General features: G+C 43.2%; 1 protein-coding gene across 1 annotated transcript; it reads right to left on the bottom strand.

Annotated features, from left to right (window-relative positions):
• Positions 1 to 38,275: 38,275 nt before the first annotated feature.
• Positions 38,276 to 59,404, bottom strand: LOC106902167 (carbonic anhydrase 2). The gene is made up of 7 exons (XM_014965399.1): positions 59,190 to 59,404; positions 57,897 to 58,094; positions 46,517 to 46,635; positions 44,701 to 44,793; positions 43,834 to 43,896; positions 42,555 to 42,710; positions 38,276 to 39,024 (listed from the first exon to the last, which is right to left on the bottom strand). Exons 1-7 carry the CDS (start codon positions 59,221 to 59,223, stop codon positions 38,905 to 38,907), a joined length of 783 nt encoding a protein of 260 aa, XP_014820885.1. The 5' UTR covers positions 59,224 to 59,404; the 3' UTR covers positions 38,276 to 38,904.
• Positions 59,405 to 72,089: the final 12,685 nt, after the last annotated feature.

The following is a 72,089-nucleotide window of genomic DNA, read 5'->3' as shown; positions in this document are numbered from 1 at the left end:
TGTCTGATCTGTTACATTTTTCCCTACACTTACATTTTTAACCACAGGATTTTTTATTTTTACTTGCACTTCCTAAGTTTCCTTGCAACACGTTTGCCGTATATTCACAGCTTCTTTCCTACATTTCAGGAAAAAAATAATAAATATGCCAATTTTGACTATGGTTTTCTAGCGGCAGCCTATAACGAAGCGTAGAGCACCCATCACAGCCAATACAGCTGTCAGTATACAATATGCATTTAGGTGATGCTACTTTCAAGCTAATGTGCTGAAACATGAATGTGCTGTCATAACAGTAGCTGTTATTGGACCGGCAGCGGGGCCAAGGGACAAAAATCCCTCCTCTAACTCCAGGCTGGCAGAAGTGCCACAGAAGATCCTGAGCCACCTTGGTCCACCCTGTCCAGGTGGACAGCCCACAACTCACTGCTGAGAAAGCCTTTCTCCTGCTTTCTACCACCACTTAGTGCATCAGGGAGCAGAGTCTCCATCCAGTTTAGCAGAGGAACTAGTACTAAACTCAGCCAGTGTGCAACGGGGGAGAAAAAAGAACATCTCTTGTAGTGCTGTCCAAGAACAGCTGACCCTTTGTAACCTGTGTGAAAATGGGTTTCTATTCTGATTTATTCGTAGCCACTGGGCTGTCTCCCTGCTTGGTAGGATACTGGTGTGCAGGATGGGAACGCTTTCTTTTAATATGTTGTCTGAAGCTCAAAGTGCAGCTGTCAGCAACCATGGTGAACTCTACCCTAGTTCCCCAAACCCTGTGAATCTCCCGGGTTTCCTGCAGAAGGCGAAGCAGAGATGAAGTGGAGCAGAAAGGGGCAGGTTGTCAAACTTTAAGGAACAGTAAGTGTAGTCTCTGCAATGTTTGGCAGAAATTTCAGTGGTGTTTGCACTGAACTGATACCACTCCCACAGCAAGAGCTCATCGTTAGGTACGGCAGATGCCTTCAGCACAGGACAGCTGCAGTGGAGGAAACTAAAGACAGAGTTTCCTTTCATCTGGATCCAAGAAGCTGTGATTATTGTCTGTTTGTGCACTGGAAAAAAAATGGAAGACACTAAACACTTGGATGTTAAGGAAAGTTCTACAGTTCTCCAGCATCAGCAAAAAAATTATGAAAATCTTCAACTGAAGTAACACACACCGTTTTCCATCACCAACAATTAAACAGATGGTGAATTTCCAGCTGGTTATTACCTAGCTGCTAATTACTGAGCGTAAATAGCAGCTGGTGTTTCATTTTCCCCCAAGACAGAGTTTGAGATCACAAAGAGCCTGGAAGGAGCTGCAGGTCACTAGACTTGCCCCAGCATGGGATGAGGAAGGTATTTGGGAGTTTGGAGGAACTTCCAGCTGTTCCACTTCAAGTGTAGATAGTATTTGTTCAAGCTAAGAATTATCTAAAACTAATCAGCTGAGGCCCTTAGGAAACAGTCTTCAGTGAAGCAGCTTTCCTTGAGTTCATCAGCAAAACACAGGTCTGGCTGCTGGCAAGATGTTATGGTGACTGGATCCTGTTGTCTGGATTTTGCTGCTGTACTCAGAACACCAAAGGGTAAGGCTCAGAGTATCACTAGGAAAGCAACATAAAAGGTTTTTCTTTGTTGCTTACTAAGTTCCAGTTATGAATCAAATTAAGCTGAAATTTGTTTACAGGGATTCCACCAAATTGAAACAAATCATTACTGAATAGAGTCATAGATTGTTAGACAGAACAAACAATACAGACTGGAACAACAAGCAAACCAACCACTTTCCCAGGAACTATTCTCTGTTGTGATTACACTAATATGAGAAATTTTGTGCTACAGTGCTGGTCAGCAAAGTTTTCATAATGCTATAATACCAAATCCTGGTGTTGTCAGGTTGCCAAAGATGCCTGTGAAATATTCTTTTATAGCCATGAAACCGTTAATCACTCAGTGATGAAATACTTGAAACATTAATCTCACCTGAATTTAAGATGTTTCTGAGCCTCTTTTCAGACCTTAGTGTTCCTAGGGTTAAGTGAGCTAGACACCGTGCTTGCACTGTAATTTCAATATAGTCCAACCCATTAAAGCACTGGGATTGTATTTATTCAGGCAGCAAGTCCTGACTCCTTGTGAATAGAGTATATCACACTTCAATACAGCAGGTGACTCTTCATCTGCACAGCTGTAAGTAGAGAGCATAGAAATCCCTTGGCAGAGACCACTAACCTGTTTTACAGGTACTTGTGTGTTTCTCTTCCTGTGCTATCTGTGGCTCTCACCCCTCCATAGCTAAGTCAGCAAGAACATCTCAGTGATACAGAATTAACCCCAGAATAACCACAAGGACTGATGAGAATCAACTTTGATTTTAATGCGTTTTGAATGGAGATATTATCTTCTAGTGCTGTAATGTTATCTGCCGGAATTTTCAGTCTGATTTCCTAGAGAGCAACCATAATAACAACTAGAAGAGGGCTAGACTTTTTTTTTTCTTTCATTAGAAATGTGTAGGGTTCATGTAAATGGGATTGTTATCGCTATAAAACTTTGAAGCAACTCCCATTACTTGGACGAGCCTTCCGACACGTACCCAGAGGAAATGAAACATTTTTGTTGGGTGGTTCCTGTAGTCAGGGCCTTCATCTTAATCTTCAAAGGCCTTCATTAACTCAATCTCAATTTCATAAAAAGCACCTCTCCTCCCTCTCTGTGAGGTTTATGAGTTCTACCCCTTAGATGTGCCAAACCCACTGACCTTAAGCATATAAGAAGTGAAAGCAGAAAACAAAATTTTCTCAGCTACTTCCTCACGTCTCTTCAGCAGAGGGAAATAGGGACGGCCACAAACCAGTCCTCTTTGAGGCCAAAATGTCAGCTACATTTTTGCAATTGGCTGCATATGCACCCAAAAGAATAAAACCAGCGATAAACGCGTAAAGGAAATGTGTGTGGGAAGGTGGGAATAGAAGGTGTCAGCAGAAGGACTGGAGGAAGAGGGCCATGAAAGGTTGCTGTGAAAGATTAGCACCAATCTCACATGTGCTCCTGAGTACTCTCAGTCAGTATGAAAACCCCACAACGAGGAATGATTGAAAGAAGTGGAAGATCTTTAGAGAAAAAAAAAAACAACACAGTGGGGAAAAGATCACAAACTTCTTGTAGGACAGGACCTGGTTCCCAATCCAAAGCCTGGACCCCACAACCTCATGCAGTTGCAGCATTTATTCCAAGGTGCTAGCTAGACTGTAGTCTAAGAATGCAGAAAAAAAGTGACAGCTTTTTTTGAGATTGTATAAAAATGGTTATTTTACAGAACATTTTTTTCTGATGAGAGTTGAAAGGTCATTTCTTCTGCCTCTAAGCTCTTTCTGCCTTTTTACATAGCTAAAAGTAGAGCCTAATGACCCATAACTGATACCCATAGGTGTCAACTTCAGACTCTGAGTGCACAAACTGAGAAAATAGGTAGGGATTTGCATGTGCAATTTTCACGTTATAGGTAATTGTGTTCCTCCTCACCCAATGTGTGTATGTACTGTAATATTCAAGACCCCTCAATTTGTAGAACATAAAATGAAAAAAAAAAAAAGGGGGCAAAATCAACATTTAGGAAAAGCTGAAGAAAAGAATGCAATAGAAGATACTGGATACCTACACTTCATTTGCATTTTGTATGAGTCGTTATCACAGCATCTCTGCCATTAGAGTACTATATGCACAGCCAATAAAATAAACCCCAGTTACTGGTATAAGTTTTTTACAGCTTTTCTAAAGGCAGGGTAGCACAGATGATGCTATCTTTTATTCTCTGAGGTTTTTTTCTGTCTTCTTACAGCCATAATGCCTTTCACTTGTGTCTGCCTATACACCAAGCACTTTTGTCTGGCAGGTGTGTTAGTGTATCCCTTTTGTCACTGGATAAAATGCTAATGACACCATATTATCTACTTGAAATGTGAAACCAAGGGAAGACTGGTGGAAATGATACACCAAAAACTTGTGGAAAAAAATACACCAAAAACCTGTTCTGTAAAATGAGGCCCAATGAGAAGAAAAAGCAGCAAACTCACATGAATAGGTTAGTTTACAGCAGACTTATGTTCCCTTCCCCCGGTGCAGCAGGTATCCCATGATGACGCAGAAGGGTAAGGTCAATTAGAGATGTCCAAGACGTTCTCACCTGCAGCCTTTGCTTCTTGAATGAAATCTTTATTCTTCTGTCACCAGCTATTTCTATGCTCTACAGGCTCCTCTGGAAAGTACAGAAGGTGAGTAAAGTTTCTTTTCCTCAGGGAATCAGCAGCCAGTTCAAGTACTCACTGGCCTTGTCTGATAGGGATGAGATACAGAAGCAGAGGCCACAAGAAGGACCCCTTCCCACAGCAGGGATGTTGGCAAGTCCCATATTGCACCAGGCATGGGTGGAGGGTCCCTCCTTCCCTCTGCTCGGCTGGTGATGTTGTTCTTGCCTCTCAAACATGTTCTCCAAGAGGTATTGGACCAACATAGAATCATAGAATCAGCTAGGTTGGAAGGGACCTTCAAGATAATCTAGTCCAACCACCAACCTAATTCTGACAAAAAAAATATCACTAAACCATGTCACTAAGCACCATGTCAACCCATCTTTTGAACACCTCCAGGGACGGTGTCTCAACCACTTCCCTGGGCAGCCTATTTCAGTGTTGGGTAACCCTTTCAGTGTAAAAATTTTTCCTAATATCCAACCTGAACCTCCCCTGGCGCAACTTGAGGCCGTTTCCTCTAGTCCTAACATCCAGCTCTTTGGCTGGATGTTAATGTGTCTAATATTTATTTTTAACCAAGACTCACTATTGTCTGCTTTATATTTTCATCAATTCTTGCATGTTTTTGAGCAGCCTTTCTGAAAGTCGAATTTCTGAACACTTGCTTTGCTTGCTACACGGTAGGCTAGGCCTGGTGCTCCAGGAAGGCTGAGCTGATATTTTTATTTGGATTGAGCACCTGAGGATACCCTGCCTGAGAATGAGGCAGCAGCTTTGCAGCGTGCATGCCTTAGCCCTCAAATCAAGACAATTCCATTTCATTTCTAAACACAGGAGAAAGCAAAGTGGCTCACATAGAAACTGAGCTGGTTTTGCACTAGATTTGATTTTTTTTCATCAGATAAATGAACAAGTAAGGCTTTGAACAAAGGCTGGACCGTTGCACGATGATACACCCAGAAAGTTTGTCAGGCAATAGCTGCATAATGCTATGCTTCAGAAAATCAATCCCCATGCTTTATACAGTTCTAAGAGTATCCTGTTTATTTCTACATTGGTAACGTAATTTTGTCTGGAAAATAAACCTGATGCCTAGCATTAAAGTTTAATAGATAAACAAATCTAGATTTTGCCTGCTTTGTCCTTTGCTGCTCTTCAAGTAGTTAAAAGCCATTGTGCTGTATAGCTTAAAAAGCATATATATAGAGAGCTTATTTTTATCTGATGAAGAAGATGAGGCGTTTCATCTGAGAGCTAAATCTAAAAGCTGTAGTGAACTCATTTGGGATACAACAAAACAGAAGGGGTCTCAATAAAACAGTGTGGGTGAAGCCTTAGCCACACCAAATCCTATGGCAAAATCCCCACTGATTTCATAGAGCCAAGACCTTACCCAGCAACTGCAGCACAGCGACAGCCGACACTGCACAACTTTCAGAGGGGGCCAAAAGATTAAAAACTCAATATTCAGGATACAGTCAAGTTTAGATTCAGCTGAACTCTGAGCTGACATCCAGCACATGGTTTATTCAGCAGAGGAAAATTATAGGTGTGACAGAATTTAAGTGTGGTATGAAGAACAGTCAAAATGTAGCCTCTTTTGAAATCCCAACGTCAGTCTTTCTCTTTAATTTGATACATAAAAAAACACCCACTCTATAATCTTATAATCTTCACAGGCTATAAGAGTCCAAGGATGACCTACACTGGTCAGTAATCTTCTGAAATACTTACTGTGCCATAAGGAGAGCAACAATGGGAATGGGAGGGAACTGAGGGAAAGAATAGAGCAAAAAACAATTGAGGCAAAAAGCAGCAGGGAAGACCAGAGTTCATTTTGGACAATTCCAGTCACTCTTTATGTGTTTGCTTCTATAAAGCTACAGTTCTTAATATCCCAGAAATAGCAGAAAAATATCTGTCCTATATGCCTTCTGAGATGCTACAACAGCTTTAAGAAGAAATAGTAAATTCTTTTGACAGAAAGTGCCCTGGGCATACTATGCAGCTTAAAGAATAAGGAAGGATGCATAATTCTTCAGAGCAGCAAATACTTTACATTTCCAGCTGATAAGAATGACAAAGGTCTATTGACTTCAGCACTGAGGTCTCTGATCTTGAAGAAGTATTTTATTGTCTTCTGGAGGGGACCTGATGGCATCTGGAATAGCAGCGCCTCACTTTCTGCTCTGCAGAACACTGGCTTTTCTGAGCATCCTGACAATGAAATAGATAAAGCTGTCTGGATACCGTAGGTAAATATTATGCAGAAAATTGCTATCTTAAATTAAACATGGCCTCCCAATGAAAATAAGTTTCGTGCAAAAATTATGGCATTGGTAAAGCATTTTTCATTTATGCCCTTAATTTCGTGGCAAAATTAGTAGTACTACGCATTTCCAGGGGAATATTGAGATTTAAAATACAACATTTTAAAAATGATTCCATGAGAGAAGTTGTTAGATTTTCCATAAATGTATCACAAAAAGAAGGGAAAGTTGGTCTATTTGGAACTTTGTAGAATAGAAACAATGCTGATGTTTCAAAATGATTTTCAGTCCCTTGTTAAGTGTAACACCACGTGCCAGCGGGGGCACGTGCCTTAAGGCCTGATCCTCCTGGAACTTAATAATACACCTATTAACTTTAAGTGTGTAACCAATTCCACTGCAATCGCAGTTAAAATTAAAGCTGTGCCTCGCTGCTTGGCTGAATGAGGGCCTGAGGCTAACTGGGTCTCCAGTATGATTTTTGGTAATATTCTTAGAGGGGTGGTGGGTGTTGGCACCCATCGAGGAATGAAGGAGGGTGGCAGCTCAGCTTGGAGCCCAGGCACCTGAATGTCAGACAAGGGCTTTGGGCTGGGAGGAGGAGGATGCCAGCCAGCTTCCAGCATGAAGAGAAGAAGGAAAACTCTCCACAGCACTATGGAATTAGATGGAGTTTTGCACAGGGCAGGTGGCAAGAAAGAGCACAGAGGGTTCCTCGGAGTCTTGAAATTAACATTCTAACATGCATGTAGTCTAACATTCATGTAGTTTGCAAATCACGCTGAGCTCGGTGTGTTCAAGGAAACAGTTGCCAAAAGTAATAATATTGCCGTAAGGAATAACATTTTCTTTATATTTTCTGTAAAATTGTGAGCGTTATTTTAAGCCTGTAGGCACCATTGAAAATCTTTTTCACCCGAGGAGTTAAATGTCAGCTTTATGCGGCAAAGACAGGTCCTGATCCTTCAGGATTTAAAGAAGGTAAATAATTTTGTACGTATTAGCAGCACCATCACTGAATATTTATTTGTGCCTGTAAAGGTAATCACATGTATGAATGCCTGTGGTGTTGGGCACTTTAAAAAGTCCTAACCATAAAAACAGGGGGTGGGGGGGTGTCAGATCTAATTCTACAGGGGTGGTGAACATTTCATGGCATGTGTCAAAGACTGACTTTTGATAGCTTTACACAGCAGCAATTTCCAGGAATCAATCCCTTTGTTCCTTTATATTTTTCTTAAGTGAAACGGTCTGTGCTGCTCTTTCAACACTCTAATTATCATCAGCCTCAGAAATCACTTTGCAATTAATGAAAGCCTGAATTCTTCACGTTCGCTGAGCAAAACCTTAATATAAACAAACACCGAGAACTCAATTCCAAAGTAATTAATAGCGCTAGCCTAATTTATATCTGTTTAATATCTGACATGCATCTGCAACAGGCGAGTTTCTGTTCTCACCGTTGCCATCCTGTTGCTGAAACTTGTACACTGGAAACTCAACAGTCAGCGTCGGTCTAAAGTAAATGAAAAGCAACCCACAGTAATTATTTTAATGAAGCCTTTTGTCTGAAGCAGCCAAAGGCAATAGTCATGGTCTTTCTTTAGATTCTGGACAGATAGAAAGCTCATTAGGTGTCTCAGTTACACTTATGCCACTTACATCTCTCAAGCTCAAAAAAGCTAAACCAGAAGGGGCGAAGAATCTTCCTGCCAGAACAGGGATCAGAGAGGTTGCCTGCAGCAGAGAAATAGGGAGTAGGTGTTCTCATGAATGGTCATGAAGAGGGAGGGATGAAGGTGCTGGAGTTTCCCCAGGGCAGCTGGGTGATCCTCCAGGGAATTGATGCCTGGGTGATCCTGCAGAGCGTGAGTCAGCACTGCACCATGTGGGAGAATTGTTCTCTTTTTTACAGCTCATGATATAAAGTGCACAATTTGCAAAAAAAAAAACCAAAACCAAAACAAAAAACCTTTGCAGATTTACAAGTGCAAACTTCTGCAGAACTTTTTTTTTACGGCTTTACTGTAAGTATGAGGTGGCATTATAACTTCTGCAGAGCATCGGGAAGGGGAAAAGCAATTTACTACGTCTGTTCTGTACTGAGAGGGCAGGAAAAAAAATGAGTTTTAAGAAGACTTTATTCTAGTCTACTTAGTTTCCAGAGCTTTCCTCAAATGTATGGTTTAAACACCAACCCTGAGAGCGCTCCCAGGTTAAAGAGAAGAGCAGCATGGATGTAACAGACCTTCCAACCCCTTGTCTTTTCTCCAGTGCTCTGAGTGTGCATAGAGTCATGGATTGCTGTGCCTCAGTGACCCACAAGTATGTTTTACCCACAGTGAGCACAGTCCTAAATTTGCATGTGAAGAAAACAGAGCATAAATTAGCTACCTGAATTATCCTCCATATATCAGCTAATCTGTGGCAGCCCTGGACATTAAATTCTTACCTTCTGAATCCCAATTCTGTACTTATCAGCTTCCATCCCACCTGGCCTTTGGTGTGCATCTGCAAACTGTTCCCTGTACCAGGGAGCTGCAAGAAACACTCCAGGAATTTGCTGCTTCTTATGTGCTACGTCTGTTTTTATTGATGACTAGTTACTATTCCAGTAGGCTGTATATCTCAAATGCCTTATGTTTACATCCTTACCCATATTACCTCGGCATGTAATGGTATTAATGCATGAAGGCATTCTATCCATCACTAAATCATGCATTAAGTCAGTAGCTGTTCTGATTAGCTGTATGCAGAGATGGGTTGAATTGCAACCCTCTGTATATATAGCAAAGGATGAATTTGTTAGTGCTACTTACTCTTGAAAAGAAAGAGCTTTCAAAAGGAAACCTTGTGGGTTTTTTTTCTGGAAAGTGGCATTATAGGAAATCGTAATTAGTCTTGTAAAGACCCAGAAGCAATCAGCCAGAAAGCTATTTCATTTGCTATCACTTTACTTCTGGTCTATCATTTGTAGGACACCCTCGTGTAAAACACTTGAGACTCACAAATAATGTCCCCTCACACGATACAGATCAGCTTGCACTCTTTGCCCATTTCTTTTAAAATTGAATTTAATGTGATTCGCAAAACTTTCTTTTCTATAAAAGCAGGCTTTTGAATTTTAAAAAGATGTCCATCTGTGTATACGTGTCTGATCAAGGATTCTGTGAAGCAATAGCTGGCAAAACTCAAGGATTCATTAGTGTCAGAGCCCAATATAATCTTTCCAAGTGTTTTTCTTTCTAGCCCTATACACCCTGTTCCTGCATTCTGTGCTGTGTTTGCTTTGTTTTCTACCATTTGATCATTAACAGAAAGCCAAGCTGTCCCCTTACATATCTCCTGGAGGGACCAGGACATCTGATCCTCCAGTCACCGGGGGGATGCAGGAGAAAACATCGGGGAAAGGAGGTTGTCCAAGCACCCAAACTGCTGGGTCTGGGCAGCTGAAGCTGATCTGGGTCTCACTGCTTTGGTCCTCCCCACTTGCCAGCCCTGTTCACTGCACACACAGCCTGGCGGGCAGGTGGATGGAGGCAGATGGATTTGATGGGGTTGTTAGGACGAGGGGAAGGCAGGAGGGACCATGTCAGGTGGTGGGCCAAGAGCAGGAGGGACTGTGGTAAGAGCAGTGCAGGCTGGGGGAGGAAGAACTTGTGAAGAACCAGATGCTCATGAGTAGACGCTTGCATAGTTAATAAACCTTTCACTTTTCCCTTTAAATTATCTTTTTTCGTTTGCGTCCCGGATCATGTTTATCGGAAGCTTTTTGCAAAAAAATAATTATTTTTAGTCTGGAAAATGAAAGGTGGTGAGTCAGCTAGTGTTCAGCTCCATGCGTTATACTGAGCTGCCACAGAGGACAGCCCATTTTTCACACAACAGCAACATATTTTTCAGGTCTTCCTAAGCTTTATTTTCAATTCTGTTGTTTCCTTGCTGTGAAAAGATATTGCTATAACAAGATTATGTTGCAGCAGGGAACGCAACAGGGTTATAACAAGGAGATCTTTATTATATGGTAGTGATTTATATCAATACACAAAACAAAATTCTACCAGAAGATAAATCCCATTTTTAAATCGTGCAGTGCATTATTAGACTTGCAGCACACATGAGTTAGGGAAAATCTACTGAACCACGTTGAAATGTCTTACAAAACATCTAACGGTGAGAAATCTTTATGGTTGATTTTTAACAGAATAATGGGTTTGATTTTAAAATACATCACATCCATTGGCCAGCTGTAAGATGTCCTCATGAACCCTAGAGCATGGCTGTTAATAATATTGGGTTATAACTGTAAAACAAGTAACACCAGGATATCTGTGCACTATACTTTTAACTGCCTAAGGCTCCTCTTGTTTGTAGATAGCCATTAATTGAGTTGAGACCAAAATGATAAAGGAGGCACAAAAACACACTCAAACACACAGAGCATGTGTTTTTTTCAGTAAGTTTTTGATTATCTCATCCTCTCTGTTTCTGTTTGCCTTCTGCCAGAAATTACAAGTCATTCAGGCAATTTTCAGACTATACACTTTCATTCTTCCTCTTGATTACATAGCTTTTCTAGATTAACATAGAGACATTTCTAACCTTTTTTTTTAACCTTTACCTAAAATAACCTTTTATGTAAGAACTGAATCCTATTTTATCATTCTAATACTTGGATTTATTTTACCTCTTCTGCTGTGTTTTTGTAATATCACTCTGCCACTGAGCAAAATGGGAGACTGAAGAACATGTAACAAGTTCTATAAAGTACTGGAATTCATGTACTGCAGCTCAACTGAATATCTATTTTAACAGAGAAAGAAAAATTAAGAAGAATGTGTATTATTTACGCTTTAACAAGGACGTGAACTTCATTCTCTTTCTTTAATCACATGGCCTAAGGTACAGTTCTTTATGAGAATTTCAGCATCAGTACAGTTGTTCCAAGATTACCAACTATCATATAGTAACTTAACTTTCACCTTATTCTTTTTCTCAATGTGATCATTAAATCGTTAAATATTCTTCCACACGTTGAAAATGTTACTAGGATCAGAATAATTCTTAATCACAAAACTAAACAGTGCAGGATTCTGAGGCGTTGCTGTACTGCTATTTTAAATCTATTTTTAAACATAGTGCTTTTACTGTATTTTTCTTGTATTTGTTTGGAAATCACTTTGTGTGTATGTTCACGGTGATTAATTCTCTATCACTGCAGATTCTGGAAGGAGAAATACATTCTTCCTGAAACCTCTGCGTTAGTGAAGTTCTAAAATATTTTTTTTTCTTTATGAAGGTGACTAAAGGTCTCCTGTGGGACTATATGTTGGAACAATTTCTTTACTCTTACCCAAATTAAGAGGACACAAGCTGATGCCTCTGATATCAATGAATTAATTTTCCTTTATAAATAAATAAGTTGAAGGTATCCAAGTATTCATTTAACTGTAATAGAAGTTAAATTTAATAAAAGTTAAAACAATAAATTTTACCCCTTGATTTTCATACGATTTCATGCTGAGTAATTTCCAGCACAGTGGGGAGCTCCATTCTTAAGAGAGAAGAGCAAGTCTGTTCCAGAAAGAAAGAATAAGGACATGTATATACCCTGCATAATTATAGTAGTTTCTGTTTTTCCTTAGTCTACAAAGTTAAATGATAAGCAGTTTTATTTACTGGCTAATTAATGAAACACTGCAATCAGAATGCAAGATATGTTTCAGCGGAAGGCAAGATTTTGGAGCTTTTCCTTTAGCTATAGGATATCAGAAAAAAATTGCAGTTGCAGTAGCTCACAGACTAAATATGAGTAAAAAAACCTCACACTGTAGCTAAGCAGGCAAATCTTACTCTGCCTTGCGTTCACAAGAGCTGACAATGATGTGGGAGTTAATTATTCCTTCTACTTGATCCCAGTAAGACAGGAAACGTTTTTCTCCCTTCCACTGCTATAAAATGTTATTGTAAAGAAAGATGATTATAAGTTGTTACTCAGGGTAAGAACAAATATAATTTAGCTTAAATTTAACCAAAAAGTGATCTCAGTGGGTATAAGAGAAGGCTTCTGTTTGGCTGTCAAAGCTCTGCAAGTGTTCTCCTATGGAAGTTGTGAAGCCTCCTTGACTGGAGGTTTTTCAGATGGGTTAGACAAATATCTGTCAGGAATGATTATAGTGTAGATCATTGACCAGCTTCATTCCAAAGGGCTAGAGAAGGCAGTCTTCCAGAGTTTTGTATTTCTGCTCTTCTAGGTGGGCCTGCTCTGGCAGGGGGGTTGGACTAGATGATCTTCAGAAGTCCCTCCCAACCCCGTATCACCCTCTGATTCTGTGAGTTTCCTGCCAGCTGGATCTCTTCTTGTTACACTTCCTGTTGCATAAACTTCTTTCTTGCTGTACAAACTTCATGTTTATAATACTGTGAGTGTACAGGGATTCTGGGAACTTCATGTTATTCAAATAATCTTCTCACTGATGCATTTCTAGGGACAAATTTTCAGTCCCCCTCTCAACCTCCATGTCCCAATTCTGAGCTCAGATTAAGTAAGCAGCAGCTTAGAGCCCTGATGTCCAGGGCAAGTGCTGACTTTTGCCTCTCTCCTGGCTGTGCTCCTGCTGCCAGAACCAGCAGCTTTCTGCTGCCAGATATCCCATCTCGTCCTTTGGCAGCAGGATTAAAAAAAGAGGTGCTATTTTCAGAGTTTCTCCTGTAACACAATCATGACATAGAGCACGAAACTGCTAGTTCAACTCCCCGAGGCATTTGGGGAAAGGTTGTTGGAAGTGTCAGTGTTCCTTTAGATGTGTTACTGGTCTGCAGTGGCTCCTCCTAGGAGAATTTGCCACTGTCTGGGTGGTGCCTTCAAGCCCTCTGTGGCCTGGTCTGTCAGGCTGCCTCCCACAGCGTGGTGGGGGCGGCCCCACACCTCTGCCCTATGTCATAACACATGTCTGATGTTGGAGGAGCAGATGATGACACACCTCGGAGCAATCTGTGGTGATTCCCTGGAGAAGTGACACCTGGGTTGCCTGCCTTCGCTGTCTGCACACAGTCCTTGGCACGTCGTCACAGCCCTGAGCACAAGAAAGCTGTGGTCACCAAGTGCTGAGCACAAGAAAGCTGTGGTCACCAGAGGACTTAAAACTCTCAGACTGAAGTGTACAGAGGAAATTAACTGGGACTTCAGTTTCTCTTTGCCGCTTTAGTCATCAAAATGCAACACTTTGCTTTGCCTTATGTTAGTGTCATCCAAGTCTGCAGTCATTTATGTGCTCATTAGCAAAGTCCTTAAAGTTTTACCTTTGAGTATGCCGGAAACACCTCATTTTTAGCAATATCCAATTCCCAAGAGCCAGTCGACACGTAATACCCTCAAGCTCTGCAGATGAGATCATCTCCATCTCTCCTGCTCAACTGATAAGCATTTTCAGTCCGTATATACTAGAAAAAGCTTTGAACAAAATACATAGGCTGGTGGTAGTTGCAGTACCTCAGACCTCTAATGACCTTCAACAGTTTGAGTCCTCACAGAAGGAGGAACAAGGCCCAGAATACACTTTCTAAGAGGGTATCTGATAGTAGGCTGGAATGGAGTTCTCTTAACTTCTACTTTCCAGGCAATAATTAAATATTCATCAGGTCAGAGGAAGAGAAAGAGGCACAAGATGAGATTAACACTAAGTGGCTAAGCCTTAGATTTCTTGTGCAACAGAGTACTTCTTTTCAAATATTTACATTTTGAATTTGATGAGAGAGCAGAAAGTGAGATTCTCCCAGATGAGAATCGTATGAAAGCTGTGAGCTATAGTGACATGTTCACTTTTGTCTTTTTTCTAGGGCACAATGAATATTTAACAAGTCTGTGAAGATGGATATAGCTTCAACAAGAGTGACTGAGAAGAATCTTCTCTTTTCCACCCCAGGGTAGCATCGGGTCCAGCGGTTTGGGAGCAGAAAATGTAGGTTCAGACACCTTGCAGCACAGGAATGAATGTACTCAAGCTGCAAATTTTTGCAGAAATACTCAGATAAATCCACATCTGGAAGAGAGCCACTGCCAAGGCCATGCTTTGTGAGAAGGACTAGCAGAAGGGCCTCACAGCAAGGCAAAGCTGAGTGGTTTGAAATCAATACAGGAGTAGGGGACACCCCCCGGCTAGAGATGTGATCTAAATCTTACCAGTTTCCCTTGGCTGACATGTGCCACCTGCTGAGATTGCTGGTGTTGGGGGAATTGCATGCCCAGAGCCTGTGTTTTTGCATGCATTGCACGTGGAGCAACGCACGACACGAGCTATGAAACTCGGGGCTGAGGTGTCCTGGCAGCTGGGTTCTTTAATAGTGAGTTGAAACTTCCTTGTGAGCCCAGATCTGGCTCTCACGTTTTTCAGTCTCCGCTGTAGATGGCTGTATTTCAGGAAGGAAAGATGGAAGGATTGTTGCTATTTTGCGTTGTCGCTAAGATGTCAAGGTTTCTGGACATCTTCCAGCAGTGAGTGTTAGCTCAGCGGGTCAGTTGCCAAGAAAACCCTGCTTCTTGTACATACAGGTTTTACTCTTGTGATTCACGGTGTCATTATTTCAATGGATGTAGCTGTCATGAGAGATTATGGACAGACTTACACTGCCCTTCAGGTAACATGAATCCAGGGAGCTCAGATGTTGCGCAGGAGCTGGTGGTTATCATCTAGCCAAATAAGACCTAGGCACTGATGAAGTTCTTAGGTGAGCCCTCTCAGTAGATGTCACATGTAACTGACTGGCTAACCAGTCTGAAACCATTCAAGCTGGTGGCTTCAGGCTTACGTATAGAAGACTTTTCTCAACAGTCACAAAATTATGTGGCCACAAATGGACCACAAGCCCACATCGGAGAGACCTGTCTGCAGTCACGTACATGAAAGGAACTCTTTCCTAGCTGTGGCTGTTTGAGTATTCAGACACAGAGCTGGGCATTTCCAGTGTTTATTCAGCTTTTCAGGGAAACAAACAGGTCCTTGTCAAAATGAAAAAAATACTGAAAGAAAGAAAATGTTTGTTTAAAAGAAGACTCATTTAGAAAATGAGCTTGAACAAAGCGTTTCAGCTCTTCAGAACTATCTGAAAGTGAGCGATCCAGTTCCATATGAAAATATTTTGTATCAAAGAGAAGAATATTATCTTTACTTGCTACTCCACCATGGCATTTCTGACTCCTCTCCAGAGTTGGAGAAACAGCGGAGATCATCAGGGTGAATCATCAGTGCTGCGTGCAGCTCTGTTTGGCAAACTGCAAACAACCATCTCCTGGGACTCCGCTCCAGTTTGCACGTTTGTCCCTACTAGGAGGCCCAAGCTAAAATAAGGAACACCACATCTGCAATGTGCATTTATTCTGCTTCCTCACAAAATAAGAGTAGACGAATACAAAATAGTCTTTGAGGGGTGGAAGGCAGGATGTTTGAGGAATGAGGATATCTGAAGAAGAATCTTTGGAACTTTCTGAAGGCTGGTGAAGACCATGAGGCAGAAGTGTGGTCAGCAGAGGAATTTCTGTGGAAACTTGCTGGACTCCTTGCAGGAAACACAAAAGGGTTTATATATTTGAAGTCAAAGGTTAAATCAAGGGTGAACTCGCTCTAGCCGAGTTTATTCCTTACTTCTAATTTGGGTAGTTTACTCACTTCTCACATATGCCAAATACAAAAGTTTATCCACACTTCATTTTCCACTCAGAAAGTTTGCAGAGTCACTAACCTTTCATTGTTCCTTTCTTAAGGATATTGAATTTATCCCAGGACTAGAAGCTGACATTCTAGGAATTTTATAGTATGAAATATGTCATCTACTAAGTGAAGTAACTGTAGCGGAAAAAAATGTCATGTTTTCTAAGAGGTGGTTGAGCAATGTGTGGCTAAATCTGGTGAAGAACTGAATGCTTGCATTTTCCATTGATGTCAGCTCTCAGGACATTGTCTTATAAATGGGAAGCTGTCTGAAGAAGTATTGCAGACTGCCAGTGAGTGGGTAGATTTTAAATAGATTAAGAAATAAATGACATGAGGGAACACATAGCCTGAAAGGATGATGCTTTTAATGTGTTTTGGTAATTTACTCCATATTCAGAGCCACTCTATTAAGCATATCTGGTGGTTTTGCAGTGTTTATAACCAAAAAGCTCTGCTACATCAATCCTACAACCCAAAATTATTTTAATTTCTCTTATAGACAGGTGATTTTGAGGTTCTATTTCCCTTTGAAAGTCCTAATAAAAGGATAATCAGTGCGAGCACATCTCTAGTCACTCTTCTGTGACTATCTGAGATTACCTGACCTAGAGAGATGGGATGACATTAATGCTGTTGCTTCCAAAAGTGTCTGATTGAATTGGTCCCTTCCCGTTCTGTCTATATATTATCCTCTATTACAGAGCATACTGGACTTTAAATAGCCAATTGTATGTAAAATTGCATGAAATCTCTGTTATCTGGGATCAGTTCATTCACTAAGTGAAAGTCACCTTGAAATGTTCTGAATGTCCTTGATTCCCGCAAACATGCATTTGATTCCCTGATTCAGTGATTAACACTTGTAATAACATCAAGGGAAATACACGAGAAGATGGAAAAGTGTTACTGATGGCTCACAAGGGCAAGTTTCTAACAGCAGTTTGATCAAAAAAATCACAGTTAGCTCCCATTTAAGACCAGGAATAAATTGTGGAGCTCTTTTTAGCTATTCCAGCTTGTGACTCACTGTGCAAAGCAGTGTTGGCTCTAGGATATCCTTCTATTTCACCCAGCAATAGAACCAGCCTGGGAACTAAAGAGCAGCAGGATGCAGGGAACTATCAGCTATGAATAATCTCACAGTTTATGGAACTTTTAAAAATAATAAACTGAAGCACCAGAAAGACAAAGGATTCACTTTTGTCAAAGTTATTTTTTTTTTAAAGAGGTTTCTGGTTTTCCGTAATTTCTTCTCCAAATGAAATTTACCACAGAAAATGTAGCCATTTTTCGGTTCATTGTAGGTTGACAGAAATGCGCTGACTCACTGCTTCGCCCAAGTGCTGATTTTCCTTCATTCTATAGAGGGCTGAGATCTTTCGTTTCCCCAAAGGAAGGATTCTGGATCAGCTGGGGTGAGACATTCTCATGGAAATATTCAAATACGTGATTATGATGTGATATGTCCTTACATGTTCTCAGAGCTCACGAAGCCATATGTTCTCCTGTGGCAAAGCCAGCCTATAATCTTCCCTTCCCCCTTTTCGTGGGAGAGTCTAAGAAGTCAGTTGAGATATGGGCAAAGGGTGTGGGCAATTTAGGGATGAGGTAAGGCTTTTTATAATTTATGCATTGCTGATTGGGTGTAAATTACACTGGGTGGCTAGATCCTGTGAGTTTGTGGTAGTCTCGAACAAAACCCAGGTACTTCATGGCACTGTCTAGAGAAAAGCAGCCACAGTTTCCCTGGTCTTTTTCCTCTGTTGAGGGATGTACATGTGCTGGTTAGGCCCTTGAAATTAAAACGTTTTCTGATTCCCTGAAACCCTTTGGCTTTATGAAAGAGCAGGAGGGAAAAGAGGGATCCAGAGGGCAGCTGCACTTGTGAGTGTGTCTCTTGTCTCTCCCATGAGGAGCAGCCTCCAGGGCCTTCCCATCCCTGGAAATGCATGGATTTAACAAGCCTTGAGCACATTCCTCTATAAAACCAGAAAACAACTCTGCCTCTTGTGTGTTCCTAAGATGATGCCCCATCTCATTCTTCCCCAAATTTCAAACCTTAGGGATATTCTGCCCCACAAGAGCCAGATGGGTAGGTAATTGTCATTAGCCATTGCAATGTCAATGTCACCACTTTATCTCTGTAAAAATGAAAGAAGAATGCTCAAGCCATAAAGTCTTTGCTTGCCCTTCTCAAGAGGGGAACCTAGCTTTGTAATCAAGCTTTATCAGTGACATGTTTTCATCTTTGCACCATTTCACTGCTTAAAAAAGTGGTGACTGTCTACATTTTAAAAAAATAATTAATTTGAAGTCAAGATCATATGTATTGAAGATATATTAAGATTTAGGTGGCCTGATCTAAATATTCCATTCTTTGACTATGATTTGAATCTTCTGGTTGATTTCTACAGTAGATAATACATAATGCAGCTGAACACATTGATCATCACGAGACTCTTAAACTCCGGGGAAGTCTCTGCCACTGGACCAACATTCCTGAAAAATTTCAACAAGAAAACTTTTCCAGGAGAATGTTACACAGAGATCTCATGAGGGACTACCAAATGCAGCAGAATATCCTCATGTTGTTAATAAACTTTGGCCTAAGAATTATTATCCAGACTGCACAGAGGACACTTTAACCAGGGAAACTCACTTCAATGTTTTTGCATCATTAGCCCCTGGCAGTTGCACTGTAACAAGTCTTTTAATAAACCCTCTTATTAACTGCTTCATGCAGTTTGTAAAAGTACTCCAGAATATATTTATCTTATTTTATACCATCTGTCTTCTATGAATTCTTTCTTCTGTAGGGAAGAAAGCTCCATAGCTCGTAGAAGTACATTTAAAAAACAGTTTCAAATCTTGCTTCTGAAGTGCACTTCTAAGTTTTACTGCATGCAGACAGATATGATCAGAGTATTTTTTTGTTTGTTTGTAAAATGTCCATGGAGATATACACCGTGAATGTAATATGAAGGAGAGGCCTCAAGGGTGTTATTCCGGTGAGAGAATCAACTTGGGGTGCTAAGTGGCTATCAGGGAAAAAAACTGATTAAAAGTAATTCTAAAAATCTCTTTTACAACAGAAATTTTTTTTCAATTTCTACTGCAGAAGAAATAGTATGTCTCTGGTAAGGCTTGTTGAAAAGTTGTTGCCATGAAACTATGCAGGCCAAGAAGAAAAAAAAAAAAATCTCTTTGGCTTGGCTTGGCTTATAAAGTTATGCACGGAAAAAGAACGTATAAGGCATGCTTTTACCCTCTGTATCGCCTGTGCCTGTGAGAGGCTACAGCCCACACACAAAAAGGGTTTCTTAGAAATGTTCTTTCCATGAACATTTCATGGGACTGGGGGGAGCGGATCAACAGGAAAGGATGAAGATGGGTGCTCACAGGGAGGCTGGAGAGCGAATGTGCTCCAAGGTGGATATTCTCAGCCTACACGTGGTACCCTTGGCTTATCCTGTTGGGAAGTCCGTCAACTTCCTATGGGTTACACGTTGCCTACAGGTTGGTTTACTACTCCCCTTTGAAGGCGAACTTTCTAGCCACTAAAACAGGTTTCTAGTAAAGTGTGCCTGGCTGTGTGGTCAGACAGAGTGGGAGAGTTCATCTGGTTTAGACAGTATGCCTTGAGGTTGTTCACACGGTGAGGGGGCGATTAGAGGAGACAGCCAACATCTGAATTCATCTTCTCCATCACTTCCCAGTGAACTGCCTCCCGATTAGAGGCGTTCCTCAATGAAATTGATAATCAAAGTGGATTTTTTTAAAAAAATTGTCTTTATTTGGTCTTTTTCTGAAAAATAAACCTTTCATCTTGGAAATCTTTATTATTTGCTTGGTGTAAACATATGTGTCTGTCTCAGGGATACTGGTCCCCTTCCCCCATATAACACTGTGAACTTTCTTTAACCCAGCCCTTCCCATTCATGAAAATGTCTCTTTGACCCCAGCTATAAAGCAGTTGACCTTTCCACCTTCACATCCCTCATTCATATGCAACTCTTCCAAGATATCTACATAACACAGGCCATCTCTGTGGGTAAATACAAAGAGCAGTTAGACTTAACTACCTAACCACAATGCCAACGTTTTAAAAGCCCTCAGCATCTGAAATGTCTTTTAGCACATATAAAATATGACATTGCTGGGAATCTCTGCCTCTTGCAGTGAGTAGGAATATAAGGAACCAGGAAGGCAGGCAGCCATCCTCACTTCTGGCTAAGTGAAAACTTTGGAGTGAAGACACATGCAGGATTGTGACAAATATTCCTCCTAAAGAAGCAAGCTCAAAAAAAAAAAACCCAACCAAGCAGGCAAAAGCATCCCATTCCCTCTGAACTTGTGTACTGTAAACTTTGTCCGTTGGTACAACAAATAAACCCGAGACCATAATTATGTTTAGTTTCCTTACAGTCTCCCCAGATGAAGAGCTATGGACACAGTGCAATCCTGTCTTCTGAGCAGGAGGCAAATCTTGCTTAATGCACCTCCAACACCGTCTGGTGCTTTTGGAAAGGGCCTTTTTCCTTCACTGCCCTAACCCTTAGATAAACATGTACTTCTAAAAAAAGCATCTCAAAGCGGCTGTGTTTTGCAAGTGCAATACACTTGCCTTGCACAGATGTAAATAATAGCAAAGATACAAGAAAAGGGAAGAAGCTACTCAAATACCTTTAATTTTGAGCAATATCAAATTTGCTGCTAGCAGCTGCCATACAGCGTGCGGGGTTCCTGTGACACATCCCAGAGCCATCTTACACAGAAAAAAATTATGGCATGATATAGGCCAGCAACGAGCACTAGTTCTCCTCTTGGCATCTGATATTTTGTGCCACCATATGTTGATCCCGCATGCTGAGACTTATTTCCTTCATCTAATGTTACTTTTTTTTACCCACTGCTGCTTTTGCAGAAGATGAGAGATCTTAGTGCAGTGGCTGCTTCCATTTGGTCTGCCAGGCTCTGTTGGCTGCAATGGCATTGTTATACATCTCATTAAATAGTCAAGGTCAAACCAGCAACTAAGATCTTCTGTGTGTGGTTCTCTGTGGGTGGCTAAATAAGTGAAGGTTTCAATAAATATTTGATGTCTTCTGAGAGATGAGAAGTAGCTTGCTTTGTTTTTACAGAAGATTCTAGGCTAGCACTGATTTTTAAGGAAACATCCAGTCCAGAAGGTACATTTAAAAGCAATTGTCTTGAATCTTTATACAAGGACACTGTCATACCTTCATTTAATGACAATGTTTTTGTTCGTAGGATTTGTAGTTCCTCATTCATGAAGTAATCTCACTCTTTGTCTGCAGAGGCAATGTTCCCCACCCCCTCCACCCCATTTTCTACACATACTCTTGCATGGCTGAGCATTAGCTCCTATCAGCGCTCATATCATTAATAAGTAATACCGGCAAAGAGTGGTGGACCTTTCTCTGACTAAAATCCCTGCGAAGACATGTCCATGCTTACGGCATCCCCTTTCTGTCCTCAAGGGCCTCAAGAGGAGCAATCAGTTATTTGGAAATATTCAATATTCTCCCTGGAGATATCCCTGGAGATATTCAAGGTGAGGCTCGACGAGGCCCTGGGCAACCTGGTCTAGTTGGGGGTGTCCCTGCTGACTGCGGGGGGGTCGGACTAGATGACCTTTGGAGGTCCCTTCCGGCCTGGGAAATTCTATGATTCTATGAAAATCTCTTGCCTTGAGGGAATTCTCAGATAGCAGACACCTGGCAAAATCATCTCTCTGCCACCCAGACACAAGTTTTTTCTTTGAGTAGGAACCACTGTGGTCATGCCTGAAGAGTGATTGTGCCTGGAGTCTTGCCATATATTAAGGTTTATGGTCGTTATATTTCCTATAGAGATTCAGTGTTGGCTGACAAAACCCAAAGCCATTTGGGAGACTGTCTGGATGTAGGTGTTGAACCAACCATGTGTCAAGGGGGTGAAATGGCAGTATATACACTCATCTGGGATTTTCTTTGTGGGGGAGGACTCCCCCATATTTCCCCAGAATGCTTTGTCCAGTCTCATAGGTCTGATCTCACAGGTCAGTGAATTTTGACTATGTCAAAATACAGTCCTGATCCAGGACCCTGACTGGAGATTAGTTTAGTTTATATTGTGTGGTTGGTTGTGAAACAAAGCTCTCTGACATCTGCTTCTGTTCTGCCTGATAGTCAGTGGCAAGGGATGGCCCATACTCTGTGTATGAGAAGCTCAGATGGAATCAGGCTCCAGAAGGAAACAACTTCCCTTTCACCCTTCTCTACTCCCCAAAGATAATGGATGTAGAGGGTCTGGTCACTGGCAGATTACCTAAGGATAGATTACATCATAGCTGTCTTTAGGATGCAAGTGTTATAAATTTCAAAACAGGACAAAAGATGTTAATTTGATTGAGTGTGAGGCTGACCTTTGTAGAGACTGCCTAAAGCAGATAATAGGCTTTCTGAGGTCAATAAAAAGAACAATTAAAATTCCAGACTGGGAGTATAGGGACCTCAAAAGTGTAACTCATACTACATATGAAAAAAAAAATAATCAAAGTATTTGAAGCATATTTATATGAATGCCCAGCATATTAGGAATTTACAAACAAATGTAATGAGCAACATTAGAAAAAAATGCAGTTATTTCATGCCCTTTCTGTTTGTTTGAGCTGAAATAAGTAGTGTTGCTCTTTTTATTCCAAGATCATTCCATTTCTAGAAGAAGATATTTTTGTGCTGACTTAAGTAAGACTCGCAATTATATGGTGATCTACTGTAGACAGGATGGGCATGTATATCTTCTTTTATGTACTAAGCCAAAGAAGAAAAGTTGCATTGACAGTATCAGGAAACATAGGTATCCAGTAATTGCCAGTTTTAGTAAATTAATTAAGTACTATGAGTGTTAGTCTCTTGAAAATTGCAATAGCATCTCTGTTTCATTCTGAGCATGAGTACAATCCCTGTCATTAAAACACCACAGTTCCCTCTCACTCCTGTGGCTGGCAAAACTTTTTCTAGTCCAATGAACCATGGAGTTAGGGTCTCAGTCCTCTCTGTGGTGTATCCCACGTACGCTTCAGAAAATCTTGCAAGCCTGAACCTCCGTCTGGCAAAACCAAAATTAAATATTAACTAATAAACACTTCCAGAACACTGTCATGGATGACTGTATCCCAGTAAATTCACCGTAAGCCACTGAGTGATACTTTTGTTTATAGCTGGACCCAAATGGCTCCATATGTTTTGTATTCATCCATTTTGACATAATCAGAATGTCTACTTTGTTTGAAGCACCCAAAGAACAACCCTTTTTTTCTTGGTCTGAAAACCAGGTGGAAACATTATGATCATTAGAGAGCTGGTTGCCTGGACTTATCTCGAAAAAAGCTTACATTTATGCCCTGTGTAATGGTTTATGTTTTGGAGTTTTACTTGCAAAAAAATTGACACAGAAAAAAACCAAACCTATAAATTAAGTTTACCGTACTACTGACTAAAGTTTTTATACCTTGAGATACTGTTGGTCAGGTCTCACTTAGCCTGATGGTTGTGGTTTCCAGAGCTACTGTTTCTAACATTCATTCTCACCACTGCACGATACGAAAGATAAATAGAAATGTAGGCAAAACCAGGCTGATTGACCTTAGCTAGGGGGGCTTTTGGTGGGTTTTTTGTGGGTTTGTGTTTTTCTTTCTTCTTCTATAGCAAAATTAAGCAAATCCTTGGCAACATACCCAAGATTTTTAATGATTTCTGTAGTGATATAGTTCTGAAAATTGCCACTCAACTTCAGGGCTCAGAGACTGAGTGAACTGAAGCTGTTTCACAGCCTCCCTGGTGTGTAGGTTGCAAAAAAAAAACGTCTCTGCAAAAAGGAGGCTGAATCACAGGCGATACCAGGCAGCCTGCAACAGACCTTCAGAAACGAGAGACATCTTGTACCATTTGCCAAACAGTGGGAAAAGTGTGAAGATGACTAAGATGATTCAAAGCCCTTTTAAAAGCCCTTTGCGTGCCTCATCATGCTCAATTTTGCAGAGAGTAATTTACTCCCACCACAACTTTTTGCTACATTCAAATGAAAACCTGGAAATTGGTGTTAAGTTAGTGTAGTACTAGTGGAAGGACCTAATCTTGGAAATCTTCATTCTCCATGAAGTCTGAATGGGACTCTTACAATATTCTGAAGGGTATTCAATCCTGCTTCAGCAGGGGAGTTGGACTAGATGATCTATATGGTCCCTTCCAACTCTAAAAATTCAGTGAAATTCAGTGAAATTCAGTATTGTAAGAAATTGATTTTATGTTCACCTCAAGAAAGCAGAAGCTAAAGCTCTCTCCATGTTCATGCAGACTGAGGACACAAGTCTACTTACTCTAATGAATTCTGGATCAGAAACTCAGTCCCTGTCCCCCTCAGGAATTGCCAACATAGATCTGAATTAATGTTGAATGCTTTTATAGATAGTAGTTGACAGTGATGAAGAGACTGCCAAACAGTAAAATGAGAAAAAAAAAATGTTTTCTATTGCCTGTTTGGGCAACAAACAGTATTTTTTGCCTGTTTGGGCAAACGAACAATCAGCACAAGACTGACACGGACCTGTTAGAACGGTTCCATTGGAGGGCCACAAAAATGAGGCCCTCTCCTATGAGGACAGGTTGAGAAAGTTGGGGTTGTTCAGCCTGGAGAAGAGAAGGCTCCGGGGAGACCTTAGAGCAGCCTTCCAGTACTTAAAGGAGGCCTACAGGAGAGATGGGGAGGGACACTTTGTCAGGGAGTGTAGTGACAGGACAAGGGGTAATAGTTTTAAACTGAAAGAGGGGAGATTTAGATTAAATATTAGGAAGCAATTCTTTAGTGTGAGGGTGGTGAGACACTGGCCCAGGTTGCCCAGAGAAGCTGTGGCTGCCCCATCCCTGGAGGGGTTCAAGGCCAGGCTGGATGGGGCTTGGAGCAACCTGGTCTGGTGGGAGGTGTCCCTGCCCAGGGCAGGGGGGTTGGAACTGGATGGTCTTTAAGGTTCCTTTCAGCCCAAACCATTCTATGATTCTATGACTTTTTTTCTCATCGTACTGTTTTTTTCTGTTTTGATTGGATTTAAGGTAGTAACTTTCAGCAAGAGCTATAAGCTTCCATAGCTCAAGACCAAACCCCAGTACAGCAGTTACTCTAGCCCATGCATTTTCTAAAAGATAAGGACAAGAAGCATGCAGAAGAAGTGGTTACTTTAAATGATAAATTACCTGGTTTGTTATCAGCTCAACACACTGGGCAATGTAATGCTATCTGTTTTCAGAACAGATTTCATACTGGAATCAATGGCAACCTCTTAAAAACTCATCATATTAAGGTCCTTTGAACTTTTATTATTGATTTTTGGGATGAACACCAACAAGAGGAACTGTTGAAAGTTAGAGTCTTGAGTTTTTGAGAACACTGATAATGTTTTATCTTTATGGCCAAAAAGAATAATGTCACGGTAGAAAATTTCCTGCCAGTTACCTTGAGAAAGTAATGCAGTTATTGCCATTTCTTTCTCTTGGTTGGTTCCTCTGTGCCTGGTTTGCTATATTCAAGAGCTTTTATTGTATAACTGACATATTTAAACATTCCTATTTGTCTCTCTCTAGTTTATGTTACTCTTTTATTGCTTCCAGCGTGATGATGAAACCATGGTCTAGCCCATAATAAGGCCAGGTGTGGAACATTAAACTGAAAAAAGACATAAAACACATAATATCCCTTTAAAAAAAAAAAGAGATAAGGAACATGACCCGTGGCACTTCATCTTCCATGAAATGAAACAAACAGCACATAAACAGCGTGAGAAGACTTTCTGGTGCATGGTTACAGCTGATGATGTCCCTAGCACACAGCACTTGCCAGAGGCCGTGGTTGCTTCAGTTCCAGGGTCTATCTTTACATGCTATAAATAATCACAAAGCCGACCATCATCTTCTTCCACAGCGTCTGATTATGGGCCATACAACAGATCAAGCGTTCTTTGTGCTTACACCATCTGGGCTACATTTGTCTCACAGTTATTTTGCCACCAGTGAACTTAGCAGAGATTTTCTCCATCCAGAACAACTAAGAACAAAATATCAGTTAAATCCACTCCTGCTGTCCATCCCCTTGGCAAGCAGGTTTGACCTGGCTGCAGAATATCCCTTTTGTTTTTGTTTTTTTTCTTTGTATTGATGCTGTGGTTGTAGGAAGAGATTTAACTTGGTGGTCTGGATGTAGGACTCACAGATGATCAGTGTGGGTAGGTGGACAAAAAAGCACCAGAAAAAAAAATATTGACAGACATCGTTGAGAGCCCAGCTCCTACCAGAACACCAGCAGGAGCCAGAGCAGACACAGAGACCACAGAAAATGGTCTTTAAGGTGTACGCATTTCCTGGACCATGTTTTAAAACCCAAACTCATGGAGCATCACAAACAGCTCTCTGTGAAGGAATTCTGTGGCACCGGTGTAGTTTATGGTCATGAGAAAAAGCCTAGCTTTTGTGTGAAAAAAAAAAACCCTACAAAACTCACGACTGGGGGAAGGGCTAAATAAAGGACCTTTGATTGAGACATGGGAACAGAGGTAGCCAGGCTCTAATCTGGTCATAGCATTTTTCTTTGGTGAAATTCTGTTGCTACAAATCCTCATTGTATACTATTTTTTGCTGTTAAATCTATTTTTATTAGCATGGAAAATAAAATAATCTCAAGGCCCCGGAGTGATCTGCCCAGTGTTTCGCACACACGTGCAATATTTCCAGATTGCCTGGAAGAAAAAAATAATATGTACTTGTCTGGAATGCTCTCTTGCCCAGCTCCATCCTACAGTGATTAATTACAGCTGCACTTCAGTCCCTTGGAACAGAGGATTTTTAATAGAAATACTGCACAGCGGGCTACTTCTGTCAACTCCACGTGTCCAGGCTGGGCTTGTTGCAGCAGGTTTCACTCCCATCTTAAAAGGCTTGGCAAGAGCTGGAGCTGCTGGGGATATTTTTCAACCTTCTAAGTCTGCAGAGATCTTGAGTCATGGCCTGCAGAGGGCTGGTGGTACCTACAGCAGCATGGAGGAGACAAGCCCCATGTTGAGCAGAGGCTGGGCGAGACTGAGGGAGCTGGGGGTGTTCAGCCTGGAGAAGAGGAGGCTGAGGGGAGACCTTATCATGATCTACAACTCCCTGAAAGGAGGGTGTAGAGAGGTGGGGGCTGGTCTCTTCTCTCAAGTAACAAATGATAGGACAAGAGGAAATGGCCTCAAGTTGTGCCAGGGGAGGTTCAGGTTGGATATTAGGAAAAATTTCTTCTCTGAAAGGGTTATCAGCCATTGGAATGGGCTGCCGAGGGAGGTGGTTGAGGCACCATCCTTGGAGATATTCAAAAGATGAGTTGACATAGTGCTCGGGAATATGGTTTAGTGTTGGAGTGTGTTTTGTTTGGTGGTTTTGTTTTGTTTTGTTGTTTTTTGGGGGTTTTTTTTTGTTTTCATGGTTGGACTAGGTGATCTTAAAGGTCCCTTCCAACCTAGGTGATTCTGTGACTCTGTGATTCTGAGCGGTGGTGCTGCTGCCTGGGTCTGACCCACGTTCCCTCGGCAGCTTCAAAGGTCCGAGAGCCCTCATTCTCTCAAGCACATCTCTTTGCTCTCGCAGTCGGTAGCTCATTTCCAACTGCTGGGATGTAAGGACGGTCTCATAGTTAATGTATGAGCCTGGGGTTTTGTTTCCGAGTATGACTTCGGAGATCGCTTTTATTCCTGTGTTTGCTTTTACTCCCTCCATTGTAAAATGCAGGTAATAGCTATTCCAAATGCTTTCATTTTATCCACGCTGCTGTCTGGAGCAATCAAGAAACTGAGTTAGATGGGAAAACAGAAAGCACAGCGAGACAAAGGAGCGGGTTGCCGTCCCTCAGCTGCTCTGATGTAGGCTTTTTCTATGTTGGCAGTAGCTTTTTTCTTGTCACACAGAGTGCAACTGCTGTTCCACAGCACCTTGGCTATCCCAGGGTCTGCATTTTCAAGATAGGGATCAAGAGATGAGAAAGAAAGTGTGAGCAGCAGGTGGAGGGAGGTCATCCTGCCCCTCTGCTCTGCCCTGGGGAGGCCCCATCTGGAGCACTGGGACCAGTTCTGGGCTCCCCAGTTCAAGAAGGACAGGGAACTGCTGGAGAGGGTACAGCAGAGGGCCACAAAGATGATGAGGGGCCTGGAACATCTCCCTTATGAGGAGAGGGTGAGGGACTTGGGTCTTTTTAGTCTGGAGAAGAGAAGGCTGAGGGGGGATCTGATCAACACCTATAAATACTTAAAGGGTGGGTGTCAAGAGGATGGGGCCAGTCTTTTTTCAGTGATGCCCAGGGACAGGACAAGAGGAAATGGGCACAAACTTGGATATAAGAAGTTCCACCTAAACATGAGGAGGAACTTCTTCACTTTGAGGGGGGCAGAGCCCTGGAAGAGGCTGCCCAGGGAGGTGGTGGAGTCTCCTTCTCTGAAGACACTCAAACCCACCTGGACACGTTCCTGTGGGACCTGCTCTGGGTGGACCTGCTCTGGCAGGGAAGCTTAACTAGATGATCTCCAGAGGTCCCTTCCAACTCCGTATCATTCTGTGATTCTGTGATTCTATAATCTATACTGAGAATCAGTCTTGATCACTGTACTGGGGTCCTAACTGAGGATGGAGGGAAAGTGGTGGTTGTTGTACAAGGTTTGAAGGAAGGTGCAGGGACGAAAGTGTCAGTGGTACCTGCTGAATGAATTCTGCCCTTGAATTTCAGTGACAGAGGGATGAAAGACTGAAAAGTGTGGGTGGCAGTTATCTATCTCTTGAACACCTCTTGTCCCCACTAGAATCTTGACATAAAGTCAGCTTTAAATATGCCTCAGCAAATTTTTCCTGCTAAATCAAAAGGAAGGTGCTGGAGGGTTTTCAGGCTCCATGAAGGACTGATACTTTGATGGTGTCTCTGCAGGTTGTGCATGTCAATACAGTTTTCCCTTCGTGACATTCTGCAGTGCTGCCAACATTCACAAATTATTTCTAGTTGAAAAATAATATATCTAAGAACCATTCTGAAAAGGAAATTTGTATTTTTCCCTCTATTAGGAGAAAATTTTATTTGGATTAAAAAGAATGTAAATGTCCTAATATTCCCTTTATATTTGATTAGTTTTCTTCCTTTGCATTTACTTGTGTGTCTTTAGCACTCTTTACTAGGGGTGTTCAGACCAATGTAGGTCAAAATCCTCTTACTGATTAGCAGATGTACTGTAAATACACACTAATAACAGCGGGGGCCCATGGAGGCATAAATACCTCTCTGTCTGCACTGCAGAAATAACATGTTTATTTTCTCTCATTATTTTCTAGCCTCTGCTTACACAGGAGCATAATTTTTTACAAAATGCTAGATTTTCTTAGCTGGCAGAACAAGCAGAGAACAGATTTTGAAACTGGGTGGATAAAGTGTAATAACTGTTTCGGATACTCATAATTAGGTAGGTCACAAGGTGTGCATGAGCACGTACCTATTTCTGTCAGTATCCTGCTACCTTAAAGTTAGGCTCTTAAAGTTATTCCTGAATCATTCATTACATGCAGATTAGACTTGCTGTCTTACCTAATCAAGCTTGAAGGCTGTGAATTTCCTTAGAGACTGGTGTCATTAGCTCTTCAGTGACTGGGAATGCAATGACTAGGAGTGATGGCTGCCTATGACAGACCTGCTTTTCACTTGGCTCCCTACCCCTCGTGGGCAATTAGCTTCATTTGAGTCCTTGAAACATCTTCTAATAAAGCCTTTTTTCAACCCTAGTGGGAATCCCTAGTTCCTGTAAGCGACGATAAGCCAAGGTAAGGTGTCTGAAACGCACTGTACTTTTCACTGGAGCAGATGTATGACCCAGTTTTTCCCTATTATTAGTAGTAAACACTTCAAAAGGTACAGTTTTGGTCAAAGTGCAAAGGGTTGAAGACAAAGATAAAGCAGCTACTAACCAAATGCAAAATATTTTGTTTGGCGTGATGTGGATTATTTGTTTGAGGTGATAATCGGTGTATTGTTTTTCTGTTTCATACCTTCTCTAAGACAAATGATCTCAGACTGACAAAAATAAGCAGTGTTTCAAAGGTTTATATTACTGAAACCACAATCTGCGGAAGGAAGACAAGCTTTGCCTTCTCATTAATTGGGATTGACATTTATCACGCAGCCAGACATATTGCAGTAGTTAGATATGAGACCCAGGGTCTTAGTTAGTTAGTTAGTTAGTTAGTTAGTAGTTAGATATGAGGCCCAGTTAGATATGAGGCCCATTATTCATATATTTTGTTATTAATATATAACTTTATTAAACACAGAATGGTGGTTGCCTGACAAGACCAGATCATTATTACAGGGACGTAATTGTTCCCCAGAATGAAAATCATCTCAATATTCCACAATCTTAGACTTTTTTCCCCATTTACTGTTTTTCTTTCTGAAAGGCAAAGATATTTTCACAGTCCCCTCTCTTCCTCTGACCCAGATAGCTGCTCAGGGCTTTGAAAATCCTCCGAGAAATAAGAATGGATTTTCACGTGGGAATGATCTGGCATTTCCATTTACCTGGGGACTTTACAAGGATTAGATAACTAGATGGATATAGAATGTCACTCACAAGTTAAGAGCTGGATCCTGCAAATTGCTGAAGAGCATGGTCAGCTTTCTTCACATGAACTGTCCCACCAGCCCAGCTCACTCCTGTTCAGACAGAAATGGCTGGAGTGACAAATGGAGAAGGAGGTTTCAGCAAGGCTGTGCTTGCTCCATTACCTGCTGGACTGTGAGCTTGTAAGATGTTTGGAAGGTCAAGGTCCTAGTACAGAGGCTGAGGCCACAGAGATCGTCCGTTATACAGCGCTTCTGTGGTCATCTCTCTACTGGCTCTATAGGGCGTTCTGGCAGCCTTGGAAAGCAGGAGCTTGTGCTGCTCATGGTTTCCTTGTCCTTTAGCTACTACAGTAGTTATAAACTCAAAACTGGCACTTGGAGTACAGAGGCCTGGAGACAACCCTCCACGGATGTGCTGTGCTAACGGGACTAGTGCAGTGCTCATTCCACCTTCACGTCTTTGGAGAATCTCTGTGAAGCTTGAGGGAAAATGGATTTTCTCAAGCCACCTTTACTAAAGATGATTTCTCATCTTACCCTCTCCCCACTAGTCCTCAGGATAAATCCCTAAACTGAAATCCGAAGGAACAGGACACCTGACCTTTCAGGTATTCACTTTCCTAACTCCATTCCTCATGGACCTTTCCTGGGCAGGGACTGTGGCAAACCAATTGAACTTCGATTAATGGGTGGGGTTACTCATGTCAGTTATTAGTCATATCAGATTTTTCATGATCAGGCCCTAATTTTTGATATTGCTTCCCTTGCATCCTTGATGATGTGACGAGTTCTTCTTCAGAAAGACAAACGGAGGGCAGAACATGATATTTGTGAAGTCACAGCAGGGGCATTTTACTCATTCTGGGACTGCTGCATTTTTTATCTGTAGGCTTTATCATTCATTGAGTGCTTGTTTATGTCTCTAAAATAATTTAAAATTCTTCAGTTTCAAAATGCCTTCCGGGTATGATTTCCATTACTAGTCAAAAAGCATTTAAGAGGGTCTGATGCACTTCTGCAGACAGTAGGAGGAAATTATGTTTGCCACCCTCTTTTAAGCTGATCTGCAAAATACTGTCCTTTCAAACGTCTCCCAGGAGCACATTCTGAGTGAGGATGGTATTTTTTTTTCAAGCCTTACTTTTCTTTTTTTTTTTTTTTCTGCAAAATGCTGCTCTTGTTTTCTTTAATATCTATCTTACTTCTCGGGGCATGGTTATTAATGACTAAAATAACCAAAAGATACATTCAGTGCAAGTATCTAGAGGCCTTTTGGTTTTGATTTTGATTCAAGTAATATATTATCTAGGACTGTCATTTGAGAATAATGTAATTAGACTATTTATAGTGACTTTTGGAAGAAGTACAATCAATAGAGTGGAAAAGAGGTGCATCATCTGAATTAAAATATCCTACATCATCTGATGTGAGTCTCATCCCATTATATAGTCTCATGTTGTTCTTCTTGTACCAAGTTCAAGTCAGCTGGCTGAAGAGCAATTTAGGCAGAGGAAAGAGGAAGCTCTTCCCTGACCTTTGAGTAACTCAGAAAAACTATTCTGCTGCTACACCGTTTTGCAAAAAACAGGCTCACTGGCTATACTTCCTCCTTTTTTTTTTAGAAAGGGCACTGTGCTTCCACTGTCCTTCCCTGCTTAGGCACACTGGAGGAGGCTGTGAAGCAGAATGAGAGAGAAGGTCCCATGAGTCACTGAATTTCACTGACTTTTTAGAGTTGGAAGGGACCACAAAGACCATCTAGTCCAACTCCCCTGCTGAAGCAGGATTGCCTAGAGCTTGTCAGAGCACGTTACTCAGGATGACATCCAGGTGGGTCTTGAAAATCTCCAAAGAAGGGGACTCCACACCCTCCCTGGGCAGCCTGTTCCAGGGCTCTGTCACCCTCACCGTGAAGTAGTTTTTTCTCATATTTGAGTGGAACTTCCCATGTTCCAACTTGTGCCCGTTGCCCCTCGTCCTCTCACTGGGAACTGCTGAAAAGAGTCTGGCTCCCTCCTCCTTTAAACCGCTCTTTAGGTACTTGTAGGCATTGATAAGGTCTCCCCTCAGCCTTCTCTTCTCCAGACTAAAGAGTCCCAGCTCTCTCAGCCTTTCTTCACAAGGGAGATGCCGCATTACACTAGCCTGCTTTTTCCTTTATACGTGGGGTGGCACACGATCAGCAAAGAGGATCCTTACTGGCCACGGGTTCCTCTTCTTCTGATGAACCCTGCAGGTGGAGTCCTCCCACCTTACAGGAATGAGCTGAACCTTTGGACATGGCCTTTGGATCAGCATCCAGAGGAGAGAGCCTAACTCTGCTTTCTGAAACCTGCTGAAACCTTGTCAGCATTGGCATGTCTGCTGTGCACCTCGAAAACGCCCTTTTGTAGCACTGGAGACAGGGAGAGATTTCTCTCTGTGCTATCCCTGGTTCAAGGCACCCAAGTGCTACAGAAACTCTTTTTTTCTGATTGATCTTGCGGTTTCCCAAAGAGAAGAGGGCAACAAAGCTGATGAAAGGGCTGGAAGGCATTTCCTACGAGGACTGGCTAAGAACATTGGGTCTGCCTAGTTTGGAGAATATATTTTTATTATTTGGTATGCTGCAGTGCATTGACATCCTCACTGGACAAAACCGACTCTATTCTGGGATTCAGAGCAACACAACTACACTGAGCCCTGCTGAGAATCTGGGTCCATCAGCTCAGGCAACATAGCTACGTTGCTTTGAGCTCTGAATTAAAGAGAGCATCCTGAAGAGCTTAATGCTGGATGAACATGAGAGCTTGGGGAACTACTACACTGGGAACATACCAGAAATGGCGTTGGTTTGTGGCTTAGGCAAAAAAATAGTGAGACTTGCATCCCAAAATTGATCAGGGATCCCTGAAAGGTTTTGTCATCATAGCTCTCACAGTTTGGTGTGGAGCCACCATGGCTTTGAACCTCTGCCTGTTGCACTCATAGCTTTAGGAAGATGGTGGCTGGAGAGTCCTGTGGGAAATAAGCTAAGTTTTGCTTCAGCTTATTGATGTATCATTGTTAGTGTGATAGTACTAACAAAGAAGCCTTAGTAATAGTAGAGTCTAATAAATTGTATCCAATTAATCCCCAGAAATGCCCTTGGTCTGTCAAAGGATCCTTGTTCACAGAGTGTTATCTAGGTGAAAAGAAACAAACTGGAACATGGCCTTCAACACAAAAACCCAAAGGGTAGGGGAGTATCAATAAGGCCAAAGAAACCAGTCTGGTAAATCTGCCAAGTAGATGGTAACAAAGACTCTGAAATAACGTGTAGCATAATCAACTGATCAAAGGCGTGTTTAGGATAATGATTTCGTAGAATAAGTGTGTGTGTGCCTTATATGGGGAAAAGTGCAAAATAAACCTGTAATAGGTCAAGCGGTGGGGAAGAATGTGAGCTCCAACTTCTCAGCCAATGAGAGGGGAGACAGAAACTCAAGCGGCCGGGATAAAGGTATAAAATACCTGAAAGATAAAAGATCATCGTGCATCTATTTTTGGTGCACCCGATTCAGCGCTGTTTCGTATTAATAAATTATTATTTTTTTTAACCTTTGCTTCGGTGACTTTGTCCTCTTTAAATTCTAAGATGTGAGTCGGTGTTTCTCACAGTCCCATGGCCTGAGCGCGCCATCGATGGCATGGAGGCAGCACAGCCCTTCACAGTCACACTGAAAGAGGAAGGGGGACAGCCGTGGAGTGTCCGGTTGCCAAATAGACTTACATAGATATCAAACCCGCGGTGTGAGCCGCTGTCACCAGGTGCTACGTGACTGTGCGAGACGCTGTGGTCTGGAAGAGGAAGTGGCTGATGTCAGAGGGTCCATGGGAGTTTTTCAGTAAAGGCCCTGCTCGTGCTTTTCATCTCTGCTTGTCTCTATGACACTAGATTTGCTGTTGCTTGCAGGGCTTTTCTTTGAAGAGTCAGAAAATCCTAAAGCTGTCATTTAGGGAGTGATACCCTGCTATAAACTATCTGGACTGCTATAAATATTGCTGACTCCATGCAGGGCATTATTATCTTATCTCCCAGGGAACATCTCTAATCACAGCCTACCCGCCCATGTCAATCTTCACTGTGAGGGTGGTGGAGCACTGGAACAGGTTGCCCAGGGAGGTGGTTGAGGCCCCATCCCTGGAGATATTCAAGGTGAGGCTCGACGAGGCCCTGGGCAACCTGGTCTAGTTGGGGGTGTCCCTGCTGACTGCGGGGAGGTGGGACTAGATGACCTTTGGAGGTCCCTTCCAGCCTGGACCATTCTATGATTCTATGTGTCTAAGATTCTATGATTCTGTTTGAATCTAGGACACATCCAACCCTTAGAAATAGCAGTGGAGAAATCATCAAATGTTGTAACACATGGAGTTGGCAGACATGCGTGAGACAAGATCACAAACTGTGCAAAATGAACAGTTTGCAAGTGAACATTCTTCTCTCTTTCCCCCATCAAAGTGCTGGCTGATTATCTTATGATGACTTCAAATTAACACACTAGCCTTCACTCTTTTCTTTTTTTTTTTTTTTCCTTCTGAATAGATTTCCCATTAATCCGAGCTGCCTACATGACAGTAACACAGTTCACCACAGTGGATCATCTTCTATTCCATGACCAAAGTGGTAATATTTTTTTCATTATGAAATAGTAAGCAGTTTTTGAGTTGAAACAGGTGTGAGTGTGATATTAGAATGGGTGTTAAGTTTTAAGTCTGCTGGCGAACAATTGCAAAGTCTAATTAAAACCTCTTCATTGGAGCAAATAGTGAAGGAAAACAGAGGTCAGGAAGAACTGGATGGTTCTATTCACCTTTATCTTAATGGAATTCACCATTCAGGAAATAGATCATGAATGCCAGGGAAACTGTTTTTCTTCATTTCTGGGTTGGCCTTAATATATAAATCATAGAATCATCTAGGTTGGAAGGGACCTTCGAGATCATCTAGTCCAACCATCTCAATCTTCCTTGAAAAGGCTATCCATTAGTTCGACAGGAGTCTCACTGCAAAGTGTGAATTTGTGATAAGCTCAAGTACCATTTTATGCTGGAGAGAGGGGGTTTTGTGAGGATTTTGATGGGTGGTTCTCTAAGTCTGTTCACTTGAGAAAAAAAAGCAAAAAAAAAAAAAAAAAAAGAAAAATGAAGACCATCGTTCCCTGGTAGACCACACAGGTAAGGTGTCCAGCAGGCTCTTCCCATACACCACGTCTATGACTTATGAACACCAGCTTGTGTTATCTGGCTGAATACAGGAGTACTTCATATTCAGCAAAGACAAACATATGGCGCTGGCAACATTCCAGGTAAACAGGCTCGTGCAAACAAGATTATAAATATATGGCTCACGTCGGCTGTCTTTGCTGTTCCTTATTATTTATGAAGCAACCTTGAAGTGAGATGGAGTATGAGACACGGAACTTTATATTGCAGCAGTGGTTAGAACTTTGCAGGCGTTTCCTAGTTTTTACCCTAGCCATGAGGCAGAAATTTGCATTCCTTGTCACGGATCAGCCTGGACGCTATTTAAGCTGTACAGGTACCAATGAGATCACCACATCTCAGAAAGTCTTATTACCTAGTAGTCAGGGTATCATAGTTACCAAGATATAGGCGTAATATTTGGAAATCTGGGGCTCTCATTTTATTTTTAATTTTAGGAGCACCGTAATGTCTAATCATTACACAAAGAGTGGGGTTGCTCCCTTTAAGAGCAACTTCTGGCATACACCCACAATTCCAGGAAAGAGTCCAGTGTTTGTGACTAACAAGCACTTCACTTCAGCAACAGGATGTTTCCTGCTGAAATAAGTGGGTCATTAAGCCTGCAAGTCTCCACCTTTGGAGACACTCAAATATCATCTGGGCACGGTCCTGTGCAACCTGCTCTAGGTGGCCCTGCTTGAGCAGAAGGGTTGGACCAGATGACCTCCAGAGACCCCTTCCAACCTCAGCCATCCTGTGATTCTGTGTTTCCTCTTTTCTTGCTTCAGCAGCTTTAAGCCACAATGTATTGGGCTTATAATTCTCATTCTGGAGTGTAACCTCCCTCATATTGTTAAGGGGACACATGGAGCACGCTGGCCTGTGGGTGACACTTTGAGTCAGGAAAGCATTCAAACCACTCAACCTGAAGAACCTGAATTGGTCAGCACAGTTGTCACAGGAAGAGACAAGTACCTTCATAGCTCTGTTCAGAAAAACTGAACTTAGACCAAATCACCCGCAGCAAAGGAACACATTATTTTTCCTGCTCTGGTTTTGGGGTTGGTTTGTGGCTTTTTTTTTTTTTGGAGGGGTAGGGGGGTGTTTGAAACAGGGAAGCTTTTCAAAGAGGGAGATCTGTCAGTTTTCTAAAGATGTTTGTATGCACTCTGAAAAGGTTTCATTCCTTTAAAGATTTCTTTCCACTTACAAGGTCCCAGGAGTTTCAGAACCGAGCCTGCAAAACTGATAGCTTACAAATTACAAAGCTATGGGGTAGGAAGTTCGTAATATATTGCCTTAGAACTTAGGACCAGAATCCAATGAGATGAGAGCTCTGAAGATGGCTTTTCTCACAACAGCCAGGAGCCTGAGGAGGAGAGCAGCTCCTTATAGTGCTGTTTGGATTCTGTGTATTTAGAACAGATTTGTATCTAGGTACCTACTGCATCTGCATTCATCAAAACACAAAAACTCAGCTAGTAAGGACCCAGCAATGGAAATTACTGGAAGTTAACAGCAATTTCTGTTAAAAAAAAATAAAAATCTTCTGTTGAAATCATTCATATGATATGGTGCTATGAGGCTAAAGACCAACTGCTGGGGACAGACAGAGCCTTGAAAGGTTTGGTCCAGTTGGAGAAGGAGACTGAATAGATGTTCTGCATAAGGATAAGGCACCTTGCTTTTGGGCTGACATTTAAGGGCAATGTTTAAAGACCTGGTTTGGAGAAGCCCATTCTTCAGTATTATTCGTATTTAAAACTCTTGTGAGGGGATCTTTAATTATTCAGTTAACTTAGATGATAACTTGCAGTGATTGCTCAAAACTAACGCTTCCTTCTGTCAACAGAGAACTACTTAGAGAAAATGTCCTAACACATCCACATCCATATAGGTTTGCATCCATCTTTGGTGTCACTGAAGCCAATCCCCAACACACTATATGTTTAGTAATTATGTCTAATAAACAATGACACAAACATTAGTGACTCCTTTCCTGAATTAAAATGACATAACGGAAGCAAAAATATAAGTATAGATTTATTAGAGAAGTTATCTAAAATACAATATTATTTTCCTCTTTAAATTAGAGCATATATTATCTCAATGAAAAGATATTTTGTATTATTTCTATGGTAATAACAACTTTGAAAGATAATACTTAATTTAGGACATTTTTAATTAAAAAAAATCCAACACTACCATTAAGACATAATCAAGGTTGTTGATAGCATGGGTAAAAGTGTAAAATGGTCTCAAAAATATTTACATGTCAGTTTCTTAAAATCTAAGTAGTCTAATTCTCAATATTCATTTTTGCTTTACTTTCTCAAAATACTTTATTTCCCCCCCCCACCCACCCCTAAATCGTATCTAGATTCTGTATATTCCTGTGCTTTTCACAAAGCTTCAAGTTATCGTTAGTTACATGTACTATCGTATACCTGTGGATGAGGTTTCTTAAAATGGCTTATTTTGCTACCACCATCCCTTCTCCCAAGAAGCCAACACCCTGTTTGTTATCACCAAAGTGTCGGTGGCAGAAAGAGTCACCCAAACGCACACAGCCCCCACCACCCCTTGCCTCCCCCAACCCCACACACCTTAAAGAACCCTATTTGTCCTATTTGGCCAAGCGCCTTCCACATCATCATCAGCTGGAGCGAAAGAAAGAATGGATCTGGGAGACAAGATGTTGCCAGGGCACACGCGGCAAAGGTTTGATTTGTGCTTAGCAAAAAAAGGGGCTCCTCACAAACACAGCAATTTCTAGCACGCTCAGCGCCGAGGTTACTGGAAGGAAGCTCTGACTTCTCTGCTCTTCAGAGGCTGACACGGGCGCCAGTTGTCCACCATATGACACACGGGCTCATTCTCGGCGCTGAAGCAAAGGCCACGGAGTTTGCACATCTGTGGAAAAAAAAAGGCACAAACACCCTCAAATGAGCACTCTCGTTTCAGCGGGACCCTTTGAATTCTACACCTTGGGCGTGAGGCAGAGGCCCAGTTCAAAGCACCACCAGCGCCGATGGTCTAGAGATGGTGTCACCACCCACGTGTCTCTGCATTTCATCCACACCTGCCCCTGACCCAGCCTCTCCTCTCCACAACATGCCCTAGCAACAAGAACTAAGAAAGCACAGAAACCAGAGACCTAGGCCCCCAATTTCTGAACTCTGTGCATAAAGAGCTGTCTGTCCTTGGCCCAGAAACCCTTTCAGAATCCTTTGCAAGTTGTACTGGTTTGGCTCTTTTGAAAGTTGGATTTTGTGTGTCCAGTTGATATTAAAAAAAAAAAAGTAAAAATCGACCTTACCCTTGGGTCAAATTAAAGCAGGCAAATTCATAGACTCATAGAATTGCCCAGGCCGGAAGGGACCTCCAAAGGTCATCTAGTCCGACCCCCCCGCAGTCAGCAGGGACACCCCCAACTAGACCAGGTTGCCCAGGGCCTCGTTGAGCCTCTCCTTGAATATCTCCAGGGATGGGGCCTCAACCACCTCCCTGGGCAACCTGTTCCAGTGCTCCACCACCCTCACAGTGAAGAACCCTCTCCTCATCTCCAATCTAAATCTGTTCCCCTCCAGCTTGAAGCCATTGCCCCTCGTCCTGTCACTGCAGGCCTTTCTAAACAGGTTCTCCCCAGCCTTCCTGTAGGCCCCCTCAGGTACTGGAAGGCTGCTATTAGGTCTCCCCGGAGCCTCCTCTTCTCCAGGCTGAACAACCCCAGCTCCCTCAGCCTGTCCTCGTAGCAGAGGTGCTCCATCCCCCGATCATCCTTGTGGCCCTCCTCTGGACCTGCTCCATCAGGTCCATGTCCTTCTTATATTGAGGGCTCCAGACCTGCACACAATACTCCAGGTGAGGTCTCACCAGAGCAGAGTAAAGTAGCAGAATCCCCTCTCTGGACCTGCTGGCAACGCATCTTTTGACGCAGCCCAGGATGCGATTGTCCTTCTGGGCTGCAGCTGCCCACTGCCTGCTCATGTCCAGCTTCTCATCCACCAGCACCCCCAAGTCCCTTTCCTCAGGGCTGCTTTCCAATACCTCACCCCCCAGTTTGTATTGGTGGCGAGGATTGTTCCGGCGCAAGGTGCAGAACCTTGCATTTGCTCTTGTTGAACCTCATGAGGTTCACCTGGGCCCACCTCTCCAGCCTGTCCAGGTCCTTTTGGATGACATCCCGTCCCTCTGGTGTATTGACAACACCACACAGCTTGGTACAAATTCATTTAAGATACCTTGATTTCCAAATACTGTGAGAGGGAAAACTGTCCCGCACCGATGGGAGCACACTGTAAGGTTTTAGTGCTTGCTCCTGAAGTCAAATTGGTGTGTACACAGTCTGATGTAGTAAAAGCATCTTGATATCAAAGTGGGCGTCTACAAAACTAAGAAAAAGACTGTGCCAAAGTAATAACCCGCCCCAAACGCGATCTCACAGAGATGGCTGGAACTGCTGACAGAAATATTTAGGTGGGATACAGGATTCTGTGCAAGTTGGGCTGCAGGCCAGGCTTTCCCTCATTCAAGGAGGAAGGCTCCCCAGCAGTCACCAGCCCAGGAGAGGACTTTACCTTCAGAACCGACCAGAACAAAGTTCAGAGCTCAACCTCTGCCAGGAACTGCTGTGTCACTACAGCAAACGATAACAGGCTCACTACACCCTGCCGTAATAGCCAGCTTTTATCTATCTTTGGAAAACCGACTCAACTTAAACCCAGTGTCAATACTCTACTCGATGGTGTCTTGTTTTGATCAGTTTGGGAATGAAAAGGCAAGCTGCCACACACTCTGTTTTGATCTCAAACCCATCTTTGACGTGTCGATGGTAATATGGAAGGGTGCGTGTGGGAGAAACAGGTGGTGTCTTTTACCACTTGTGGGTGGTTAAAGTAGGTGTAGTAGGAAAAACAACTCTATTTTGGTGAATGTGCTCCTAACTGACAATAAAACCATATATGCAAGCCTTGGTTTATCAATAGCAATACCAGTAGTTTTAAACAAGTAAACAGTGTCAACTTCATCGCTGTAATATTCATTTCCAAACATTCTTCCTTGTCATTTATTAAGTCTCACAACAGCTCAGTTGCACTTTTTTTTTTTCACATCAGTAGAATAAACCCCCTAGAATTATCTGTATATTGTTGGCACGTTTGCCATTCACAAATCCCCAAAGGGATTTAAGAGTTTGAAAGGTAAACTAAAGCCCTTCAGGGCTAGTTTATATTTATAGGCTCTAGATTGTATTTATAACTCCCAAGCACCGAGATGCACACCCAAGGATGGAATCTTCCCTCTATGTAATTCATTAATGGATGCTGCAAAAAGCTAGGGCCAGGAGCTATTTAATCTGCACAAAGTCCTTCCTACTAGGAAGACTCCTGTCCTCCTCAAGCTGCTCAACAGAACAGAGGATTTTTTTTTTTTTTAAGCAGCAGACTTCTGGAATCTGCAAGTTTTGCCTCTTCCAAACAACACAGTTCTGTTAGGACTGTCTCAATTCTGCGTGGGATTTCCCGGTCTGTTCTGTGCTGAACAGAACTTGTCAAACGAGCTTTGTGTCCTGGAAATGCTGGAAGAGCAACCAACCGACTCCAGATCTATGGTGCAAGACTGCGGATGCAGAATATGTGCTCTTCCTTCAGATGTTTGGTAAACCCAGTATTTTCAGGGCAAGCACACCCAGCCCGGTGATGTGCACGCGTCCAGCAAACCCGCTGATGCTCACAACACATGCTACATGAACTCTGCGTGTGCAAGTGGTCCTTCCACGCACGCTACAAATTTCCCACATTTTTTACCACATGGCAGCTCTAACTGGGTACCTGGAAAGCTTAATTAGATTTTTTAGAACTCCCCAAATTTTCCCTGGACCAAATGCCTTCCATTTTACAGCCAACTCCACATCCCTGCACAGAAGTGGAGTCCTGCCAGAAGAGGATAACCACTTCAGATATGGATATTTTTTGATGTGTGATTAGGGGAGACCTAATAGCGGCCTTCCAGTACCTGAGGGGGGCCTACAAGAAGGCTGGGGAGAGCCTGTTTGCAAAGGCTGTCAATGACAGGACAAGGAGTAATGGCTTTAAACTGGAGAAAAGCAGATTTAGATTAGACATTAGGAAAAAGTTCTTTACTGTGAGGGTGGTGGAGCACTGGAACAGGTTGCCCGGGGAGGTGCTTGAGGCCCCATCCCTGGAGATATTCAAGGTGAGGCTCAACGAGGCCCTGGGCAACCTGGTCTAGTTGGGGGTGTCCCTGCTGACTGCGGGGGGGTCGGACTAGATGAGCTTTGGAGGTCCCTCCCAACCCAGATGATTCTATGACTCTATGCTAGCTAATGCCCTGCATAGCTCTGCAGTAACATTTCACAGATCAGCAGGAGGGCTGCACCAAAGCAATCCATACGACTCTGGCACCATCCATGGGAGACCTACCTGCTCGGGGCTGACGGTGATGGGCTCCTTTAGAACGTGCCAGATGACACATTCGAGCAGCGGGGGGGTGGTCAGTGAGCCAGGGTATGTCCAGTAGTCTCTGCAGGCAGGAAGCAGTCCAGTGGGGTCAAAGTTTGTGAAGGAAGCTTGCTTCCCCTACAAATAAAGAAAGCAGGTGGGCTAATGCCAGGAGAGAGACCACACACACATGCTGGGCTCGCATAAGTAAAGTCTGCTGCAGGAAACTCCACGTCTGGAGAAAGGCAGAAAGGGAGTTTGGCGTGTTGTGTTGAGTGCCTCCCCACAGTACCTTCAGGTTGAAGGCTTTCAGCAATATGTTTCTTACGTTATAAGACTTTCAAGACATTGTTGCTCATTTCAAATGTTGAATTTACCTTCCTCACTCCTAGAGAAACACACCGACCCTGCTTGAACAAACAATGAGTTTTCAGATGCCACGTGCACTGATTGCGCTGGAAAGAGAGAACCTGAGAGATCTGTTGGAAACCCTATTGTGGTAAATGGCAATATCCATTTATCCCAAGGGGAGCCTGATGACAAAGATAACAGCGTAGACTCATTCTTTACTTTTCCTGGCCATTTCACTTTTTCTGCACATTTGTCATCAGCACAGGCCTTTAGCCAGTATGAAGGCATCTAATTACCCAGGAAGTACTTTTGATTTCTCATTAAATGCCCACTTCAAACAATATTTAAATCACAGAAAGGTTTATTTTTCCCCCCCTAAGTTTGATCAGGATATATAATGCTTATCTGGACTCCCTCTAGAAACAGCCAAGAGAAGCATGCCCCCTTGGAAGAAGGAAATACAGCCCAGATGCAGAGATGGGGGGAAGTGCCTTTTGCATCTGTCACCACCGACTAGAAAGGGCACCTAGAAGAGTAGTTTAGATTAGGAAGATGAATCTTACCCTATAAGTTCAACGCAGTTAAAAGACAGAGAAGCATAGTCACAGAGATGATGAGCAGAGATGAAGCACAGTCACAAAATGATCACCATTCCTAGTATTCCCTGCCCTGTACTGCAACTTCATTTCAATCTTTTGTGTTTAAGATTAGAGGAGCATTAGTGCTAATGGCAGAAAGGGTTTTGTGTGTTTGGTTTTTTGGGGGTTGTTTTTGGGTTTTTTTGTGGTTTTTTTTTTTTTTTAAATTTTCTACATGTAGCAGACTGGGAAGAAGTAAATAATCTGCTTTCTGGAGAAGAAAACAGTGCAGTTGTGATTGGTGTCAATCAACAGAGAGAGCAAAGTATTACCTTGGTTTGAATGGAGTTCAGAGCATCCACAACTTTCTGTATTTCAGGCTTGGCATTTCCTACCTGTAATACAAACAATATGAAAAGAAAATAACCATGCACGCTCATGATACCTGTAGTTTCCTGTTACAGTTCTCACAGAAGCATTTTATAGTGCATTTTGCTAGCAACACTTCTTTACATAACAGGACAACCAAAGCAAAAGTGACTGGAACTGTAAAAAGTCTCTGTAAAATCATTCCAGTTGACAGTCAGTACAAATAGGTCAGGCAAGGACACTGGGCAGAATAAAGTTATTTTCATTTACAGTGTGTGGATTTATTTTTGGCCTTGAGCTGTTCTCTTTTTTTTTTTTTGCATAGAAGTCACCCTCCTTATAAAACACAGCAAGGCCAGGAGAGAATGCACACTGCTGGGGAGCAATCACCTTTTCCAACTCGCTGTGAAGACAATTTAAGACAAAATGCTCTGGACTTTTAACGACAACGGGAAAAGGAAAATAGGTATTATTTAGGCTGGTCCTACTGCAGATTCACACACACATGGTTTTGTCAGTTATGTACATCACCTTTCACTGGTAAAGAGTTATGGCAGTGTCACTGTTGTGGTGAGGGCAAACATACTGCTATAGGCTCACATAGTGATGGATGGATGGATGGACTCCATGCTGCTGTACAATTTTTATATGTAGATAGTATGAGGACAGTAGAGAAAGCCAAGAATTTGGAGAACCACCTAGTTTGCTATGAGTTTATGCAATATAGCATAGTGCTGGCTTATTCTACAATTTAGGCTCTTAAGTCACCCTGCAACACAATGAACACACCAGACTCATCCAAATAATACAAAATAAAAAGTTTAACTAACCTTCATGAAGATGCCTACCACAGCCAAACCATCAGGATGCTTCACAGCTTCAGCAAATTTACCATATTTTACGTTCCAGTGAACAATATGGAGCTAGGAGCAAGAAAACAAGAAGCACTATGAAGATGACATTCCATCAACAATATTTTACAAATGAGGATGCAGGGAAGTAATTTATTAAACATTAAAAGCAGAGAGTGTTTTGCTGCTGAGATTTAAAAACTTTTGTGCGCAGTTAAGAATTTGTTGAATCATTCATCTGCTTTCAAGTTTAATCTATGCAAAATTTGTCATGCATTTTATTTTGCTTGTCACTCTTATTCCCAAATGAGTTTTAAATGCAAACTGGCTGTATCGTTCTGCTTTTAGTTTGGTGAAGCTCCTGGTATTTTCAGCATGAGTTTTTCCTGCATGCAGCCTGCAGGACTTTGATACGGTATTTTAATGCTATATATCCTGGAGTTCCTATCAACACTGACAGACATGATTTGCCCAGTGTCAGGGAAAAGAGGCATTAACCACAGATCTGACCTGCCATCTACAGAGTTTTTAAAGAAGCATCCTATCCTTTTCTGGAAAGTCTTTTAAACAAATGTGAAATTGCTGTCCAGGTCAGGTTAGCCAGGACGTTGCTTTATTTTTGATTTCTGAGTTACTTCTAATTGAAGTTTATCTGGCTGTTTCCCCATATCTGCAAGTCAAGTTGAGCAAGTGGTGCTGTGAACAGACGTACGGCAACGGCACGTTCCTCAGTTAAGACAAAGGCTACTTTATCTCATGAAAAAGCAGCTCCAATGCATTCGTGGAGCCATTTCTTTTATCTGTTAATGCAAATCACAGGCTTGTTCAGTCCATGTGCATCTATGGAAGGGTTTTAAAAAGTCTGCCACAGCATCACAGATTTCTAAACAGGGGACAGGAAAAGGTAGGATGCAAAGCATTAAGTCACTCCCATTTCTGCAAGGAGACTGTAACAGGTCCAAGGGACATCTGGAGCCTTAAGGATATTAGGAATTGTGCCTGCAAAGTCTCACTTTGCTATGTGCCCTCTTCACAGCTCCCTTTGTTTCTTTGCTACCAAAAGATGAAAGGGTCTGCCCCAAAATTATTCTGTTGTTTATCTAAATGTCTCTGATGTTACATTTTGAAGGCAGGAAAAGGGGATGTGTGAGTACAGAGGTGCTGTGATTCTATTTCTTCATAACTTTAATAAGTCATGGAGAAAGCAGGGGGAAAAAAACCAGGGATAATTAATGTGGGTTTTTCTGCTTCTGTAGCCTCTTTGATATGAAGTAGCTGGAAAAAAAAAATAATATTACGAGTCCTCCAATTCTAATCTCTGCTATTGCAGGGAGTAGGTCCTGAGGAGGCATTCATAGAATCATAGAATCATTGAGGTTGGAAGAGACCCTTGGGATCATCGAGTCCAACCATCTCCCCTACTCTACAAAGTCCTCCCCTACACCATATCCCTCAGTACCCCATCTAAACGTCCCTTAAACACAGCCAGGGACGGTGACTCAACCGCCTCCCTGGGCAGCCTATTCCAGGGTCTGACCACTCTTTCTGTGAAAAATTCCTTCCTAATGTTCAATCTAAACCTATCCTGTTGGAGCTTGAAGCCATTCCCTCTCGTTCTATTGTTAATTACCTGTGAGAAGAGACCATTGTACCAATATCTTCTATGGAAACCCCCCTACAATCTCCTGCCCTGTGGAGACTTGTAGAGAAGCTGCTACCACGGTGGAGAAGTTTAAATAACTAAATAAATACATCATTATACACAAAAGGCTAGAGAAGGTAGAGCACATCCTACCTCTGCATCATACTTCACACCGTCCACGGTGTGCTCAGACCCTTGGCCCTCACAGGATCCCCAGTGAATGTGGAACTGGGCCAGCCTGTAGACTCCATCCAGGGCTCCTCCTTGCAGCACTGCAAAGCAAAGAGACCCCGTTAGCATCACCTCCCATAACCTGTGGCTAACGAGTCCCACTTCAGGCCAGAATGTCCATCTCAGGTCTTCCCAGTTCACTGCCCTGCATGCTGCCATGCTACTCCAGGCCATCCTCAGGGGCACATCGCTGCCACACGCCAGCATCAAGAAGAAACACATGAACCCCTGAGTGACTCCACAGTGAGTGTCTCATCAGCAATTTTAACAGGCATGCTAGTATCACGGGTGACAAGGGGGGAGCTAATGATGTAACTTTTCTGTCACAAAATAAATAAAAGGCCAAGAATAGGCTTTAGAAGAGGCCCGAATAGAGTTACTCTATGAAAGAACACTCGGAGACCAAATCATCTTTCACTTACTCTGCCCCTTCATTTTATAAAGGTACCTTAATCCTGCAAATCCCAGGGTGGGCTGGATGGAGCAAAATGCTTTTTTTTTTCCCCCAAAATGAAAGCCAGACAGCTGTTGGCCGGGGGCTGCAGCAAGGGACAGCCCCAGGCAGGGCACAGGGCGTCCCAGAGATGCCAGCCCAAGCCTCTCCTCCCTCCCATCCTTTACTCCTCAAGAAGGAGTTTGGAAAAAATGGTGGTGAGAATGGCAATGCCTGCATTGCCTTTTTTTAATATCTGGATTGGAAGCGAGAGGCATTTACTTATGCTCTCCACTGACTGCCATTACACACTTTCCATTAAACAGGAGCCAGTTCCCCTGAGCTCCCTTATTCCGCTCGTTTATTTTAACCTTGCACTTAAACTGTGGCCAACCACCACTACGATACGCAGGATCAAGCCCAATCGCCACAAAATGGCACAGGTAATGTTTCCTCCAGCACGGCACAAAGCACAGAACATTAACAAATAGTTCCATTAAATAGAGCTATTTATCTAAGTTATCAGAGCCAGGTTTCACGCTGGTTTGTGTTTTGGTTTTTTTTTTTTTTTGGCTAAGCATCTCAAATTCACAATTAAACATTTAAGATGCAAATGTTTAAAAATAAGCAAATATTTTAAAATGTAATTTGAAGCGTTATGTATCTTAAGAAATCAATTTCTCTCTCTCTCTATATATATATACACATAAATATATATACATCAAATAAAGTGACAGAAAAGTGTTGACATCATATATTACATATAAGTGTGCTCCATGTTTGTGCCACAAATAAAATGGTTCCTTGGAGTAAAGATGCTTCCCTTTCGGTCTGCAATTTGTCTAGACGCTACCACAACATGTGCATGTGTGGAAAATATACATCAAGTGCAGATAGGAGAAGGTCACTGTCTGTTCAGGTTTGAATAATTCTGATTATACGCAAGCATGGACAACGATGGCCGTGGGTACTTGGCAATGGGGAACTCAAAGTGGTGAAAAGGATTTGACTGAAAAACTGGAATATGTGGAAGTTAAATATAAGATTTATATATAACACCTTAGTTTCCAGTGGTGTGCCTTACACATGCAAAATTTGGGTTCAGTGGACAAATCTAGCATTTGCCTGGGGCTCCTTCTTTGGTAAGTATATTTAGAAATACATGTTGGGAGATTTCTATTTCAAAAATGTAAATGTATGTTCCACTGCGGTATTTGTAATTTCCAATACACTGAACAGCCAACAGACCAAGACTTGCCCTACCTACTGCCAAACTATGCGATACAAAGAAGAATGGCTACTTAAAGCAATTAAATAGGAACATATCTTATTCTACTTTCATGTTTCTGCATGTGCAAGTTGCCAAGAAGCGTAACTGTTTCGAGTACAGGACTACAAATCAGAATACTTTTTTTCAGAATGGTGACTGTGAACGTGCATTAGTTCCTTCTGAAAATGAAGTTACTGGTTGCTATGTCTTTACTAGATGCAAAATCATTTAATCCACACAATATCATGTTTCATTGAAAAATGATGCCATGGAGCTGCAGTGTTTCAGTTTCAGTTCCTTTGGCTGATGGACCTGCTGCTCGTTGCAGGTACAAATGGACTGAGGTCCCACCATTCCTCAACCCCAGAAAGCACTAGCGCAGCACAGATTAATTTGCCATTATTAATCGATGGAAAGCATGCTGAAAAGCAGAACCATGCAATCTCCTTAAATCCATTTGCAGTGTTATTGCTGTACAGTTTGCTAGAGTCTCATAAAACTCAAAAGATGCAGAAAAAATCTCTTTGCGGTTTTTGCTTACTTTTTTCATTCTGTGGTTCTCAAATCCAGCACTAGCTTATTTTGACTCACAGCAGAGCATTCAAAGAAAGTAATAATTAGATTAGTGTAAATGAACACAAATTCAGCAGGCTTAATTACAGAACAGCTCTTCTTCTTCTAGCCTACATTAAGCAGTTATTTTTTTAAAAAAAATACTTCTCAGCCTTTTCAAAGAAATAAAATTTAAAATTAAAACTTAAAAGACAAAGTAGAAATGTTAGAGCTTCGGGTTTTTTCCCCGTGTAAGCTTTTTTAAACCACGAATAAATGCTGCCAAGTAAAAGTTGAGAATCAGAGCAACATTCACACTGGGAACTTCCCTGTCCTGTGTGCCACGAACATTGATTCAGGCTACACTGATGACAGAAGTCCAATCTTTCCATCCCCTTTTTTTGAGGGCCAGGGAAATTCTGATCCATATTTGAGCATCTCATCCTTAGCTCCCTTCCTTTTCAAATTAGCATTAGTGTACACCATCCTGGAAATACGTATTTATTTGCTATACAGCACAGCTTCAGACGCAAGGTGAAGCCAGGAATCTGGGAAAACACATTTTTTTTTCTTACAGGTTCATCCTACTCAACCCCATCTCCATCAGTAACCTGGTCTCCATAGATGTGTGACAGCCCGCGAGGTCATAGCTTGAAAATGTAACTTTTTTTTCTACTGGACAGTTATTTGAAAGGTTATGACGAGACAAATTTGGAGCTACTTTGCCTAGATTAAAAAGTGGTAACCGTTTTCAACCTTCTACACTCTACTGGAGAAGTTACACTAATACCATCCAGTAATTACATTGCACTGCTATTAAATGAGCCCACAACATTTTCTCAGTTAGGTGGATGTAAGTATTAGCAGCACTAATTTCTAAAGCCAAATGACCCCACAAACTGTTCTATTTATGTCTGTGGGATTCCTTGGATAAAGAAGGTGGACTCAATTTGTCTCCCTTCACACTTTCTCGGGCTGTTTGGAAACACATCTGGGACAGCTCTTTACCAAGGCCACACTTCACTCCTCTATGTAAAGACAAGTCACCAGGGAGTTACCTTTCCCACACAGAAAGGAATAGCTCTGTAAATAATACTGTGGACCACTTCATACCTTTTATTTTTCAGGAAGCGGCAGCATCCACACCAAATTTTTTGCAGTAATGCTGTGGAATTACTGCTACTTACTTAGCACCCACAGGATGTTCTCTCTGCACAGAGCAGACTAATAAATCTCATCAAAGCAATAAACCTACCAAAGAAATAATCAAAACGGCAGAACTACAAGGTCCTTTCATGAGTTAGAATGAAGTCCTTATTGTCATACGAATTAGTGGGGTAAGACAAATACCCCCCTAAAGTTTGTTACTCTGAGAAAGTGCAGAATGAGAAAATGTTCTTCATGGAAGCCACTGACAGCAAAGCCTCTTCCAGCAGCTGAAATAACGTGTTCAGTACGGCATGAGGGACAGCCAGAGATGAAAACTTAAGAAATTTAGTTCTATTTGAGGTTCCATCAAACAAAAACGTAGCAGCAGGTCATTTCAAGCACCTGCCTTTGAGGACAGCCCTCTTGCACACACATTGCTTTGGCAGAAAGAGAGCCACGATTTTGTTTCAGCCTACAGCAGCCATGCAAGGGTATATGACCTTGTAGGTATGAGCATATGTAAATATATGTACAGTATATACATTAATGTTAATGCTTTGTCAGCTTTTGTGTATACACAGACATCTGTATGACAGAAAACAGGCCTTGAGGAGACAAAGTAGATGAAGCATTACTCAGGAAAAAAAAATAAATATCTTGAGCACCATGCACTATTAATGGCACAAAAAAGGCTCTTAGGAGGATGCTGAGGGATTAGCCTTGTCTTCTTATGCAAGGATGGGCTTCCCTGCCTGACAGGCTAAAGAGTTCAGTTAGGGTAAGCTGTCACTTCTGTGAAACGTGGAGTACGTAGCGTCACATTTTGTGAGATGTTTCCTTCTTTATGTTATCTCTTTGAGACATTCCTCCAAGGACGCTGTATCATGGCAGGCAAGAGAGCAAGGCAGCACGCAAGCATCGGCCTGTAGGGATCATACTTGCAGAAAACATCTGCAATGGGGTTCACCAAGAAATAAAACTACGTAATTGGTATCTCAGAAGGAAAAAAAAAAACACAAAAACCCACCCTACTCTGACCTTGGTAGAGGGTTAGCCTGATAAGGCGACAAGGGTGTTCCACAGAGATAGACCAGAATGAAACATCTGCCAAAAAGCAGCAGGCCTGCAGACGTGTCTATCGGCAGCGGCTCAGCGGCTCTGATTCACCTCAGCTGAACTATTTCATTCAGAATGGAGAGCAGCCAGAGAGACTCTGACCTGCTGAAGGATACAAAGGCATTTAGGTTCTTAATTTCCCTTCCACTCCCTGTGACCAACGGAATTTATTTCTCACAGAGTCTCTTAAATGGAGATTCTGAGAGTCGTAAGGTGCTGTGCTGAGATCCTGATCAGCCTTCAAGCCTCGTGTTTCACACTGGCTGAGTTGACAATGACTTAGAAGGAATACAGTTGCGAGTATTAAAATTCTCTTAAAAGTAACAACTGGATGAATTTCTGATGGTAATAGCTATAACACTAGTCTCAGTGGGGGCTTACAGAACTGAAAATTGTGTATGGGGCATGGTGCTCATAACCACATTGAGATCTAGTGAAGGATGAACAGACTTAAGGTGTGAGCAGCAGTCCCTCATGCCTACAAGCAAATGAACAAATCCATCAGTCATGGTGACATCTGGCACACAGCTTCATTATGTCATAAAAATAGACTTTTCCACGTAGCCCTACCTGATAACAGCTGACTAGTTTCTCCTGCCCTTAAAGCACCTCTAGAGGAGGGATTTGGAAGGAGGGAAGGAAGCTGCCAGGATTCTTCAAACACCCAACCCACACCAAATTTCTGCTCAGAAGTTGCATGTTAAAAAAAAAAAGTTGATATAAGCAAAGAGGGGCACTTTTGGGCTCTGTAAAGAAATGAAGGCTTGAAACATGCAGGACTGATCTCAAGCCCTCTCCTCTTCCCTTCCAGTTCCTGGAAGCACCACAACTACTTCTCTCGAGTCGCCTGCTTTCCCAGCCTTTGCAGCTTCTGGTGACCCCATGATCAGACACCCTCTGGGACCTCTGACTTTCTAGACAAGCAGTGCACAAAATACCTGCAACATGTGGGCAGGTGTCTGGATACTGTAAGCAGTTCCCTGACTTATGATTCAGAGGAGTCAGCACATTACTTTAGGTCACACCATATTGTGGACCTTTAATCCACGACTGTATCCTGCTAACATGCAATAATATACTGTCATAGCTAATGTTACATCTTCGGAGCTGAGAACCCTAAAAATAGTCCAGTGGCAGCGACTTGGATTAAAAATTGTGCCTTAAGGTCAACTGACCTGCATGTTTCTCCCTCAGTTTACCTGCTGAGGCAGAAATATAGGAAAAGAGCAACAGTGGCAGAACGTTCAGAGCAACAGACTGCCAACCAAGTCGTGCTAATGATGTTGGATAACAAATCTAACAAAATAAATTGGTTTGTTTACAGTAAGTCATAATTCAAGACAGTTAAAGCTTCCTCATTCATATTTACAATTATATTCGGCAAATATTTGATTACAACTTCTGAAAGTGCACCAAGGGGTGCTAGTTCCAAGGTCAATACAGTATTTTCATTTCCCTAGGCCTCCTCATAATTTTAAGTTCCACTATGATTGAATATCTGCAAAAAGTGTCAGATTTATTTGGGACTCTGTATCGGATTTCAATATTATCTTTAGCTCAGCAGCAATATTAATTATTAAGAGATTCATCATCAGAGAAGTTACCAGGACATTTAGTAATGTCTCTAGAGCCTTACACCACTTCTGTCCCATTCTACAGCTAAAATATGTTATTATAATATTCTTGTTATGGAATAAATTAATTGCTGATTGACTTAGAATCATTTTGGTTGGAAAAGACCTTTAAGATCAAGTCCAACTGTTACCCTAGCCCTGCCAAGTTACTACTAAATCATGTCCCTCAGCACCACATCTACAAGTCTTTTAAATAACCTCCAGGGACGGTGACTCAACCGCTCTCCTAAGAAGCCTGTTTCAATGCTTGATAACACTTTCACTGAAGAAATGTTTCCTAATATCCTATCTAAACCTCCCCTGGTGCAACTTGAGGCCATTTCCTCTTTGCCTGTGACTTGGGAGAAGAGGCCAAGCCTCACCTCTCTACACCCTCCTCTCAGGGAGTTGGAGAGAGCAAGAAGGCCTTCCCTCAGCCTCCTCTTCTCCAGGCTGAACACCCCCAGCTCCCTCAGCCTCTCCTCACAAGACTTGCTCTCCAGACCCTTCACCAGCCTCGTTGCCCTTCTCTGGACTCACTCCAGCCCCTCAATGTCTCAATGCCCAGAACTGAACACAGCACTCGAGGTGCAGCCTTGCCAGTACGAGTACAGGGGGACAAACACTCCCCCAGTCCTGTTGGCCACACTATGCCTGAGACAAGTCACGATGCTGTTGGCCTTCTTGGCCACCTGGGCACACTGCTGGATCATATTCAGCCAACAGTCGACCAACATCTCCAGGTCCTTTTCCATGGGGCAGCTCTCCTGCCACTCTGCCCCCAGCCTGCACTACAGGGTTGGTGTGACCCAACGGCACTTCATCTTATTGAACCTCATCCCACTGGCCTCAGCCCATCCATCCAGCCTGTCCAGATCCCTCTGTAGAGCCTTCCTACCCTCAAGCAGATCAGCACTCCTGCCCAACTTGGTGTCCTCTGCAAACTTACTGAGGGTGCACTCGGTCCCCTCATCCAGATCATTGACAAGGATATTAAAGAGAACTGGCTCCAGTACTGAGCCCTGGGGAACACCAGTTGTGACCAGCCACCAACTGGCTTTAACTCCATTCACCACATGTCTCTGGGCCAGGCCATCCAGAAACTTTTTTTACCCAGTGAAGAGTACGCCTATCCAAGCTATGAGCAGCCAGTTCTTCCTTTAAGCTCATCATACACATGACTAGAAAATACTCACACCGTGCCTACGGCTGTGAGAATTCTCCATTGGAATTTCAGGTTTTAGGTGAATTCTGAAAAGTTGGCTGGGACAGTTACAAGGAGGACACATTGCAAGCACATTGCAAAAATCTTCTTTTGGGGTCTTGAGGTTTTCTTGATGCAAGTCACTTCCTGTGGTTTTACAGCTCTGAGAAGCTGCTGTTTACTTATGTCTTTTAAAGTGCCTGAAAGTCTATGCTTATCTTTACAGCAGACTATAAAGCGTTTACATGATAAAATTAGTACCCTTAATGAGACACTCGTTTGCTATAAAGTTCCTAAAATAAGGTCCATCATTGTAATTTAACAGTATCAGCACCATTTGCTTCACTCATATGTGGAGGGTCAGATCCCATGACACACGAGTGGATGAACCTTCATTTTTAGTTTTATTCCTAGTGACACTCTCATCATAATGAATTATTGCTTTTAAAGTTATAGACATTTTAAAGATGAATGCCCACAAATACTTGAACTTTGACCATTATTAAAAGACAGTGGACCGCTAAGAAGGCAACTGCAAGAACTGAAGGAGAAGGGAACCTAAGTAACAACTGGAAGAGGAAGTTCATTTTTTGCTTTCTGCATACAAATCCAAGAACACATTCCTAAAGACTTCAAGGAAACAAGACACAAGGTGTTATTTTAGCCAAGAGAAAAACCTGGAATTTTAGCAAACAAAGAAAAATGTTCATAAACACGGCAATGCTGGCTGGCGAATTCTCCCTCTGTACACCACTTCTAACGACTGGCAACTGTGAGGTATGAAAGGGATGCACTTCAGGAACCGATTGAGCCTTTAGAAGTTTATTCTGAAATATAATGGCCGTCACATAGCCCAAGAAATTCAAAGGTTGTACTACAAGAATTGAAATTTCCATTTGGGAATATTGGGGGTGATGGCCTAGGAAGAGGGTTTTTCTAAGCATGCTTAGTAAACCCAAGCATATCTAATAAAATTAACAAGGAAGTAAAACCAAGTCAGGTTCCGAAGATATCACAAAGACTTTAACATCCTTTCTCCAATATGACATCATCGTAAGAGAAAACTGTACAGGTCACAGGCATAATCATAACCCAAATCAAGAGTTATATCTATAAAGCTCCGCCTACTAGTATAAAAGCAGAGAAGAAAGCACTCTCTTCTGCACAGATACATTAGTCACATAAATTGCACGTGGGTTATTTTTGTTTAAAAAGTTAAACTTTTCTTTTACATCCTTACTACGCTAAAGAATATAGATGGGATATCATTTTAAGAAATCCTATTTTTTTCTTTTAGGTTTTTACTGATATGGGCAGAAGCTTTATACTGCATGTTTTTGTATGCACACAAATGACGTAACAAATATACGTTTGGGAGGAAAAGCCGCTTATTTGGGGGAAAAAATATTTTATATCAAAGTTTTGATTATTCTGGTATCTACTTGTTGATAATTGTGATCAACTGTACTCATATTACACATTTTCTGAATCAAAGAAATAAGGAACAGCTGCTTTCAAAGAGTTTTATCTAAACGTATTTTGGCTTTCTTACCTATTTTTATTATACTATTACTACCTCTATTTTTTATTGCAAGAGCTCATTTTGCATACCCTGAAGGAGTCAAACAGACATTAATACCTAGAACTGCTGTTCAATTTACTTGAGTGTCATTAGTTATGAGCCTTAATGAAGACACTTAATGAATGGATCTACTTCTTTGTTCGTGAACAATCTTCACGACATGAGTAATTGCACGCAATGATCTTGTTACTTCATTTTGCACCCACTACCCCAGATAATTCCTTACTGCATACAGGAACGAGCACGCACTGCAGCCTGTGGGAAGTATTTACAGGATTTTGTTCCATTGTCTTCTGTAAGTCACATAATTTCACATGGTTTCTGCTTCTTCTGACTGGTGCGTGATGTCTAACCAAGACTTTGGTAGAGGCGGGATAGTCTCAAATTCAGAAATAGGAGTGAATCAAGCACAGCCCAGTCAGACAGCTCTATTTTGTGTAAGGAAAGTAGGTTACCTAGTTAACTGCATACAAATGAAGCCATTAAGTGTGCTGCCAGGTAGATTCTATGCACTTTAATTTTCAATAGTAAATGCGATACTGAAGGATCCACCCTTACCTGGCCTCATAGAGATATGTTTAATGCCTTTCTTTCTTTCTTTTTTCTAAAGAATAATCAGTTTCTGATTCACTAATAGAGCTACTGAGAATGTTTCTACTTGCATCTCCTATCCTCCCACTCCAAAAGCTGTGTCACTGCTTATCTGTCAGAGGATCCCTGTCACAGATGTTCTGGTTCTACACCGACTTTTATCAGAAAAAGCATTCTTCCTACAGGCATTTCTTTGGATTATTATACGTCCCTGCCATTTTTTTCCTCCCAATTTATCAAATACAACCTGATTTTTTCACAGTCTTTCCAAACTTATGCACACATTAAGTGAACGCATAATAGTTTTGTTTTTGTTTTACTCTGAAGACCTGAACCTGTTTCCTTAGAGCTCGGCAGCAGCAGACTCCCATGCGTCTGGTGAAAAGATAATCCCTTCTTTTTTTTTTTGTACTCTGAATCCTTATTCCACATGACACTTAAATGAACACGCATTCAGCTCCTCAGTGCTGAAAATGCACCGAGAAAAATAAACACCAAGAAGTCAGAATAGCTTTCCACTTTTTTTTCTTTAAACCATACAAATACTAATATGGATGCTCTGAATAAATACACATGGACCCATGTGTATTTATTCAAGTGTGAACACTTACAGCTGACCACTTAATACGGTTCAGTACAAAGACTATAATTAAAATACAAAGTCAAATTCTTAGTGCAATACTGGATGTCTGTTATACTTTTACGCTGCATTTTATACTGTTATACTATTACCTGCAAACAGCATCCCCCCCATTTTCAGTAGGCTTTTATTAATTGTTTTCAGCACCATCCCCTAAATGACATTGCTAACAAAAAGCTTAGGAAAAATAGGGCACTTGCTCAAGCAAGTTAAATCAGGCACTGCCTAGAGAAGGCAGTGACTTAGGATGGGGTTGGTTTTGCTGTCTGAATTAAAAATAAGAGGCACGTTCACTGTAGTAGGGTGATGATTTCTGCAAATTCAGCCAGCTGAAAAGCCACAATTAAAGACAAGCTACAAGCCCCTTGTTGCAACTGCCCATCAGCGCGGCCGTTCCTCTCAGTAAGGATTAGGACAGGGTTTGCAGGATTGGGTGCTTCATCTCACCATACACCAAGGATGAACAGTGAGATGCTGTGGAACCACTGCCTGCTAGCAAACTTTGTAGGAATGTGTCAGATATATTGTCTTTATCTAGAAAGCCCAGCATCAAGAGATGTCAGGGATAATACTTGTTTAAATTGCGAAAGAACAAAGAGGTATTTTCTAATCATCCCTCTGTTCCTGTACTAACCTGGGAGCAGACTGGCTTCAGAAATGTGAAATAATATTTTGATAACCAAAGAAACTATTTCCAAGCTATTTCCACTTCAAGTTGCGAACTGGAAGCCTTTGTAATTCTAAGGACAATTCCTTCCTATGATGTATTTTACCTCTTCTTTTAACCGTTTGCTGGACAGCTTGTGATGAGATACGCCTAAGATTGTTCTTCTCAAATAATTATTTTTTTTTTTTTTTTTTTTCACTCCATGGCTAAGTCCTTATCCAAACCCTTCTGATCTAAACAAACATAAAGCAATTAGTTTATCTGGAGTTTAGAGCAGAAGAGCTCTGAACTGCCCAGAGAGGCTTAGTTTTCCTCTAACAGGAGCTCAGCTTTTAGCCCCAAGGAGCTGTGTGGGCTGCGAAGTCCTTACGGGCTGAATCCCAACCTCGCTAAAGCCGAAACGCTTTGGTATTTTTTTGGTCTTTAAAAGATTTTCTCAGCAGTTTCTCCCACGTCTACCCGTGCACACAAAGATGAGGTCTCACCTGACTTGTCGGAAGAGTCGTCAAACTCCACGTTGAAGGAGTGCCCGTTGTTGACGATGTTCCTGGCCGTGCCGGCATCGTAACTGAAGCTGAGGGGCTTCAGAGAGGAGTCGTACTTGGCCGACTTGCTGCTGATGGCAATAGGGGACTGGCGCTCTCCGTTGGCGATGGGGAAGTGCTCATGCCAGTGAGCCGGTCCTGCAGGACAGCGTTGAGCAGCTCAGTGGGACAAGGCATGAAGCTCGGGGGGGGGGACAGACATGACAACCCTCACTCGAGAAACCGGGATGTTTTAATGCTATTATGATGTAACTAGAGGGAACAGACAGGACAACAGGGCACAGGCACAAACTTGAACATGACAAGTTCTATCTAATCATGAGGAGAAACTTCTTCACTTTGAGGGTGACAGAGCCCTGGCAGAGGCTGCCCAGGGAGGTGGTGGTGTCTCCTTCTCTGGAGACATTCAAAACCCACCTGGACACGCTCCTGTGCAACCTGCTCTGGGTGGACCTGCTTTGGACTAGATGATCTCCAGAGGTTCCTTCCAACCCCAAATCATTCTGTGATGACATCACACACCACCTGTGCTGGTTGCCAATGCTGGCAACACAGACAAGGGGAAGTCCCACCTGGGGACCACGGCAGGGACCCTCCAGTCCCTAAACCTTTGGAGGCTGAGGCTGGGGTTTTACCGGGGCGGGGGTGGGGGGGTGTCCTTCTTAGAGGCCACCCCATCCGGGTGGAGCAACCCCCCGTCCCGTCCTCCCCTCTTCCTTGCTCTGAGAACGACAGGGGGGAAACCAGGAGATGCTCCAGGCAAAAAACCTTGCCTGGCGCTGTTCGGGCGCAGGTGGCATCTCAAGGTTAAAAAAAAAAATATTAAAAAAAGCGGGAAAAAAATAAAAAAGAGAAAAAAAAAGAAAGGAAAAATAAAAAGGGGGAAAAAAATTAAATAAAAGGGGGGAAAAAAATTAAATAAAAGGGGGGAAAAATTAAATAAAAGGGGGAAAAAATTAAATAAAAGGGGGAAAAAATTAAATAAAAGGAAAAAAAGGGGGGGAAAAGAGGGAAAAAATAAAAAAGGGGAAAAAATAAAATAGGAAAAAAATTTAAAAAAGGAAAAAAAAGAGGGAAAAAAAAAAGGGAAAAATAAAAAAAAAAAGGGGGGGAAAAAGAAATGATAATAAAAAAGGGAAAAAGCGCCACCGAGCTCGTTCCCGCTCCGGTGCGGCACCTCCCGGGGACCTGCCGGCAGGTGTCCCGTCCCGTCCCGCACCGCCCCGCACTCACCGTCGTGGCTGCCGTAACCCCAGTGGTGGGACATGGTGGTGATTGCTCCGCTGTCGCAGCGCCCTGACCCCGCCGCCGTCCTCCTCAGGGGCTTTTATAGCCTCCCGCCGACTCCATGCCCCGCTCCGCGGCCGGAGGAAGGGGTGGGGAGCGCGGAGAGGGGGGGCGGAGAGAGAACCGGCCCCTTATAATCCGCGCCCGCGGAGCTGCGGAGCGCCCCCGGGAGCCGGCGGCCTTCCCTCCTTCCCTCCCTCCGTCCTTCCTCCTCTCCCTCCCTCCGCTTCCCGCTTTCCCCCCCCCCCCCCCCCCCTCTCGGCTCCTGCCCGGCCTTGGGGGGGGGGGGTGCCGGTGGCGGGCGGCGCGTACGCGGGTGCGTGGGATGGTGTGTGTGTGCGTGTGTGTGTGTGTGTGTGTGTGTGTGTGTGCGGGGCCGGGCAGGGCGGTCTCCTGCTGCTCCCTGCTGGGGCTGCGGGGAAAAACTCGGCACTGGAGGGGGGGTGGTGATTTTGGGGGGAAAAACGGCGGGTTTGGTGGTGGTTACTGGGTTCTGGAAGGGATTTACCGGCGGGGAGGGGGCGCTCAGCCGAGGGGAGCGGCGGTCCGGCTCCAGGAGGATGAGAACGTTGCCGCTTATTACTTTATAATGTATTTTTGGGTGGGTTTTTTTGGGTTTTTTTTGATTTTTGGGTTTTTTTTTGATTTTTTTCCGGCTGGCGTTCGGAGGGGACAGCGGGGAGAGCTCTGCTGACCCCGGCTTCTCGGCATTTTGGGGTTGCCTACAAGCTGCCCCATGAGAGCAGACTCAACCACCACCCCCCAGGATGCGCTTGGCAGGAGTAAAATTGAGCAATGCTCATTTTGGGATGGTTTTTTTATGTCGCTCAACCCCCTGGTGTTTCATCCTTGACAGCCCCCTTAAGCCCCGCGGCTGCCACCAGCCCTGGACCGACTCACAGGAGGATGATACGGGGTTGGATGGGACCTCTGGAGGTCATCTAGTCCAACCCCCCCTGCATGAGCAGGTCCACCCAGAGCAGGTCCCACAGGAAGGTGTCCAGGGGGGGTCGGAATGTCTCCAGGGGGTCCTCTCATCCCCACGCTGCTGCCGGGGTTGTCTGACCCCCCTGGAGCAACTCACCCCTTGGGTGGGTTCACAGATGATCCTTTTTGAACGCTCTTCTGTGCCCTCTTGCTCCGAGAGATCTTTTCGGTCTGGGAATGACATTGTAAATGTAGAATTAGTTTGTCCCGTTTTCTTAATTCGGAGGATTTATTGGAATATGTTTTTCATTTTCATTCTGTTGTGATTCAACCCCAGCGGCCCGAATTCTGTTGTCAGAGGGGTCATTGTTAAGTCTGGAATAACAACATCAGGATGACTCCCATCATTTACATTCGGCATTGTAAAATGCGTGTCATTTGCTTTTATTTGTTAACGGGGGGGGGGAGACTATTCATACAATGTGGTTACTGTTGCTAATAGCAAAAGAAACCATCTGGGAAATTGCTTATAAAAATTAAAAGGCATTTCTCAGGCCCCTTGGAGTAGGAGCAGAAAATATTTAAAGCTTATTACTGATTAACGCAGCGTGTGTCCTCTGGCATTTGCATGTCTCCGCTCACGACGAGTTAGCCACCACAAAATGGAAATGTGAAGGCAAAACTGTAGGTGCAGAAGATATTTAGGAGCGGTGCGTACGTGAGGTAGGAGAGCAAATGGAAAGGCAGGTTGGAAAGCTGTTAGCAATTCCTTGCTTGCTCATTATAGATACTTTCTGGCAATCGCTTTTACATCTGCTGATTGTGCTGCCCAAGTGCTCTCACAAACACACATCCATAGAGGTAAGAATCCCTGAAGAATAAAGCAGAAAACATGCCTTAGTGTTGCAGGGAGGAATTAAGACTTTTGTATGTTTTAGAAGGCTTCCTTCCGTTTAATCTTACTGTAAAAAAAAAAATTAATCAATTCAGCTCGATTCCTCTGCGCTCCCCTATGTCAAGTTTCCACTGACGTCAAAGGGTAAGTACCACATAAAGGACAAGCACGGGATTAAGCACCACACAATGTCTGGCAAGGTGGGCTTCCTCAAAGATCTACTTAGGGCTCTAACCGGGGAAATGATGTCAGCAGCACCACCGAGGGACTGGGATTTTAATTACTTGACTCTTCATGGCATCACGTTACTTCTTTCAGTGTGTATGTACGTGGTGCATGCTAAGCACACGCAGACACACATCCACAAATAGAAGGTCCATTGTTTTTGAAACCAAATCCCCGTTTTCCTTGATCACTCGGCAGTTAGTACGTGCAGGCCTGAGCCCGTGCAGAGAAGCTGCTGTTGAGAGCCTCCCATTGACTTGGGCTCCTTGATGTGTCTACAGGCACAAACTTGAGTATAAGAAGTTCCACCTAAACATGAGGAGGAACTTCTTTACTGTGAGAGTAGTGGAGCACTGGAACAGGCTGCCCAGAGAGGTGGTGGAGTCTCCTTCTCTGGAGACATTCAAAAACCGCCTGGACAAGATCCTGTGCAACCTGCTCTGGGTGGTCCCACTCCGGTGGGGGAGTTGGACTTGATGATCTCCAGAGGTCCCTTCCCAACCCCATATGATTCTATGAATCATAGAATCATAGAATGGTTTGGGTTGGAAGGGACCTCAAAGATCATCCAGTTCCAACCCCCTGCCCTGGGCAGGGACACCTCCCACCAGACCAGGTTGCTCAAGGCCCCATCCAGCCTGGCCTTGAACCCCTCCAGGGATGGGGCATCCACAACTTCCCTGGGCAACCTGTTCCAGTATCTCACCACCCTCATAGTAAAAAATTTCTTCCTGAGATCTAATCTGAATCTTTTTTCTTCCAATTGATTCCTCCTCCTTTTTTTTGCCTCCTGCCTGTGTCAGGCTCCCCTAGTCTGTGGCGATGGTTTTATGGCAGAACGGAAGGCCCCAAAGGAAGCCCTAAGGCAGCACGGTACCAGCACTAGCTCCAGCATCCCCCAGAAGTCCACGCTATGCTCCATAAACCTCCCCTCTCTGCCACAGTTCTGCTGGGATCCGTGGAATGAGGCGTCGCAGCAAGGCCTGCTTGCACCTACAGAGTGTGTAGGAGCAGTTCCTAAAGCAAATGTTCACAAATCCTATGGCGACAGAAGCCTTATAAATATATTTCAAGCAATACAAGCACAGGGAACAGATTAGCTAATTAACGTAGCCACTGGATTACTCATGAATCTGACATTAACATTTTGGGTAGAAAAGATGCCAGGATAATCTTGTCTCCCATTTCTGGTCTCTCGTTACCGGTACCACAAACTACGAGGGTCTTTAGAAACTAATAGAACCAAATACCTTTCTTCATCTCTATTTCTTAGCAGTGCATCACACCTGAATATGGTAAACAAATAAGTGTTTCTAGATTTGATGGTACTTTTTAATCACGTTAGTAAATACAAACACAAGCAGCGTCAATGGTTTCGGTAGGTGCAAACTCTTCACTCCCTCAGATACCTCCACACCATCATAGATTCATAGAATTGCCCAGGCCGGAAGGGACCTGCAAAGCTCATCTAGTCTGACCTCCCCGCAGTCAGCAGGGACACCCCCAACTAGACCAGGTTGCCCAGGGCCTCGTCGAGCCTCTCCTTGAATATCTCCAGGGATGGGGCCTCAACCACCTCCCTGGGCAACCTGTTCCAGTGCTCCACCACCCTCACAGTGAAGAACCCTCTCCTCATCTCCAGTCTAAATCTGTTCCCCTCCAGTTTAAAGCCATTGCCCCTCGTCCTGTCACTGCAGGCCTTTCTAAACAGGCTCTCCCCAGCCTTCCTGTAGGCCCCCTCAGGTACTGGAAGGCTGCTATTAGGTCTCCCCGGAGCCTCCTCTTTTTCAGGCTGAACAACCCCAGCTCCCTCAGCCTGTCCTCGGAGCAGAGGTGCTCCATCCCCCTGATCATCCTTGTGGCCCTCCTCTGGACCCTCTCCATCGGGTCCATGTCCTTCTTATATTGAGGGCTCCAGACCTGCACACAATACTCCAGGTGAGGTCTCACCAGAGCAGAGCAAAGTGGCAGAATCCCCTCTCTGGACCTGCTGGCAACGCTTCTTTTGATGCAGCCCAGGATGGGATTGGCCTTCTGGGCTGCAAGTGCCCACAGCCTGCTCATGTCCAGCTTCTCATCCACCAGCACCCCCAAGTCCCTTTCCTCAGGGCTGCTTTCCAATACCTCACCCCCCAGTTTGTACTGATGGTGAGGATTGTTCCGGCGCAAGGTGCAGAACCTTGCATTTGCTCTTGTTGAACCTCATGAGGTTCACCTGTGCCCACCTCTCCAGCCTGTCCAGGTCCTTTTGGATGACATCCCATCCCTCTGCTGTATCGACAACACCACACAGCTTGGTATCGTCCGCAAACTTGCTGATGGTGCCTTTAATCTCCCTGTCTATATCATTGATAAAAATTGGCCCCAGCACGGACCCTTGAGGAACACCACTTGTGACTGGTCTCCATCTGGACTTTGAGCCATTGAGTATGGTCCATCGATGGACCATCGATGGTCCTCGTTCCCCGGTGAAGGACAGCGTGGAAGCCCATACATCATTTTGGCCCCATTTGAATCCTGCTTTGAAAGCTTGTGTGGTGGAGCAGATTTGTTGACTCTGTGCACAGGGAGGAAGGCATCCTGTTTATGTATGTTTTATGAAGTTTCCCCAAAGACATTTTTCTGGTCATCAATATTATTTGTGAAGCACCGCAAATGTCGGTACAGATGGGAAAATGACACAGATCCTTCCATATCAAAGGTCTTTTCTCCTTAGTAGTCAACTGGCATTTAGGAGGAGTGCTCTGGCTGCGGGAGTGATGACACATCAAACACACATCGACCTGCAAGGCCCTTTCAGCAGAAATGCACACAATGTTCACGTCATAAACCCACCTTTTAATTTTCATGGTAGGTTTTCAACTCTGCCTGAAAATCTACTTTTCAGTCATTTTTTCACCTCTTTGTCTGTGTTTCTGTTCAGTGCTGAGCAAGATCCAGAAGAACCCTGCATCATTCTGATTCATCCTAGCTGTTCTGACAGTTAAATGCAATTATGAAAATGAAAATAATTTTTGGTCCTTCAGTGAGGTGAGGTTAGAGCCCGCCCTTGTATTGCAAAAATTATGCTTTACTACTAATTTCTGATGAGAGCATAACGCAAGTATCAGCAATGCAAGCTTCATGACGTGTCAGTGCAGGGGAAAGAGCCTGCCTGTCTCTCTGCTGAACTTCTGGCCATTGCTGACACCAGCTACTTTGAAATACACATTTTGATATATTTTGAAATATGCCATATTTAAGTAATCTGCTATGTAAAAATAGCCATTTCCAGACTAAATCTCTCATGATGATGAGCCAGCAACGTGCCCTTGTGGCCAAGAGGCCAATGGGATCCTGGGCTCCGTAGGGAAGAGTGTGGCCAGGAGGTGGAGGGAGGTCATTCTCCCCCTCTGCTCTGCACTGGGGAGGCCACAACTGGAATCCTGCCTCCAGTTCTGGGCTCCCCAGTTCAAGAGAGACAGGGAACTGCTGGAGAGAGTCCAGCGTAGGGCAACAGAGATGATGGAGGGATTGGAGCATCTCCCTGATGAGGAAAGGCTGAGAGAGCTGGGGCTCTTGAGCCTGGAGAAGAGAAGGCTGAGGGGAGACCTTATCAATGCTGACAAGGATCTAAAGGGTGGGTTGAAGGAGGATGGAGCTGGACTCTTTCCAGTGGTTCCCAGTGACAGGACGAGGGGCAACGGGCACAAGCTGGACCATGGGAAGTTCCACTCCAATCTGAGGAAGAACTTCTTTGGGGTGAGGGTGGCAGAGCCCTGGCAGAGGCTGCCCAGGGAGGGTGTGGAGTCCTCTTCTCTGGACATCTTCAAGCCCTGCCTGGATGCTCCTGAGTGATGTGCTCTGGGCAACCCTGCTTTGGCAGGGGAGTTGGACTGGATGGGCTCTAGAGGTCCCTTCCAACTCTGACAATTCCGTGATTCAATGGAATTACATCCATTGCATAAATGGGCATAAATATAAATAATAAAAATAATATAAAAGGGAATAAAGCCCTCCACAGCGTAAATCTAATGTCAGCAAGGGCATTTTAGTCAAGTCTCCCAACTTTAGGGCAATATTTGTCTACACATTGCAGGCTGACGTACCGGTTCATCAACTGTATTCCATGAAGTTTTGAACTGTCTCACAGCCTGGCCTTGACTTGTCTGGTCTTTGCAGCTCCAGAAGCTGTTTCCCTGTTACGTGCTAGAGTGCCTTCCTCTTTACATATGAACGTGTGAGTGGTCATCACCCTCACTTCACACCTAGGGACCTGTTTGCAAATGTTAGTCTTGCAAACTACCTTCTCGTGACTTACACAATGGCCATTGCACCATGGGGTGAACTTCTAGCAGCTCTCACTGCAGGTCTGTCACCAGGACACAGGGAAGAGTATTGCAAGGCAACAGCACCAGCAGCTCAGCAGCATGACTCAGTACAACACTGCGCAAGCAAAGGATTTTATAGCGGTTTATAAACTAATCAAAGCTGTCAGCCACCAGCTGGGCACGAAGCAAGGCACTCGCTGTTCCTCTGAGGACCAAACCTCGGCAGGAGATGGCAGCACTGTTTGGAAGATACAGGAGAATAACCCCCATGGTCACTCTAGAGTCCTGCCCACCAAGGTCAGCAAGTTACAAATTTCTCCTTTAAAAAGTTCTCAGCAGCCAAAAGATTCTCGCTTCTGAGATCCTCTGTGGGTTCCCCTGGCCCAATGCAGAGCCCTCACGTTGAGGAGGCCATGCAGAACCCTGCCATCGGTTAGCTTTTTAGGCAGAAGAGATTCTGGAAATTCATGGTACTCTCTATACCCAGGCTACAGAGATGATAATGCACTTGGCTGTCACCTCTCTATCATCTCAACTACAGAGAGGATGAATGCACGGTGGTCAGCTGGGATTTTTGCAGAGAGAAGAACTTGTGTGCAGGCCCTCAATATAAGAAGGACATGGACCTGATGGAGAGGGTCCAGAGGAGGGCCACAAGGATGATCAGGGGGATGGAGCACCTCTGCTATGAGGACAGGCTGAGGGAGCTGGGGTTGTTCAGCCTGGAGAAGAGGAGGCTCCGGGGAGACCTAATAGCAGCCTTCCAGTACCTGAAGGGGCTACAGGAAGGCTGGGGAGAACCTGTTTAGAAAGGCCTGTAGTGACAGGACGAGGGGAAATGGCTTCAAGCTGGAGGGGAACAGATTTAGACTGGAGATTAGGAGAGGGTTCTTCACTGTGAGGGTGGTGGAGCACTGGAACAGGTTGCCCAGGGAGGTGGTTGAGGCCCCATCCCTGGAGATATTCAAGGAGAGGCTCGATGAGGCCCTGGGCAACCTGGTCTAGTTGGGGGTGTCCCTGCTGACTGTGGGGGGGTCGGACGAGATGACCTTTGGAGGTCCCTTCCAGCCTGGGCAATTCTATGAGTCTATGATTCTATATAATGCCATGCCTTGGCTCCAGTAGAGAGAAGGAGGCTTCTGACAGTGACTGATGCAGTCTGGGAATGCCAGCCTTGCAGAGCTTGCCTCTGGCCCCAGAGTAATCACCCACAAGGTGTAAGTGCCTCAGTAGTACTGGATCATGCTCTGCACATGACCATCTTAGTCTTCTCTCAGCTTTTCAGATACTCCTTCTGTTCCTAAAATACCAGATAATGGCTATCCAACATGTGAGCAGTATGGGATGCTTCTTGGTGCAAATATCACAACGTGGCCACAGCTCAGAATTTACAGGGTGAGCTGGTCCTGCACACCACTGAGATGTCTGTTGCGTGACCGTTACGGGGGGAAACCTACTATGGGGAAATACAGAACCATGTTGTGGTGACAAGTGGCTTTTTACATGTACTTATGTCAAGCTGTTATGTCCAAAGTCCTAATTCAATGTTTTCTTCTTCAAAATAAACCTGCTCGTGTCCAGAATCCTAAATTACACACATTGCCCAGGATTGGGAGAATATGTTTACACTGTTCAGAATCAAGAACAGAATGGAATTGCAAGGAAGGACTTAGGTAGAGACAATATAATACCTAAGTCAAATTGTCATTAGGTCATCATCTCTATACAGAACCCTAAAGCTGTGAAATTTCCAACTGACATCTGAACCAAAAAGTTACATCTTGTTAGAACATAAAACAATCTTATTGTACTGGTGCACTAAGTGTTGACAAAGGAAAAGGTGGGAAATCAGTTGATGAAACTGAACTACGGAGGCGAGAAACAGAAAAAATAAAAAAGAGGAATAGCTGAGAATAAATGCTAAGAGATGGCTGTGGGAAAAGGATCTAACCTTACCCCTAAGTACAGCTGAAAGAAAGAACAGAAATTATGTTTTGTGAGAAATGCTAGTGTTTACCTTGGTATCAACTATTATCATACAAATGTTCAAATGCTTGAGTAATTTTATGGATGTGAGCAATTCCCTTGGGTTCTCTGATGAATTTATTAATGCTGCCCTGATAAATGTGAATGAACTAACTTCCCTGCACTTAACAAAAAATAAAACCCAAACAACAGCCACATCCCTTTCACCTTCATTGCAGGTAAAAATGTAAAGTATAGGAAGACATGAGATTTGAACTTCTGTCATGACTTCTTACTTTTCCTTCAAATCTAAAAGGACACGCTGTGAGGTATTCTATTTTTAGAGACCATGGCATACTCTACTTTTGTTTCCTGAGTGTGTAAAGTGAAGATAGTGAAAATGGTTCACTCAACCAGATACCCCTGCAATGGGCGTACTAAGGTTTACTTCATATGAGATCCTATACCAAGCTCTTCATTTGAACACAGGAATGTTCCTTCTCAGGGTGAGAGCGAGTGGTGGCTATCTTTTCATAGAATCATAGACTCATAGAATTTCCCAGGCCGGAAGGGACCTCCAAGGGTCATCTAGTCCGACCTCCCCGCAGTCAGCAGGGACACCCCCAACTAGACCAGGTTGCCCAGGGCCTCGTCGAGCCTCTCCTTGAATATCTCCAGGGATGGGGCCTCAACCACCTCCCTGGGCAACCTGTCCCAGTGCTCCACCACCCTCACAGTGAAGAACCCTCTCCTCATCTCCAGTCTAAATCTGTTCCCCTCCAGCTTGAAGCCATTGCCCCTCGTCCTGTCACTGCAGGCCTTTCTAAACAGGTTCTCCCCAGCCTTCCTGTAGGCTCCCTTCAGGTACTGGAAGGCTGCTATTAGGTCTCCCCAGAGCCTTCTCTTCTCCAGGCTGAACAACCCCAGCTCCCTCAGCCTGTCCTCGTAGCTGAGGTGCTCCATCCCCCTGATCATCCTTGTGGCCCTCCTCTGGACCCTCTCCATCAGGTCCATGTCCTTCTTATAGTGAGGGCTCCAGACCTGCACACAATACTCCAGGTGAGGTCTCACCAGAGCAGAGTAAAGTGGCAGAATCCCCTCTCTGGACCTGCTGGCAACGCTTCTTTTACGCTTTGAAATAACTTCCTACCCTAAAGAGTGTCATGAAAATGCTGACAGATTGGGAAAAACAGCACTGTGTGGGTATGCAAGGGGGCCGTGAGTGCTGTGTGTAGAGCAGCGCCCAAGGAGAGGTTGCACAGGAGCTCCCTGAGTTGCAAACAGGACAGGAACCAGGATGGAAAACCCTGGCTTTCAGAAATGGCTTGTGCTTGAGCAGAGGTGGACGGGGCTGAGCACTGTGCCAAACTGCCAAGGGTCATGTCACGAGGTAATAAATACCCTATTGATTTTGTTAGTTTCTCTTGCTAAAGTTTCCCATCCAAATGAGCAGGAAATTGCAGAGCAAAACCTAATAACAGACCTTCATCCGGCTTTGTCCAAAAGCCATTCCGTGATTTTTGCCATTTTTATGGGTGTAAAGAAGAATGATGGATACGAAGCCCAGCCTTCACTCCAAAGCCTCCAGCCGAGGCCTCTCATTTTAATGAAAACCTGTGGATTGGAGTGGGCAATCCCAGCAGCTGTGCGAATCTGCCACTGAACTGGACGTGGTTTCACAGTAGTAAGGAAACCTGCCAAGGTTTGCATGCAAATACTTAATAAATCAATGAAATAGCTACATAATACATACCTCTTTTTTATTCGCTAGGAAAATAATTAAGCTTCGTTTCGATAAAATGTTTTTTGGTTTGTTTAAATTTCTGTCTCAGAGTAACTTACAGTAAGTAAGTAATCTATTTTACAGTAGATTACAATCTAGATTACAGTAATCTATTTTTGCTCTATATTTCTATGTCAAACTGCCACTAAATGACAGCTTCTGCAGTTCCCAAGAAATTCTCTCTCAGGCTGACTCACCGGGCAAAAGACCTTCAGATTTGTTAGGGTTAAGTCTGGATTATAACAGGAATTAAACCTCAAGCTTGTCTCTCAGAACTAATCACTGCACTCCCTGCAAATGATTAAAACACACAAATGACAGAAGTTAGCTTTGTCACAGCTTTTCTGTGGAAAAGATGGGTTTAGGTAAAGCGAAGTTGGCTACCTGCTGCTATCAGAGGAAAATGGTCATTATCTCCAGAAACAAGCAGTGGGGTGACAACATTTTCAAACAGCACAGGAAAATAGAAAAAAACCCAAGTGTTCACGGGTTTTTCATGTGTTTAGTATTTTAAGATGTTTACTTTGGGTATGTGAGATAACACCCATTGAAAATAATGAAAAGATTTCGTTAGAGGCTTATCAGAGTTTCACTCTACAAAGTCAGGGAGTGTAAACTGCTTCAACAAAGTGCCTTTTGTTCTTCATACCTGTACAAGCCATACATTTTTATTTTCCCAAAGTAGAAGATGGAGGAAAATTAGGAATTATTACAAAATTCATCTCTGGTTTGCAGCCAGAGGAAGGCTCAACTTGTAGGTGGAATGCAAGGACTTGATCTTCTACAACAAGGAATATAAAGTAGAGCTTCTGAATTTGGATTGATCTAAACTGATTAAAATTGAAAATTATAATGTTATCTGAATTCTTCTAATGTATCATATTTTGATTTATGGCATTTCTCACAAAATGAACTTTACAGTTCAGAAATCAGAGTTCAGTAATGTAGCTACTGTTTTCATATTTCATCATGTTTAATGATACGTCTCACAGGCGGCTCTGAACATTTCTATTCAGTAAGCATTAGCATCACTCAATCTTCTTAAGGATTCTGATCGGATTAATGTTCTCCCAGGATTCATACACTACACAAAACTGGGTTAAAAATGCAGCTCGTTGTAAAAAGCCTTTCAAAATGTACAAATAACTCTACATTGTGTACCAATTTGTCTGCTGTTACAGATATCAACTGTGAATCAATAATGAGGAGCTACCACCTATTTTATATCAAAACGTTACAGAAACTATGTTTGCCTTTAAATTCCAAGTATCTTTCTATATTGGACGGGCAGCAGGATATAAACTCTTTCCCACCACTTGTTTTGACCTGAATATTCTTCAAAGCAAGGAACTCAAACTGAGTTCAGGCCATCGGTATTAATGACATCTCATTGCCAGAGTTCAGAGGAGAAATAGCACTGGTCCCCTGAAAGAAAACACACGGATTTCTCAGAAATAGATTACTAGCACTGAGAACAGCTGTACCTTCATCTTCTTGGTCCTGTTGCTTACAAAAGCTGATTTCCACATTGCATTCCATTATCAGGAACACGACTTTGGGTAGTCATGATTTTGTCAGTCAGTGATTCCCTTGGAAACAGGCCGGGCTGACCGGTTAAATTACGTGTGTGGCTTTGTCAGAACGTGCAGCTGACATTTTTTTTTTTTTTTTTTGGAATAAGTTTGATTTTAACATGCAAATTGTTGGTTAGAAAAATGGTGGAAAAACCCCCTATATAATAAGTTCACAGCAGCGGAGACACGTAGCACAGCGATGTAGTGACCCAGAAAAAGGTCCATGATGGTGCTGTATAAGCTATTACAGCGCTTTCAGCGGCACTGATGTGTTGTGATTGCCAGAGCTGGGGAGAAATCCTGCAGAAAGGGATGAAGGCAGCAGGGTGGTCACGCTGGGATAAAGCTGTGTACAGCCAGCCTTGAATACAATACACAGCCAGCCTGGCTTGGATTAGAAATAGTGTGACCAGCAGAAGTAGGGAGGTGATTGTGCCCCTGTACTCGGCACTGGTGAGGCCACACCTGGAGTGTTGTGTCCAGTTTTGGGCACCTCAATACAAGAGAGATCTGGAGGTGCTGGAGCGAGTGCAGAGGAGGGCAACGGAGCTGGTGAAGGGCCTGGAAGACAAATCATATGAAGAGCGGCTGAAGGAGCTGGGGCTGTTTAGTATGAGGAAGAGGAGGCTGAGGGGAGACCTCATCACTCTCTACAACTACTTGAAAGGACACTGTAGAGAGGTTGGTGCTGGTCTCTTCTCACAGGTAATTAGTGACAGAACGAGAGGGAATGGCTTCAAGCTCCAACAGGGGAGGTTTAGATTGAACATTAGGAAAGAATTTTTCACCGAAAGAGTGGTCGGGCATTGGAACAGGCTGCCCAGGGAGGGGGTGGAGTCACCATCCCTGGCTGTGTTTAAGGGCCGTTTAGATGCAGTGCTGAGGGACATGGTGTAGGGGAGGACTTTGTAGAGTAGGGGAGATGGTTGGACTCGATGATCCCAAGGGTCTCTTCCACCCTCAATGATTCTATGATTCTATGAATACAAGGTGCTGTAACCAAATTAATGAAGAGACAACAGCACCGGTTTGCAACTTCACAGAGAACTTTGTGTTGTGAATTGGGACTACCCAGCAACCTCCTGCAACGGGAAAGAATTAAAAATGGCTTGTTTCCTTAGGAGACATCACAGGCTGCGTCTGCTGCGTCCTTCCTCGCTGTGGTCA

The sequence above is a fragment of the Calidris pugnax genome, unplaced genomic scaffold (assembly GCF_001431845.1).
Source record: "Calidris pugnax isolate Ruff unplaced genomic scaffold, ASM143184v1 scaffold41, whole genome shotgun sequence".
NCBI lineage: Eukaryota > Metazoa > Chordata > Aves > Charadriiformes > Scolopacidae > Calidris > Calidris pugnax.
Note: the sequence above shows the minus strand (reverse complement) of the source record. Positions and strands in the feature narration are given on the sequence as shown.

Excerpts from the sequence above, each read along its gene's own strand:
- LOC106902167 (XM_014965399.1), bottom strand. The coding sequence starts at position 59,223 with ATGTCCCACCACTGGGGTTACGGCAGCCACGACG. Across the intron at positions 46,636-57,896 it reads CGACTCTTCCGACAAGTCAG|TGCTGCAAGGAGGAGCCCTG; the intron begins GTGAGACCTCAT and ends TTTGCTTTGCAG. Across the intron at positions 42,711-43,833 it reads TGAACTCCATTCAAACCAAG|GGGAAGCAAGCTTCCTTCAC; the intron begins GTAATACTTTGC and ends CTTTATTTGTAG.